The 66,701-nt window shown below is 56.9% G+C and overlaps 6 protein-coding genes across 7 annotated transcripts; 2 read left to right on the top strand and 4 right to left on the bottom strand.

Moving 5' to 3' along the window:
• The first annotated feature begins 8,026 nt into the window (after positions 1 to 8,026).
• PTOV1 (PTOV1 extended AT-hook containing adaptor protein) lies at positions 8,027 to 16,491 on the top strand. The gene is made up of 12 exons (XM_065899049.1): positions 8,027 to 8,197; positions 11,106 to 11,243; positions 11,380 to 11,462; positions 11,530 to 11,587; positions 11,670 to 11,777; positions 13,294 to 13,449; positions 13,957 to 14,043; positions 14,128 to 14,201; positions 14,279 to 14,336; positions 14,500 to 14,604; positions 16,139 to 16,336; positions 16,419 to 16,491. Exons 1-12 carry the CDS (start codon positions 8,027 to 8,029, stop codon positions 16,428 to 16,430), a joined length of 1,248 nt encoding a protein of 415 aa, XP_065755121.1. The 3' UTR covers positions 16,431 to 16,491.
• Positions 16,492 to 17,732: 1,241 nt separating this feature from the next.
• Positions 17,733 to 23,628, bottom strand: PNKP (polynucleotide kinase 3'-phosphatase). The gene is made up of 17 exons (XM_065898856.1): positions 23,533 to 23,628; positions 23,088 to 23,251; positions 22,403 to 22,449; positions 21,765 to 22,064; positions 21,268 to 21,347; positions 21,131 to 21,188; positions 20,931 to 21,038; positions 20,447 to 20,518; positions 19,379 to 19,427; positions 19,192 to 19,262; positions 19,016 to 19,108; positions 18,832 to 18,928; positions 18,694 to 18,755; positions 18,328 to 18,437; positions 18,160 to 18,247; positions 17,989 to 18,050; positions 17,733 to 17,907 (listed from the first exon to the last, which is right to left on the bottom strand). Exons 2-17 carry the CDS (start codon positions 23,236 to 23,238, stop codon positions 17,790 to 17,792), a joined length of 1,566 nt encoding a protein of 521 aa, XP_065754928.1. The 5' UTR covers positions 23,239 to 23,251; positions 23,533 to 23,628; the 3' UTR covers positions 17,733 to 17,789.
• An 839-nt stretch (positions 23,629 to 24,467) lies between these two features.
• Positions 24,468 to 32,045, bottom strand: AKT1S1 (AKT1 substrate 1). Its single transcript, XM_065899272.1, has 5 exons — positions 31,993 to 32,045; positions 28,379 to 28,764; positions 27,199 to 27,276; positions 26,932 to 27,101; positions 24,468 to 25,517 (listed from the first exon to the last, which is right to left on the bottom strand). The coding sequence occupies exons 1-5, from the start codon at positions 32,043 to 32,045 to the stop codon at positions 25,374 to 25,376; spliced, it is 831 nt and encodes a 276-aa protein (XP_065755344.1). The 3' UTR covers positions 24,468 to 25,373.
• A 1,051-nt stretch (positions 32,046 to 33,096) lies between these two features.
• Positions 33,097 to 46,462, top strand: TBC1D17 (TBC1 domain family member 17). Of its 2 annotated transcripts, XM_065898513.1 has the most exons (17): positions 33,097 to 33,132; positions 33,576 to 33,674; positions 33,881 to 33,955; positions 38,621 to 38,744; positions 39,529 to 39,736; positions 40,222 to 40,333; positions 40,437 to 40,595; positions 40,960 to 41,088; positions 41,165 to 41,268; positions 41,791 to 41,885; positions 42,340 to 42,456; positions 42,551 to 42,651; positions 42,730 to 42,829; positions 44,637 to 44,734; positions 44,901 to 45,017; positions 45,564 to 45,650; positions 45,732 to 46,462. In XM_065898513.1, exons 1-17 carry the CDS (start codon positions 33,112 to 33,114, stop codon positions 45,936 to 45,938), a joined length of 1,953 nt encoding a protein of 650 aa, XP_065754585.1. In that variant the 5' UTR covers positions 33,097 to 33,111; the 3' UTR covers positions 45,939 to 46,462. The 2 variants fall into 2 exon arrangements, with proteins under 2 accessions (XP_065754585.1, XP_065754586.1); XM_065898514.1 differs by lacking the exon at positions 33,576 to 33,674 and having other exon boundaries at positions 33,112 to 33,132; positions 45,732 to 45,938.
• Positions 46,463 to 46,743: 281 nt separating this feature from the next.
• IL4I1 (interleukin 4 induced 1) lies at positions 46,744 to 56,394 on the bottom strand. Its single transcript, XM_065898268.1, has 7 exons — positions 56,316 to 56,394; positions 52,310 to 52,548; positions 51,510 to 51,622; positions 50,697 to 50,898; positions 48,561 to 48,629; positions 48,082 to 48,218; positions 46,744 to 47,671 (listed from the first exon to the last, which is right to left on the bottom strand). The coding sequence occupies exons 1-7, from the start codon at positions 56,392 to 56,394 to the stop codon at positions 46,744 to 46,746; spliced, it is 1,767 nt and encodes a 588-aa protein (XP_065754340.1).
• A 5,137-nt stretch (positions 56,395 to 61,531) lies between these two features.
• NUP62 (nucleoporin 62) lies at positions 61,532 to 63,082 on the bottom strand. Its single transcript, XM_065899305.1, has one exon. It carries the CDS (start codon positions 63,080 to 63,082, stop codon positions 61,532 to 61,534), a length of 1,551 nt encoding a protein of 516 aa, XP_065755377.1.
• Between the last annotated feature and the right edge of the window lie 3,619 nt (positions 63,083 to 66,701).

Here is a 66,701-nt window from a genome sequence, read left to right as displayed (position 1 = left end):
CGCCATGTGGGCCTCTTCATAGGGCACCCAAGATGGAACCCACAGTCTTTTTGTAACTCAATGGTGGAAGTGATGGCCTATCGCTTTTGCCATATTCTGTTCATTACAGCTCTCGCTAGGTCCAGCCCACACTGAGGCTGAGAGGGTAATACAAGGATTGTAATACCAGGAGGTGGGGGTCACGGGGGCTGTCTCTGGGTAACCGTGTAGTTTTCCACTATTATCAAAAATGCCGCAGAGAATCAGCATATACACACATCTTTAACCCCTCATTTGTGCAGGGATTCCTGTGTGATACAGTCCCAGCTGGAAAATTTCAAAATTGAGGAGTATGCCAGTTCTGTTTATTTGCCTTTTTAAAGATTGAACTTATTTTTTGCATAAAAAAACCTTCTATGGTTCACACTTTTAGAGGCTCCAAAATCAACCCAATGCATGGTCTCTCCCAGCCCCCTCTGGAGACCAGTAACCAATTTCTTGGGTATTCTTTCAGAGATCTGAACGAGCAGGTAGAAGCAAACAGAGAAGTATATTCATTTTCTGGCTCTTCTCTCCAGTGGCAGCCTGCTTTATATTTTTGTAAACAGCTTTATTGAGGTATGATTGAGTTTGGATACATGCATACCCTCATGAAAGCATCACTACAGTTAAGGTAGTCGGCATCCATCACCTCCAGAAGTTTCCTTGTGTCCCTTTGTTTTGTGTGTGTTTGTGGGGGGTGGGTAGTAAGGACACTGAACAGATTTGTCCTCTTAAATTTAAGCACACAGTAGAGTGTCAGGAATTATGGGCACTTCGTTCTACAGAAGAGCTCTAGAACTTAGTCTGCTTTATTCTGTAGATTACCCTTTTCATCTGACAGAGTATCTTGCAGGTTATACCCGGGCCAAAAAGCCCTCTGTCCCTTTCATTTGGCCATGCCCTACGGCATGTGGGATCTTAGTTCCCCAATCAGCGATCGAACCCACGCCCACTGCATTGGAAGCGAGGAGTCAACCACTGGACCACCAGGCAAGTCCCCCTCTGTCTGTTTTCATGGCCGCATGGTATTCCCCCTTGGAATACCACAGCTTTCTCAAATCAGTCCCCTATTGTTGGCCATGTAGAATGTTTCTGACCTTTTGGGGTGCCCATTTTATTTTTATTTTTTAGTGGGGTGCCCATTTTAAACTGCCCAATTACTCCCTCGAAAAAATATCTGTCACATCAGTGATTGTACCAACTCGTACCTTGCCAGTTAACCAGTGTGGATCATACTGTACTGGAAGAGGCTGGGCAGGACACGGCCATCTCAAGGCACCTTGCCTCTGAAGGCGAGGAGAAAGGCCTCTGGGCTTAGAGGTGGGCAAGGTCCGGGTTTTTCCAATCTGGGAGTGTTTGGAACAGTGCATGTTGCGGGGGTAGGTGGTGGCTGAGAGGCAGACATGAGAGGTGTCCCAGTGACGAGGACGGGAGGGTCCCAGCCCCTAGTTGATGGCCCTAGGTGGGCCTTGGGCAGGAGCGACAGAACGGTAAGGTGTTCACGCCTAATGCCCCTCATTTTTTCCACCAACTAGGGACCAAGGGCTTCTGCTGAGATTAAGAATGAACCTGGGGGACTTCCCTGGCAGTCCAGTGGTTAAGACTTTGCCTTCCAATGCAGGGAGTGCGGGTTTGATCCCTGGTCGGGGAGCTAAGATCCCACATGCCTCACAGCCAAAATCCAAAACATAAAACAAACAATATTGTAACAAATTCAATAAAGACTTTTAAAATGGTCCACATCCAAAAAATCTTAAAAAAAAAAAAAAGAACAAACCTGGGCTTGTGATCTCTCTCTGCCTCTCCTCGGCCTGTGACCTCAGGCTCCTGCCTTACTGGTCCTTGGTTTCCCTATCTGTAGAATGGGATAATAAGATTGTCACCCTCATGGCCTGGTGTGTAAGTCTTCGGTGAGCTCAGACATGAAGTACTTAGCAGTGTCTAAGACATGTTTATTATTATTGCTTTTCCAAGAGCGATATATTTTTATTTATTTATTTTTAATTTTATTTTTTTGGCCTCACTGCGTGGCTTGTGGGATCTTAGTTCCCAGACCAGGGATAGAACCCACGCCCCCTGCAGTGGAAATGCAGAGTCTTAACCACTGGACCGCCAGGAAGTCCCTCCAAGAATGATACGTTTTTAAATTAAGTGATACAGGCTGACACCAGCTCTAACAATCAGTCTGACCCACTCTGGTGTGTATGGCTGAGGATCAACCAAACTCTAGGAGGTAATCAAGGAACTTTATACAATACCAGGCAGGAAGCAGGGGCCAGTTGACATTGGAGGTTGAAAATTTGCAGTTCATTTGTTTGGGAAATATTTACTGGATGCCTGGTAGGGGTTAGGGCTGTGGCAGGGAAAAGGTGTGGTCCCTGCCTTCCTGTAGTTGGCAGGAAGAAATCAGGGAGCTCACCTTGCAGACCCTGTTCTCTCATATCTGTAAGTTGAGGCTCTCATAAGCCAACCTTGAAGGGTCCTTGTGGGAATTAAATGAGAACTCCCAGTTTCATGCTTAATGAAAAGTACATGCTATTATGGGTCATCCTTTGATAGGTACAACTAAAGGGAAGGGCACAGTAGGTAGAGGGGACAGTGTAAATGAAGGCCTGGAGGCTACAGACTACAGAGCACATGTGGTGGGTTGACAAATAGGATTAAAGAGCCGTGTGTGTGTGTGTGTGTGTGTGTGTGTGTGTGTGTGTGTGTGTGGTCAGATCAGACTATGTTATGTTAACAAATTCTTAAATCTCACTGGTTTAACAGAGGGTTTACCTCCCTCCGACTGCCCCACCATGATAGCCTGGGTCAGGCTGTTCCCTCTGGTGGCTCTTCTCCAACAGTGACTCGGGGGTCCTGCTGCTTCCATCCAATAACCAAACCCTCCTTAGTCTCCAACACTGGAAAGAGCAATAGAGCAAGGGCACGGGGAGCGGACACTGGCGCTTACTGGCCTGGGACCGGAAGTGACGCTCGCTCGTGACGTCATGATGCTCATGCATACGCTCCCACAGGTGAGAACTCAATCTTCCCCTCCTGCTGCAGGGAAAGCCGGGACAGGTGGCTTCCTGGTGCGCCCCGGAAGGGGAAACGGGAGAGTAAACACATTACATAACCTCTCTAGAGGTGTGGAGGGTGTTCTAGGGCGTTGTACACTTAGACCCAGAGAGCTGTGTGCTGGGTTCTTGGGATATAGCTGTGAATACGCCAGACATGGTCTTTGTCCTTAAGAAGCTCCCAGTCAAATGTGGGAGACACAAATAATTACAAATCATGATGAGAAAGCTTAAGGAAGAATGTATAGAGCTTGAAGAGTATGTATTAGGCAGACCCTTTTTTTTTTTTTTAAGAACATTATTTTGTAATTGCAAAAACAAACAAAAGAGAAACTTCAAGGTAGAGATCACCTTACTCCCACTTTGTAGTATAAAGTGTTATTTGTCCATGTTGTCTTCATGTCCTTGTCTATGCCACATACACATCTATTTGCACTCCCAGCTTGCCCTTTCAGTAAAAGCAATCAGATTGGTTAAACAGGATTATTTGAAAAGGACATTTCTATGTCAGGATAGGCTGGGTTATGCTGCAGTAACAAACAACCCCCAAACTGCAGCGGCTTGAAATAGAAAAGGTGGATATTCTCACTCTCGCCACATGGAGGATCAGCTTGGAGCCCATGCTGAGAGATCGTAAACATTGCCCAGTGGCATGGGAAAGGCATAGAGTGCTCTGGTCTGGCACCAGTAATTAAATGCTCCAGACTGAATTCACATGTGTCATTTTTGCGCATACCTCGTTAGCCACAATTAATTACATGGCCCCACTCAAATGTAGTGGGGTCAGGGAGTGCAATCCTTTCAATTGCTGGGCCAGTGGGGAGTTAGAAAAATATGGCAGATAGCATTAATGAACGTCTAAACACTTTAAATGTTTTATTTTCATCAAGAACATTTTAGAAAGACATTCGTCTCTTCCCTCTGTGTAGAACCAAGACCTTTTTGTTGTTGTTGTTTTTTCGCTGCGCTGGGTCTTCGTTGCTGTGTGTGGGCTTTCTCTAGTTGCGGCCAGTGGGGGCTACTCTTCGTTGAGGTGTGCGGGCTTCTCATTGCGGTGGCTTCTCTTGTTGTGGAGCACGGGCTCTAGGTGCGTGGGCTTCAGTAGTTGCGGCACACGGGCCCTAGAGCACGCGGGCTTTAGTAGTTGTGGCACATGGGCTTAGTTGCTTCGTGGCATGTGGCATCTTCCCGGACCAGGGATCGAACCCGTGTCCCCTGCATTGGCAGGCAGATTCTTAACCACTGTGCCACCAGGGAAGTACCCAAGACCTTTTCTTTAAGTATACGTCTCCCCGTTCTCATACAACGTCACATGCTTGTATAAACTGCACCCATAAACCACAAAGTCATTTATCATTTCCAGTTCTTTTTAAAAAGTGACCTGAGAGGGACTTCCCTGGTGGTGCAGTGGTTAAGAATCCACCTGCCAATGCAGGGGACAAGGGTTCGATCCCTGGCCCAGGAAGATCCTATATGCCACGGAGCGACTAAGCCCGTGCACCACAACTACTGAGCCCGCGTGCCTAGAGCCCGAGCTCTGCAACAAGAGAAGCCACCACAATGAGAAGCCTGTGCACCGCAACGAAGAGTAGACCCCGCTCGCCGCAGCTAGAGAAAGCCCATGCACTGCAATGAAGACCCAACGCAGCCAAAAATAAATAAATTTATTTTTTAAAAAAAGTGACTTGAGAACCTAAAGACACTTATCAAGCAAACTGAAGGCTGGACCTTCCTAGGTTTTTATGAGCTTTTCCGTTTAATCGTTTACGGTTGCTTTGCTTGCATCTAATTTGGCAGCATTTTATTATTTTTTTAAGTAGCTCACTTTTATTCTTTCCAATGCAGGCAACCTGCTTTGCATACAAACAACTCTCTTGCATTAATATTTAATTTATCTGATAGGGTTAAGTTATTAACTTAAACATGGCTGGCATAAACAGGTTTGGTAGCAGCTACTCCTCAGGAAGTGTACAGCTTAACAGATGGGAGCAGAATTGCTTTGTCATAATAGTAGCCAGCTAGGCTGGGTAGGTTTTACAGATAAATGAACAGTGGCTTGCAAACTGGCAAATTGGGTAAGCTAGATGGTTTCAGAGAGCCGTACTGTAATATTACTAATAGAATTTCAGCCTGTGTTTTCATTTCACATTCTGACATGTTGCCATTTTGCTCATGCTGGAGTGTATCCTGGCACCCCTTTCTCCATGCTTAGACAATCCTAGGAATTCGTACCAACGCATGTGTCCTGATGGGATCTGAGGGATGGGAAGGCATCAACTAGGTGGAGGACAGAAAGGGCACAGAAGAGATCAGCCTGAAGAGAGCAGTAGGGGTCCCACCATGCAGGGCTTTAGAGAAAGAGTTTGTATTTAATTCTAAGGGCATTGGGAAGCCATTGGAGTGTTTTGATTAGCGGAATGAGAGTCAAGGTGGCAAGAATTAGGAGGCTGTTACCTAGGCAAGAGATCACAATGGCTTGGACTGCTAAGAATGGTGAGAACTGAGGATTTAGGGAGATTAAGGAAGAGAAGGAGGCTTCTGTCCCTACAGTTCTTTCTCCTTCCTGCTGCCAGCGGTGGGGTGTCCTGACATTGTCAGGGCTCTGGAGGTAACTGTTGATATCAAACTTGCAGTCTGGGTCCAGTGAGCACCGGTTCCCTATTTGGCCACAATCCAGGCCAGATTTGGGGCTCAGGATGGGGCAAGATCAGCCCTGGGAAACCCTTGGGCAAGCAGCTTAGTGGGTCAGGCAAGCAAGGATGAGAAATATGACCTTGCCTGGGGCTTCTCCTCAAATTTCATGCGTCTGTCCTCTCATTTGCTAGTTGCCCCTCATAGATCTGACCTCTAAAGGGATGGAGTGTCCCAGTCTTTGTCCACACACACCTCCTCGTGATCTCTCATTCATTCTCATAAATTCCAACACTGAAGGCTCCCGAAATTATATCTCCAGACTCCCCTATCCAAATTGTTCAGTCAACATCTTAAATGTACCTCATAGAAACAAGTGATATTTCCATCTCCCCCCTCACTGCCCCCCTCTCCTCCCATAGTCATTTCCCTTTCACAAAATGACACTTCTGTACAAGCAAAAACCTTGGCATCTCTTCACCCCTCTCTTTCATTCACTCTCTGCACAAGTCCTTTCGGCTCCAGTTTGAAACTAAATTGTGAAAGTGACCACTTCTACTGCGGCCACCCTGCCTGCGATCCAGCCCACCTGTGCCTCTCACCTGGATTACTGCCATAGTCTCTTCTCTGCCCTCCTGCTCCACTATCCCCTACAATCTTATATTCAACACAGCCAGAGGGATCCTTAAAAAAAGATGTTAATATATCAAAAATTATTTTTCAATAGGCAACATTTGTATATGGTAAGAATTCCAAATAGTCTAAAAGAATAAACTGAGTCTCCTTTCCACTCCTGTGACCCCTTCCCCACTCCGTCTGCTGCCTTCTCTCCTCAGAGGTGACTCTGGATCCCAGCTGCTTCTGCAGACTTGTAGAGACATGGTGTGCATAACTCTATGCATCCTGTGAACGATTTGTTTAAAATGTAGATGAGACTATGTCCCTTCCTTGGTAAAAAACCTTTTGCTGGTTCCCCAGCAAAGTGAGACTAAAATCCAAATTCCATCCCAAGGCTATAGGACCCTGCTTGTGGCACCTGGCCAGTCTACACTTGCACAGCTCTCCTCCACTCTCACTCTGCTCCAGCCATACTGGCCCCCCTTGTTTTCCTTCCTCTTTCAGGATTTGTGCCCTGGCTGTTCCCTCATCTTAGCACACTCTTCCAGCCGATGTGGAGTTGCAGGCTGCCTAAAGGTCACTTTCCTGACTTCTCACGGTCACCATCCCACCCTTCTGTGCATTTTCTCTATAACACTTATCACAAACTGCGATTATTTATTTTCTCCAGTGGACCTGGTCTGTTTGGTCACCACGGTATACTCGTTGCCCAGCACAGAACTGGAAATGGTACTAATAATGATTTTAAAAGGAGAAAAACTACCATTTAGGTCGTTACTGTGCCAGATACCGATCCTAATACTTTATTAACTCATATGATCCTCATAACCATCTTAGGGTTAGCTATTATCCACATTTAAGAAACAAGGAAGTTGAAGCAGGAAATCTTACACAACTACTAGTAAGTGAATACGCAGTCCTTTAATCGTTGAGTGAATGTGCGAATCAATGAATGGCCCCGAGAGGCGAGTGGCAAGGAGATGCAGAGGGAGGCAGGCGGAGCCTAGGGCCCGGGGACCAATGGGCACGCAGCTGTGACCGGCGGCGTCTCCTGGGGTCTCTGGCTCCGCCCAGGCCGCCCGGCGGCCGCTGGGAGTTGTGGTCCCCTGCCCACCTAGCCACGTCACTGCCTTCAAACCCTAAGTCCTCTCCTTAGGCCTTGTACGACCCGTATTCCCGAACTTCTAGGTAGGTTCCCTGGACCCTAGGCCTATTATTCCTCCTTTTCCTTACATGTCTTGATGCTCCCGGCTCCGCAGGTCTGGGTCTCGGGGCACGGTCTCCCCTGCCACCCCCCCAGCCCACTTGGTATCACCCTCTACGTTCATCTCCTCCGGTCACCCTTCGGTCTGGTGTTTCCAGCCGCGCCCCCCTGAAGTGGTTTCTCTCACGTCTTCTCAGTTCCTCCCCTCCGTGCTCGAGCGGCCCATAGTATCTTCCAATTGCCGTATTCCCCGCCCCACACACCCTTTTCCCGGGGCTCCCCCAGCCCTATTTTGGTACACCCCGGCCACGCCCCCTTGCGGACGCTATTGGTACGCGCCGCACTCCCCTGCTCGCCGCAGTGGTTTGGCCACGGCGACCGTCTCCGGCGGTGCGTCCCCCACGCTTGGTACAGCCCAGCCTGTCTCCCCCTAAGCCGCGCGCCCGCGCCTCTCAGTCGGTGGAACCCCCAGCTCGCTCGGCCTGCACCAGCCATGGTCCGTCCGCGCCGTGCCCCACACCGCTCCGGCGCTGGGGGCCCCCTCGGGGGTCGCGGCCGCCCCCTGCGGCACCTCACGGTGCGCGCCGCCCGCTCGCGCTCCTGGCCGGCCAGCCCCCGGGGCCCGCAGCCGCCGCGGATCCGGGCTCGCTCGGCCCCTCCCATGGTGAGCCCCCCGCCCTTTTTCCAGAGCTTTCCACAGCCCCGCCCCCGCCGGCCCCTTTCCCGGACTGGCGTCTTTGTCCGCGGTCTCCCCCCTCGGGGGTATCTCCGGTGACCCGAAGGGTGGTCCCGCCTGGGGCCGGCTTCCCCGTGAACCCCCCCTGGGTGGTACTCGCCGGGCTCTCCCCTTTGTTTCGCATTCGGGATGGGGTGGCGGGGGTGGGGTACGGGGGCGGGAAGGGCTCAAATTACTGCTGACTCCGCGACCCGATTTAAACGCGGGGTGGGGGGCGGACGGACGGCCGACGTACGTTGTTGTTTTTCCAATTGGAAAGTTGCTCGCTTTCCGGGCAGGAAATCTGGAAATGGGGGAGGGGGCTGGGGGGACGGCGGCGAGAGGGCCCCGCGTCTCGCACTGGCGCGCCCAGGTGTTGCCCCCGGGGGCGTTCTCCCCGGGCCCGCACGCGTCTGTACGGCGCCCGTGGCTTGTGCGCCCAGGGTTTATTTGCACGCTCGCCCAGATGTTGGATACCCTTACTGATGGCAGTAGGCCAAGTAAGTCCAGATCTTAAACATAAACATCCAGCTTTGCAGGTACGCGAAGTTACGCATGCTTCCCGAGACCTAAAAGATGCACATACTTGTCAAAACTCTTAAGGTTTTTCTGGAGCTTAAATCTACATATCCCGACGTTTCACGCACAGCCAAGCCGTGATACGCTTGCCCAGATGCGCGTTTTATCCTAACCTGGCGCTCAAGCTTCCTTCTTAAATATCCTGCCCCAACATTGTGTGTATCGGGGAGCTGTGGCAGCTCCACACTAGCCTTAAACAGGTTTTCTCGGATCTTATATTCAGGTACCCGGACTCGGAACACCTCCCTAAGCTTAAACATCATCCTTCACTCCATTGCCTTCTCCGTTCCTTAGCGTTCATGTCTGCTTGTTCAGAAGCGCCTCCTGGGTCCTTAAACGTACATCTTAAAGCTTTCATTCTTCTTCCAGGTACTAAATAGGCTTCCTATGCAGTGAGCAACAGAACAGGTGTGGGAGGCATTTTACACACACCTGCCCAGATGTGAGATTTCCTTTAGGATTGCACGTAGGTCTAGCCCTTAAACGTGGTCCTCCACCTTGACACGCATCCTGCTTTCGGGGAGACCTGAGCTTAAGCATCGCTGGTTTTTACACTCAGGGTAAAACGTAGACTGGTCTCCAGACACAAGCAGAGTTTAATCAGGTGTCCCTGGTGCACACATTAACTGGGCCCTAAAGTGAGTTCACCTGGATCTCAAAGTCTCCTCCAGGTGTGTGATTTAACTGGTTTTCTCAGACGTTATGGGCTCTGGCTGTGGTAACCTACACACCCAGGGCTACAACAGTCTTTCTCCGTCTAAGACGCTCCGACCATGTTCTTACACCAGGATGCTCTCTGCTTTTCTTCCTGATCTCTTATGGTTGCCTGAATCCCAGAATCTCCTGCCCAGGTGGAGAGTATGCTTGCTCAGGTTTTTATTTTGCTTTTTAAGCCCCTACAAAATACAGTTTTTCCTGCCTGTTGTTATTCTGGGGCAGAAGACACCTGTGTGCTTTATAGGAAATTTGGAAAATACTGATGAGTAATGAAATGAAAAGTAACAACCATTTTTTTCCTGCTGCCTGGAGGCACCTATTAGGAAAGTTTTCACCGGTTTCCTGCTGTCAGACTGTTTCAAAGCCTTCCCTTGTTTGCTTTGAGATGTTTTGGGTTTAAAAAAAAGATAACTGGAGAGTGCCTTGTGAGTAAATTGTGTAGCTTTCCTTGGCTTTATTGCTGGAACTTCTGGTGTTTTGCAGATGCTCTCAAGACGTTGTGTTTGAGAGACCCTTCCAGGTGTTGTCAGGCTCCCTGTTGTAAATGCGTCCGCACCTCCCTGGAGAGTTCTGGTTCCTTCCCGCCTCCCCGTGGTCAGCCTGATGTGGCTGCAGCCTGGGCTGCGCTAGGGGAGGCGGGCAACTGGTTGGGGAGGTTGGTGGGAGCCAGAGAGGAGAGTCTGGATTTTCTCTCTCCTTTTTTTATTTTTTTAAAAATTTAATTAAATTACTTATTTATTTTTACGGCTGCATCGGGTCTCAGTCACAGCACGCGGGGTATTTTGTTGCGGCACGCGGGCTTCTCTAGTTGTGCACGGGCTCCAGAGCGCGTGGGCTCTGTAGTTGGAGGCACGTGTGCGCAGCAGGTGTGGCACGCAGGTTTAGTTGCCCCGCAGCATGTTGGATCTTAGTTCGCCGACCAGGGGTCGAACCCGCGTCCCCTGCATTGGAAGGCAGATTCTTTACCACGGGACCACCAGGGGAGTCCCTGGATTTTCTCTTGAGGGCCTGGGGGAGCTTTGGAAGGGTTTTGAGCTTGGATGGGTTGGGGCAAACCAGTGTGCCAGACAGACAGACACAGCCCAGGCTGGCTTGTGCGTCGTGGGGGGAGCTTCAGGGAGGCTCTGGACCCCCAGAGAGCTGCTTCTGAGTTATCTCAATAGAGGAATCAAAAATTGATCAGCACTGGGAGGATGAGTGGGGAGCATCTCCTGAGGAAGGTAGCGGGGGGGGGGGGGATGGCCCACTAGGATGAGAGCACAGCTGGAGCAAATGCTGGAAGGGGAAGCAACTGGTAGCTTTCAGGGACCCTGCATGGGCCAGTGTTGAGGTGACAAGTAGCCTTGGGGCGGGGAAGCGTCCTGGGGTGGCAGCAGGAAAAGGACACGGGGGGTCAGCCACTCAGGGTCTCAACCCTGGGAGAAAGGGGTTGGAGATGGCCCTGGGGGTTTCGCAGCTGGGGATCGGGGTCTCAATGTTGGGATGTCCCTTCTGGGGTATGTGGGGGACAGCTCCCCTAGCGGGCCCCTCAGACTCAGTTTCCCTACCCCCTCTGCCACAGCAAGGTGCTCGGGTCTTCGGGGCCCTGGGTCCCATCGGGCCCTCCTCGCCCGGGCTCGCCCTCGGGGGCCTGGCTGTGGGTGAGCACCGGCTCAGCAACAAGCTGCTGGCCTGGAGCGGCGTCCTCGAGTGGCAGGAGGTGAGCGTCCGCGTCAGGTCCCCTTGTGAGTCTGCGGGGGGCTGGGGGCTGGCCCCGGGGTCCCTTATGCCCCTGCAGGTGGGGGCAGGCCTGGGCACCCGGGCTGTGTCCAGTGACCCCTCCGCTCCCACCACAGAAGCGCAGGCCCTACTCGGACTCCACGGCGAAGCTGAAGCGGGCCCTCCCCTGCCAGGCCTACGTGAACCAGGGCGAGAACCTGTGAGTGGTGGGCAGGGGCGGGCGGGCGGGCGGCAGGGGCGCCGCCCTGACCCTCTTCCTCCCGCAGGGAGACCGACCAGTGGCCGCAGAAGCTGATCATGCAGCTCATCCCGCAGCAGCTGCTGGTGAGGCCCCGCCCTCTGCTGCCCACCCTGGCCCCAGAGCACCCGCCTGGCCCTGACCCAGCTGTCCCCTTGTCGCCCCCAGACCACCCTGGGCCCCCTGTTCCGCAACTCCCAGCTGGCGCAGTTCCACTTCACCAACAGAGACTGCGACTCTCTCAAGGGCCTCTGCCGCGTCATGGGCAATGGCTTTGTGAGTGGGGCGGGGGTGTGGGGGCGGGCGGGGGGCGGGGACAGGGCGAGAAGGGCCCCTTGGAAGCACCGTGGTGACCAGGTACGGCGGGAGGCAGAGCTCTGCTGGGACAACCCAAGGCAGGTGGCAGGGTCCGGGTGACCTCTCCTGGGGGCATCCCTGTCCCTGGAGAGCAGAGGAGCCCAGCCAGCCACCCGGCCAAGCTGGAGCCACCCCCGGGCACGGGAGCGAAGGGAGGGGCCTGGGCCAGCCCTTCTGGGACCCAGGAGCTTGTTGGGGCCATAGCACATGGCAGGGACTTGGCATTTTGGGGTGGCCAGGAGGAAAGAGGGAGCCAGCAGTGGAGATGGTCTGCTGGGACTCAGTTTCCTCATCTGCGGTCCTGGGGCCACTAGGGAGGAGTGAGTAAAGCACTTGAGGCGGTGATTTGAGGGCGTTGTGAGTGCTAGTAAATGCAAGCTGGGGAGATTGTTAGAGTTGGGGATTCAGACACAGGACGCGGTGGGCGTGGTCCCTGCAAGCCTCTCAGGTCTGGGCCACAGCACCCACGTGTCTGGGCCCAGGCTTCAGCTGCTGCCCCCACCCCCCCAGGGCTCCAGCTGTGGGATGGCAGGTACTGGGAAAGGGTTGGGTTGAGGTGGGAGTAGGTCGTCTGCCTGGAGGACTCAGCTGTGGGGTCCTCTCCCTTTCCTGGTCCCCTTTGGGACAGACCACTCTCCAGCTCCTGGCTGCTGCCTCCGGGGGGCGCTGTGTGCTGCCCTTCGATGCCTGGGCGATCCCCTTTTTTTCTGGGTTGTGACTGGTGTGGGGTCTCTTGCCTGCCCGGTCACCCCTTCATTCAGCACCGTTTGCTTGGAGCCTGGGGTTCACAGGCTGCAGGGAAGGTGGACGTCAGCATGCGCCCTCCATGGCCTGTCCGGTTATGCTCCGGGAGGGCCGACCGCATGTGGGTCCAGGAAGGCCAGGGGTGGGGTCCCTGAGCCAGCGGACCCTGGGGCTGAGAACGCGCATGCCCCGCTGTCTAGACACCCCGGGTGGGGACGTCTGTGAGGCTCAGGCTCTCCCGCAGTCCCACCAAGGAGGCAGTAGCATCTTGCGTAATGAGCGTTTATGTGGCACTTACTCTGTGCGCCGTTGTTGGGCTGTTTTACACGGGGGGAAACTGAGGTCCAGAGGTGACCTGCCTTAGGTCACACAGCTAGGAGGTAGCAGAGCCAGGGTTACTCCCAGGCAGTCTGGTCCTGCGTTTGTGCTCTTAACCCCCGGGCCTGGTGGCCTCCGTCAGCGGGGCCCAGCAGCAGACGCCACAGGACAGGGATGACCTCGGGGCATGTGGGCGGCAGGTGGAGCCCTCTCAGGACCCTCACCCGGCACATGGGGCCCCGGCCCTGACCCCAGAGTCACGGTGGGGAGGGACACCAGGGTGCACGTTCACAGGCTCCCGGAACGACACATTCTGGCTACACACCAGTCATTTAGGGTCTTTCTGTCCCGTGATGACGGCCCCCTCCCCCAGGCGGGCTGCATGCTCTTCCCCCACATCTCCCCCTGCGAGGTGCGTGTGCTGATGCTCCTGTACTCGTCCAAGAAGAAGATCTTCATGGGCCTCATCCCCTACGACCAGAGCGGCTTCGTCAACGCCATCCGGCAGGTCATCACCACCCGCAAACAGGTGTGCCCTTGGGCCCGGCCGCCACACGTGTCTGAGGCTTTGAAGGGTGAGGGGTCGAGGGGTCTGACAGGGTGGTTCCCGGCAGGAGGGGTGCCCATGGGGAGCAGGGAGGTGGATGGGCAGGCGGGCACACTCGTGGCAGGAGGGTGACCTCAAATCCTGGCTCGCGCCTTACCAGCTGTTCAGTGACCCCTTCACCCAAAAGTGTCCCCGTTTGTGCGGCAAGTTACACAGCCGCCCAGTTCTTAGAGGCAGACCCTGTGAGCCATGTCCCCCAGGCTGATGGCGGGGGCTTGGCCCAGGGCATGGGGGGGTGCTGTGAGGGGCAGGGCCCGCTCTGGGGAATCCTCTGGGCCTGTGGGCAGACTGGAGGCCAGGCCGGGCCAGGCTGGGCCCTGGGGGCAGCAGGTAGATAAGCTTGGGACTGACGGACTGGGGGCGTGGAGGGGTCTGGGCAGCGTTCTCTGGGGAACTCTTGGGGCACCAGCCCACCTGTCTCCTCCCCAGGCAGTGGGACCTGGTGGCGTCGCGGGCCCCGTCCAGATGGTCAACAACAAGTTCCTGGCATGGAGTGGAGTCATGGAGTGGCAGGAGGTGAGTCCTGGGCGGGCCTGGGTGACCTCAGGACCAGGGCATCCTCCCACTCCTGACGGCTCCCCTCTTCTTACCCCCCAAAAGCCCAGGCCTGAGCCTAACAGTCGGTCTAAGAGGTGGCTGCCGTCGCACATCTACGTGAACCAAGGGGAGATCCTGTGAGTGCCGGGCAGGGGGCGGGGGCGGCATCTCGGTGAGGCCTGGCCTCCTGACCCTCGTCCCCGCATCCCTGCAGGAGGACCGAGCAGTGGCCACGGAAGCTGTACATGCAGCTCATCCCGCAGCAGCTGCTGGTGAGTGGGGAAGGGGGCACTCGGCTTGCCTCGACCTTGGGGCCCTGGGGGAGGCTGCCTGTCCAGCAAGTGGCGGTAGGCGGGGCGGGGCCTGCTGACGTGTGGGCATGAGGGGCGGCGGGGCCCTGGCGCCTGGCCCAGCCACCTTGGGGCCTCCCTGCAGACCACCCTGGTGCCGCTCTTCCGGAACTCCCGCCTGGTGCAGTTCCACTTCACCAAGGACCTGGAGACGCTGAAGAGCCTGTGCCGCATCATGGACAACGGCTTTGTGAGTGGGCTGGCGGGGCCCGGGGCTGGGCTGATGCTGGGACAGACAGAGCCAGAGCCGCTCGGTGTTTAAGAGCGGACGATTCCCCAAAACCGGCCGGGCGTGATGGTAGCCATGGGGAAGGTGTGTTGGCTCTGTGCCTGGACATTGGCTCCCCTGGGGCTCTGGGCCATCCCGACCCCATTTTACAGATGGGGAAACTGAGGCTCAGAGGCTGTGCCGGCAAGTGCTGGGTGGGAACTTGGACCAAGTCTGGTTCGGGCCCCCGGGGCTGTCCTCCCCTGCTCTGTCTGGGTTTACTTAGCTGAGGAGGCTGACGTCACCCCATGCGTCGACTCTGCTCCCAGGTTCTTACCTGCCGCCTGCCTTCCTCTTGCTCCTTTCCCCGGGGACAGGGTGGAAAACCTGAGGCTCCCAAAGGCCCTCACCAGGCACGGCAGGGCATATGTCTGCCTCCAGCCGGAGCGAGCTCTGAAAGCCCCCGGTGCTCACCTGCTGGTGGGCGTTGGCCAGTTCTTCCCTCTCTGCGGGCCTCGGTCTCTCCATCTGTGAAGTGAGGAGCTTGGCCCTCGTGCTTCTGAAGCCTCAGCTGTCTGTGTCCGCTTTGTGGGTGTTTGCTGTACCAGGTCATAGCTGTCCTCGAATTAGCGTAACGTTTCTAGGTCAGCCGAAGGCGTCGTGGCTGTGCCACTGTACATTTGAGGGGCTGGTTACTGAAGAATTTAAAAGCAGGACTCCCTCAGGGAAATGAAGGCCTCGAGGACCACGGCCGGCGCTCCCTCAGCGCACTCGGGCTTCCCTCAGGCTGTTGGCCCGGGGGTGCTGTGAAAGGCTTCCTCCTCGATGCCTGTCACCACTGTCCCCTGCAGTGGCACACAGGCCCGAGGGCAGGCGTAACCCCTTCTGGCTCTGGGGGCCTGTGAGTCCTCGAGCTCTCAGCCTGGGTTTGCTCCCCTGTAAGATGGGGACGGTGACCCCTGGGCCCTAGAGAGAGGATCCTGTGAAAGGCGTCAGGGAGCGATTGGTGCCTGTCGGCACTGCAGTCGCTGTGACGCTGAGCCACGTCCCAAGCTGCGGTGACGGCGGCATTGCCGTGGATCAGCGCCGCCCAGCCTCCCCGCCCTCGGCTGGGCCGGGGGTCGCAGAGTGGACGGAGCCCTGGTGCCCGGCCTCCTGGGGCCAGATTGGCCCCTGGCGTTTCTCCCCCGCCGCGGCCCTCCTGCGTGGTCGCGGTCACGGCCGTGGCTGGCCCCGTGGGCATCCTGGGTGCTGGCTGGCCGGCGTGGGGGCCACAGTCTCGCTGGAGCTCGTCGGGCAGCCTCCTGGGCTCAGCTGTAGAGCCCGCCGGTCCTTGCGCGGGCACCTCTGGTGTCCTGTGGGAGTGTTGACAGGGCTGAGGACGGCGGCTGGGAAGGCCCGGCGTGCTCCGTGGTGCCGCCTGCCGGGCGCTGACCCGTGCGGTTTGCGCCCGTGTCCCAATGGGGAGGAGCGTCTGCGCCGAGGGCCCGCCCGTGACACCATGCTGCACCGCCAGGCGGGCTGCGTGCACTTTTCCTACAAGGCTTCGTGCGAGGTGCGTGTGCTGATGCTCCTGTACTCCTCCGAGAAGAAGATCTTCATCGGCCTCATCCCCCACGACCAGGGCAACTTCGTCAACGGCATCCGGCGCGTCATCGCCAACCAGCAGCAGGTCCTGCAGCGGAACCTGGAGCAGGAGCAGCAGCAGCGTGGGGTGAGCGCCGCTGCCAGGGCCTCGGTCCCCCCCCCCCCAGCCCCACCCCCCGCTGACTCCTCCCTGGCTTCCTCCTGCACAGATGGGCGGGTAGGGGCCACCCCGCCGGGCTGGGCCTCTCCAGGAGCCACAGACGAGGCCCCGCCGAGACTGGTGAGTGGAAGCTGGGCCAAGGACAGGATGGACCCTGGGAACTGCCTGGGGTTCGGGAAGTAGTGTGACCCTGGCCTTGAGAAGACCAGAGCAGAGAGAGGCACGCGCATCCCCCGTGGTCCCAGGCCTCCTGGGAAACTCCAGCCCCGCTCCCCACCAGGCGGCGACAGGAGCAGGGGTTTCCAGTCAGGGGCAGGGAGGGCAGGGAGAGGCTCTTCTCGTGCCCGGGGCCCTGGAGCCTCACCTGTCCAGTCCCTCCCACTATGCCCCCTGCCCCCAGGTCAGATGCTTCTGAGCAGAGGCCTGTGGGGACTGCAACTGCCCAGTGAGATGGAGGACAGCGTCCTGAGATATCTCCAAGGACAGTCCCCACCCTTGTACGTTTCCCCAATAAAACCTTTTAAAAGCCCTTTGGCCACTGTGCTCTGTCCAGACACTCTGGCTCTGGAGAGGCCAGGCCCCTCCCAACAGCAGCTGTCCTCAGACCCGAGTGCCGTCCCCAGGGACTGATGGCTGGGCCCACCCCCGAGTGTGGACAGGGCTGAGGCCTGGGAGTGTGCATTTCTACCATTCGCAGGAGAGGGGTCACCTCTGAGATCACTGTCACCTGAGCCAGGAGGGGAAGCTGCAGTTCACAGAGCTGCCAGGTCTGCAAGGTGCTTGCTGGGCCGTGTCTTCCAGAGTCTTTCCACAGCTGGCCGGCTGCTCCTGGGGTCCAGCCCCCGACTCCCAGCGTTGCCAGGCTGCCCTCCTTGCCCTGTGGGTTCCACAAGCCTCACTTAGCTGGAAGCAAACACAAGGCAATGCCAGGCCGGTTCCAGTCCTCTGGCACTGGTGGCATGCGGCAGGCCTGGCCGGGCTCTCAGGCGCCCCTCGCGGCTGCAGGTCCAGGCCATAGCCCTGGGGTTCAAGTCCAGCACGCAGAGCACCTCATTTCTCACGGAACCGGAGCGCCAACTCTTGGCCTCGGGTCAGTCTTGCTAAGACTCTGGGCTTGCTCTGCAGCTGGCAGCTGCGTGCAGCGAACTCCACTCGGGCCCTGCCAGCCAGGATGCCCTGGCGCCCATCTGGAGCGCCAGCAGCCGCAGGCTGGAGAAGCCAAAACCCCCGTCCACGAGAGGCACTTGTCCCCAAGGTGGGCTGAGGGTTTAGTTTGAGGCAAAGTTGCCAGCAGTGCCTTCCTGGGAGACCAGGCCGGTGGGTCTGTGCTCCCAGCCCGGCTGGGAGCAAAATGCTGGTCAAACATGAAGAAAAACAGCATTTATTGTGGGGTGGGGAGCAGGTGGGGGTGGGCGTTGGCTCAGCCCTCTGAGAACTGGCGGTACAGCCGCTCGAGCTGCGGCGCCACGTGGATCCGGAACGGGATCTCCAGGACGGCAGAGAAGCCTTCGGCCAGTGTGGGGGCCTCGAGCTGCTTCCTGGCGGCAGAGGGTGGGGGGTGGAGATGAGGCCCAACGTACAGGCTCAACCTGGCGGCCCTCCCGGCCCGTGGCGCCTACCTGTAGCCGTAAATGACGATGTCGGTCACGGGGACGTGAGAGGAGTCCGTCATGTCCCGGAACTGCGGGGGGCGGAGGTTAGGCTGGCCAGGCCCGGGGGGGGGGGGGGGGGGGGGGGCGGGGGGCGTGGCGGGATGTTGGGGGGTGCTGGGGAGGCGGAGGCCGGCTCACCCGGTTGTTGTGGCGTGCCTGCTCCAGGGTGGTGCTGAAGAGGAAGCAGCGGCAGGGAACGCCTGCGTCTTGGGCACACTTGATGTACCTGTGGGGGCCGGGGAAATGGGGAGGCTGGCAAAGGGCCCGGGGCCCACCCTACAGAGGCTGCCCCTGGGACCCCGGTACCTGGCTCGGCTCTGGATGTCCGGGTTCGTGTTGTCAATCACGACCCGTTTCCTTTGCTTCAGGGCCACCTCGCACGTGGTCACGCAGCGCTGCCACGAGCCCAGAGTGTCCTGGGGGACCCAGAAAGAGGCCAGGGATGGGGGCCAGGAGACCCAGGGGGACAGAGAACCAGAGAGGAAGACCCAGAGACAGAGGATTAGGGATCCAGGGTAGGGGGGAAAGGCAGGGAGAGGGGGGCAGGGACCTGGAGAGAGGACCTGGGGGCAGGGGGCAGAGCCGGGAAGAGAAGGACAGATTTGCGGGGAGCAGAGACCTAGAGGACAGCTCTTGGGGGTGGGGGTGGAAGGGCTGTGGATGAGGTCCTACCCTGTTCACGTGGACGTATCCGGCCGACACGAGATGCTCCTGGATGAAGGTGGACTTCCCAGCTGTGAAGGGTGCAGCATTAGTGGGGGCCTGAGAAGTCGGAGCAGAGCTGGGGCTTTTGAGGGGCAGGAGTCTCACCCCCAGGAAATCCCACGGCGACAACCACCTCGGGGTCTGAGCTTAAGAGGGAGCTGGACTCAGGGAGGCAGAGAGGCCCAGAGCAGGAGACGGTCCTCTGGGAGGGGCAGAAACGATGAGCGAGACGCCCTCCCCATCCCTGCATGTCCCCCACTCTGCCCCCAGCCCGCCCCTCGGGCCTCACCGGGTCAAAGGCTGGGAGCTCGAAGCGGGCCATGGGCCATTTCAGAAAGAACTCCTCTGGCGTGGCGAAGGGCAGGCCCAGGTTGAGGGCAAACTGGGGGCAAGGGCACACATCAGACTGGGTAGTGGCTGGGCTGGGGGGTGGGGTGGGCAGGGACAGGGTAGAGCGGGCCTCACCAGGCGGTCAGCGCAAGAGAAGTCTTTCTTCTTGCGCCCAGGGGCCCAGTTGGCTGGGCGTCCAGCTGCATCTGGAACACATGGAGGATACAAACCCGTCTCCACCAGGAACCTTGGGGACAGGGGTCCCCAGCCTACCTGCATCAGCCCTGCGGACCCACACATTTCCCCACCCCCAGGCCCTTACCTCCCACAAAGACGCTGTCCCCGATGGAGATGGGCACGCCCTGGTTGGCCTGGGGAGGGACAGGTGATAGACAACAGGCAGTAAAGAACCTATTCACACATCTGTCCCCCCAGGGCACTAATGCTCAGCTTGTTCTGTGCCCCACATGAGGCCTTTCTCTAACCTCTCATGCTCCACACCCAATCCATCAGTGAATCCTGTCGGCCCCGCCCTCCGGCCACTTCTCACCCCTTTTGCCGGCACCACCAACTCGATCCTGGCCACCAGCACGTCTCTAGAATATTCGGTCACTCCTTTCGGGTCTCCCGGCTTCCACTTTCGCCCGTCTGTTCCCCAAACGGCCGCCAGAGGGCGCAATTTCCCACTTACCGCGGCTCCGGACGCTCTCCTCCCAATCCTCTCGGTGGCCACCTCGCTGTGGCCCACGAAGCCTGAGAGCCTGACCCCTGCTCTCTGACCTCATACCCCTCACTTTCCCCCTCACCCGCTCAGGTACAGCCACACGGGTCTCCTCACTGCCCATGAGCACACCAGGCTCGGTCCCACCTCAGGACCCTTGCACTTGGCGTTACTCCTACCTGGACCACTCTTCCCTCAGATACACACATGGCTCCCTCCCTCAGCAGCTTTATATCTTTACTCAAGGGCACGTCAGAGAGGATTTCGCTGAGCTCCGTAGATAAAGCAACACCCTGCCTTATCCTCACTCTGCTATTCCACATATCTGTCAATGCATTTATAGTCTGCACCTTCCCTGATCTGGCAGCAGGCAGGTTTGTCTTGTTCACTAATATTTTCAGCTCAAGAAGCTGTTGAACTTCAGAACAAACGCACACCCAAACGAATGAATGGATCCATGAGCGACTTCTCTCTCCACCACTGTTTTTCACAGTTTGTGAGCACCGGCCTCACATATCAACACTAGGACACGATAGCAAAGGAACTGAGAAGGCCAGGCTAGGGTGGGGGATGAGAGGAAGGTCATGCACCAGAGACCCAGAGTGGGGAGGCAGGGCAGAGAGCAAGGGGCCGCAGAGGGAGGAGAGCCACTGGGAGTCCGAAGCTCACCTGCCCCTGCAGGTGGTCCCACATGCCGATCACCGGCTTCCGGTACAAGCCTGCGTGCGTGGCCACCAAGACCTGTGGGTGGGGCAGAGGTTAGACACCATCCTTGGCTCCTCCTCCAGCACCCAGAGTCCTTCAAGGGCACATGGGTCCCAAGGATGATGCTACCCCGACCCTCACCAATCCAAGGAGAGCGCCCGGTGCCCTGGAACTTGCCACTTACAATGGGTTTGTCAGCATAACCCCACCTGGGGCCCACACCCCACTCACCCAGGGTCTCTGTTCCCCCCACCTCTCCAACTGGCTCACCATGTCATACCTTCTCCCTGGGTCTCTGTTCCCTCCTCTGTCCCATCTCACTGTCTCTGTTCCCCTCTCTCTGGGTCCCTGTGCCTGCCCCCCTCACCTACCAGGTTCCCCCGCCACCGCCCCCGTCTCAGAGTCTCTGTCCCTCCACATAGCCCTTCAGCCTCCCTTACAGCCATACCTGAAAGGGGACCCCCAGCTTCTCCACCACAGCCTCCACCTTGGCCTTGAACTCCTCCGCTGGCAGCTTCCCGCGTCCAATGCCCATCTGGTTGGTGAAGATCACCAGCTGGGAAGCGGACAGGTGTCAGCCGGTGCCCTCCTCATCAGGCCCGGACCTGCCCTGTGAACCCGCCACCGTGCGCGCACGCGCACACACACCTTGTAACCCTCGGCGGCCAGTTCCCGGAGCTTCTGTGGAATCTCTCGGTACAAGATCCTAGGGCGGGCGTGGAAGAGCAACGTGACGTGGGGCCCGGAGTGCACCTCACCCACCCCCTCCTCCTGTCTCTTATCACCTCCAGTCACTGGGGCCAGTGGGAAAGACCTTCCCAGAACGTGTGGTGATGAGGGTCCCATCCAGATCAAAACCGGCCACCTGGCGTTACCCAGAAAAGAGGAAGAACGGCACTGTAACACCTCTGATCCCCCTCACTCACAGGCTGGTTCACATCAACCCTGCAAGCTGGGGACTATTACCACCCACCCCTTACAGATGAAGAAACTGAGTCACAGCGGGCCTACGCATCCTATGTAAGGACAAGGCACAGCAAAGATGTATCTCAGACACTGAGTTCAGAGAGTGAAATCTTCACTCTACTATCTCCTATTCCTCCGGAGCCCCTCAGTATTCCAATCTTTAAAATGGGTTTCATATCCGACCCAGCCTCTTCCCCTGGCCTTTTTCACCTCGGACGGCTAAGAGCCATGAAAATCCGAACAGGAGCTAAGTTTTGTTTGGGTGTTAACTGCATATAAGGGGCTGTGCTCCCTCAGTGCTCAGCTTGGGCCTCACCTTGCCCCGGGGCTTCACACCAGGTGCCGTGAACACTAGCAGCTTCTGGAAGCTCTCCCAGCCAGGGGATGACTTCCTTATCCGCTTTTTCTGCTGTTCATCCTCCTCCTCCTCCTCCGGGGCCACAGGAGGGGTGCCTGGTGGAGTGTCTGGCTGGGATTCTGGCGTGTGAGCCTCTTCCCAGCGCAGGGTCAGCGGGTGGAGGCCATTGACCAAATACAGCGTGTCCCCCACCCCCAGAGAACCCTCCAACCCTGTTCTCAGCTCCTGAGTCCCGGCAGTTGAGGGGTTAACTCCCAGCTGTAGAGAGAGAGGGAGGACTGGAACTGGCTCCACCCCCAGCGGCAACCTCCTCCAATCAAATAACCCGGAAAAAGACTCGCCTTTCTCCACCAGCCAATCAGACCACTAAGTCCCGCCTCCTCACCTTCTACCACCAATCAGGGCTCTGGGAAGGTTATAGGCATCCAGTCTTACCCAATTTAAATAGGTATGGATGTTTACCCCATTGAAACAGGCACACCTGTTCCCCTCCCAGAATCAGATTTTCCCAATTGGGCCTGTTCCCCACTGGGTAGCGATTCTCCACACCCCCCACCCCCACTCCACCCCCAGGCCCCTTGCTAACGAACTGGTACCTGTTTCACTGCCACCGTCCGAGTCTCAGGGTCAGCGACCAGCTCCACTGAGGATTGAGGGGGTGGAGTCAGGATTTGAATCCTTGTGTGACTGCTTCCCTCCTTACTGGGGAGCATGGCCAGCTTCAGACCACAGTATGGGGCTACAGCACCCATCCGGCAGGAGGAATCAGTTTATTTCTAAGTAGAATTGGCTCACTCCTTGACATGCGGTACCCAGATAAAGGCCTTAACGACTGCCTGTGTCACTGGTCCTCGCCTAGGGGCAGGGCAGGTATTTTTCCGTATAGAATTGGCTTCTCCTTGACAACGCAGACCTTGGCAAGATGCAGGTTCTGGGCTTGGCCCTCTACCACCCATCTCTGCTTAGCAATATGCACTTTTCTCCATAGGATCGGCTCTCTCCTTGACAAGGGTCGTGGCCTGATTCAAGCCTTCCCGGTGGCCTGTGAGTATCCTCTGCCCAGTGACAAAGTGTCTCGGGATTGACTCCATCCGCTCCCGCCCAAGGTATCTGGCTAGTTCCAGGTCAGGCACAACCTTTTTCTTCCTGTGCTCCCACATGCCACCTACCAACTTCAGGACTGGTTGCACCACGCAATTCCTGGACTACCTTTCCCATTGACTGTGTTCCCGCTCCTGAAGCGGACCACACCCCCTCCAGCTCAGGCTCCTCCCTGCCCACCTTGGTTTCTGGAGCACTTCCGGTCGGTAACCTGCGTCAAGGGTCCTCGGCCCAGCACCAGGGCTTGCCCACCCAAGGGCAGGAAGATGGGAGGCGCTCCTCCAGGGGGGCTCTCCAGCCACAGGCGGCCCTGGGCCTCCACCCTGGCCATCCTGGGAGCCGGCCTAAAGGAAAGTAGGTAAATAGGTTTGAGTGGCAGCCCTCAGTTGCTAAAGGAAGTCCCGCCTCCTCTCGCCCTCTACACCAGGAATTCCCTTCATCAGCTAAAGGCTCCGGAAATCCCACCCACTCGTCGGCCTGGGGCTCGCGCCGTTTCCCAGGCGACGACGCCCCACTCCTTCCCTCCGGGACCCCGGACTCCAACTTCCCACGGCAAAGGCCGAGAAACTCTCGCGCACTCGCTTCGGCCCCACGCTCACCCTTGCCCGCCGCTTGGCTCACTCGCCGCTTCCGACCAGGGAGGGCCTGCCGGAGACGCTCTGCTCGCAACTCGGCCGGCTGCTACCTCCGTTTCTCCGCGGACGGAAATGGCTCGTCCTACCAAAGTGGGCGGGGCATTGGCTCCGCCTGGCTATAAGCCCCGCCCGGCTATAAGCCCCGCCCCTTCCCAGACACGGTGCTCCTAAGGTCCCTCCGCTGTTCTGACCTTCATCTCTCCTGATGCAGTATGAGACGCAGGCCAGTAGGGGGGGTAGATTCCCTGTTCACACATTTTTTCCTCTTTCCACGTTGAACTCTAATTTTCATTCTCTTTGCCGGAGACAGTTTTAGCGGGAGGAGATTCTCCTTACGATTATTGTCAGTCGAAGAAACCCCGCCCCGACAGCAACCCTACCCTGGATGCTGCAGTTTTCTCATCTACAGTGTGGGGATAATCGTTTCCACTTTGTGGGGTTACTAGGAGGATTAAATGAGTTAGTACATGTAAATAACTTATAAAAGTGTCTAGGTGATAGTTTGCCCTAAGTTTTGTCTGTTGTTAGCATTCCATTGGTGGTGGTCTGATGGGACATGGGGATTCCGCGTTTACATCTTCGGACAAGGAGCCATTTGTTCTCTAACCTCCAGTTGTCTTAGGTTAGTCAGAAAACTCTCGGCCTCAGCTGGAGGTTCCTGGCTTTCCTGGGCACTATGTGGGCTCAGGAGACTGACTCATTAAACTATTCCGATCCCAACACTCAAAGCCCTGAAGATTGGGACTCCACGATCATACGAGGAAGGAATGGAATCCTTCCTCCCACCCCATGAACCTCTCTTTTCTTGTCCGTAAAATGGGGACGAGTCCAATTCCCAGCGTTGCACTGAGAAGCAATGAGACGCTGCTAATTTGGCTTCAGAAAATGTTAAATGAATACCCACAACACACCTCAGACTCATTTGTCAGAGGTAAAACTCTTTAATCTCAGAGCGTCCCTCCCAACTCCCGATCCCGACCCCCCACTCTCTCCCCCACACCAGGGCCGGAGAGTGAGGCCCCCTGCCCCCCACCTTGGGTGGACGAGGGCCCTTTAAGGCACCTGTGGGGGTGGGGGGAGAGGGGCGGGAGCTGGTAACGTCCTGGATGCAAGGACGGGTTTGATTGGCAGGCTGTTGTGGGATGGAACCAATGAGAGGGTGTCAGACGCAGGAACAGGATCGGGCCATCCCTGAGGGGGCCAGAGGGACAATTGTCAGGACTTCGGCAAAAGACGACCCCAGCCCCAGTAGTGTAAAGAACGTAAATTTAAGGCCACAGGCCAATCCTGGGCACAGGAAGAGGGTTGGCCACGCCCCCAGAAGTGGAGCCAATCAGGTGGGGGAACTCAGGAAGGGTGATGGCTCTCTCGGGAGATTGGTCAAGCCCTTTACAGTTTTCGAGCCAATCAAGTGAAGGAGCTGCCCATTCACCGTGCTGAAGTCGAGGGCCACTACCCAATCCTGGAGCTTGACTGTGCTCTTTCAGGAATGGAGCCAATGCCGTGCGAGCAAAGCCCTTGTTGCTAGGCAGAAAACGACGAAGTCGGCCAACTAGCCACGTCCCGATCGGGGAGCGAGACAATCCCTTAATAGAAAGAATCTGTCGCTGGGCAGAGAGAAAACAGACCCAATCGGGAAACTGCACAGGCATCGCTCATCCGCGCGGGAGCGGTCGTGGGCTGGAAAGGCGGCGGGGGTTGGCAGGGACTGGTCAATCCTGGTGGCCCGGGAGGCCGGTCCCGGATCTGACTCGGATTGGCGGGCCCCGGGGGCGGGGCAGGGTGTAGTGTGGGGGTGGGGCGGACGCCGGGCCGGGAAGCTCCCTGGACCTCAGTATTTCCGCTTCAGCTTCTGGAAGTCGCTGGTGTTGAGCCGTGGCCGCGGCAGGTCCCCGAAGACCTGAGTGTCCTCGGCCTCCCGCAACACCAGCGCGCGCATGCTCGCCGCGATACGGTCCAGGTCCGGCGAGGAGGGCTGCGGGAACGGCGATACGGCCGGGGTCAGAGCCTACACCCTGGGCTCCAGGTCCTCTCCTAGCACTTTTGCCCCTGCGATGCTTACGGCCAGGAAGGCCCTTCACCCTGTCCTGCTCCATTTAGGGCTCTGCCACCCAACTCAAAACACCACCTCCTCAAAGAGCCTTCCTGCCCCTCTCCTCCCCCCCATTCTCCGCCTCCTATGTGCACACACAAAGGCCTGTCTCACCGCCGTCCTTCCACATAGTGGAAGTGCTGCCTGTCTGCTGACCATCACGGCTGTGTGCACCCAGAGGGTCTCACGTCTAAGGATCCGGGTTCGGGATTCAGTCAGGTTCTAATCAGGCTTCTGCCACCCACTAGCTGTCAACAGGGATTTTACCTCCTTAGGTTTCAGTCTCCCCTCGGAAAAACGGGGCTGATAACAGGCTCTGAGATAATCAGCACAGTGATTGCTAAAGAAGGGTGAACGACCACGTCACCAGCGCTGTAGAGAAAGGAGCCCTCTCACTGTCAGTCTCCACTGAGGAGGGGACCTGTCATTCTGCCTGCAGCCCCAGCACCTAGCACTACCTCCCTTAAGGCCCCTGTCACCCTGAGCTGGGCCTAACGCCCAGTGGAATGGGAGAGGCCACGAACAGAAGCTGGACCCGGGTCCTCTCAGAGGCCAGCTCAGGACCCAGCACTCAGGCCTCAAAGGTTCAGTTAATTAACTGTGTTTCCACCAGTGATAAACAAGGACAGCAGCAGCTGATGGACCCTGTTAGTCTATAAATGAGGACACTGTGAGGTGTCATAGGGAGGGGGAAACATGGGATGCAAGGCCTCCTCCCTGCAAGTCCATAGCTCTTTTCCAGAAGTAAGCTAGGTTCCAATCCCAGCGCTGCCCCTTACGGGCTGAGTTTCAGGAAGTCATGTGTATTCTCAGTGCCTCAGTTTCCCCTCTGCTTCAGGGAGCTTTAGTGATGGGAGATAAGGACCCACCCAGGCCAGCCCAGGAACTCCATGTGTAGGACAGTGTGGGAGGGAGGAACAGAGGACAAGGGAGGTGGCACAAATTCCAGGAGGGGCCAGGAATATGTGGGGTGAGGGTGGAAGGTGATCTGACCCCTCTGAGCCTCAGTTTCCCAATCTGGAGGGGATACTAAAATACATGTGCCCTGCGCAGACCACGTATTCTATAAACGGTACTGTTCCTGGAAATTAGAGGCTGCTTTCTCTACAAGGCACTGGGGCACATTACAAGGCTGTGATAGTTAAAACTGCAGCACTCTAGCCCAAGAGCCAGCCTTATGAGTAGGAGGGGAGGATCAATCCTGAGAAACATGGCATCCACGTCCGAGGGCTTCCTGGAGGAGAGAGCTCTGAGCCCTTCCTGACACCCTCCTCCCCACCTCCCATTTGCCCCTCACCGGCCCATTCTCCTCATCAGATGACCGAGCTTCTGTCCTCTTCTCCTTGAAGGCCCAGACGGGCACGGACACGGGCAGGGACTTGGCGTACTGCTGTGTGGGCAGGGCTGAGGCTGGGGGCACTAAGTAGGCTGGGGGCCCAGCGGGGGTCTCCTCGCTCAGGCTGCCATCTGGGAGAGAAGGTGGACTTCAGCCTCTGTCTTCAGCTGCCTTCCTCCCAGCTCCCCACCCCCCTCTCCAGGGATGGGGACAGCCTGTGACACTCACCATCCGTGCTCTCAGGGTCTGACTCGCAGAAGGGGGGCAGGTCCTGGAGCGTGGTATCCTCATCCATCACAAAGAGTCCTGTGGATGGCATTAGAGGCCCGGACCAGTTGAGTCCCGCTGGACTCCATGTGCTCTAGAGTCCGGCCACTGCCACCGCCTCTCTGTTCCCTGCACTGGCCAGGCCCTTGCAAGCCTCGGGGCTTCTGGAATAATTATTCCCTCTGCCATGAACACCTTTCCCCTGGTTATCTGACTGGCCTTCGGCAGAAATAAATCCAGTTTCTCTCTATCTGGTACATCCCCAGGTGAAAGCAACTGGCTGGACGAACATGAAATCTGTAAGATCTGTTTGAGATGAACCGACTCAAAATACAGGCTGAGAGAAATATGAGATGATTATGATCCCTGTTTGACAAACGGGGACCTGGAGGCACAGAGAGATTAACTCACTTGCGCTTAGTCCCAAATCTAGTAAGTGGTGTCACCAGGATTTGAACCCAGGCCACCTGGCTCCAGAGTCTGTGCCCTTAACCCTATGAGGGTTTCTCCAGCAACAGTGAGGAAGTCAGCCGTTGATAGTAACAGTAACAAATGAGTAACTACTTATTGAGTCCCCCACCCACCCATTGCCGGAGAACTCCTACTCACTCTTCAAAGCCCTAATGTTACAGCGCAGTCTCTGGGAAGCATCCAACCTCCACGTTTCCCCCAATGCAGCCAGTTGCTTCTTCAGCTGTTGCTTGTACCCCTGACTCCTCTTTAACTCCTGTCTTTGCTCTCACAGGCATTAGGCACCCCAGATTTGGAAACAATTCTGTTCTACTCGTGCTCCTGGCTCAGGAGGCTCCCTCCCCCGCCATGGCCTCCACAGGGCACTGCTTCATGTCAGGACTCCAATTCCTTGGCCAGACCCAGAGTCCCTAGAGAAAAGACCCCAAGTTGGCTTTCTCTGTGCCCAGCGTCTCCCAGCACAGAGCTGGCTCTCAGACATGATGGAAGGAAACTGAAGCTCAGAGAAGAGAAATGACTTGCTCAAGGTCACAGAGTGAGTCACAGGCAAGCCTGCAGCTTCCATGAACATTAGGGCTCAGAGACAGGCCAGCTGTACCCCTCCAGAAAAACCCACTGAGGAGGCAACTTACCAGGAACCCCCCCCGGCCCCTGCCCCTGTCCTTCTCACCTCCATTATCGCTGACACCCAGCCGCTCCCCAGAGGTCTCTGTCTCCGTTGGCTCGTCCTCATCCTCCTCATCTTCCTCCCTGGCCAGGGTAGGCCGAGGTGGGCTCCGTGCAGGGCTGGGCGGCTGTGGTGCTGGTGGGGGCATGGGGGGCCGGGCAGCGGCGGCTGCCCGGTGGGCCAGGGCGATGTCGTGGAGGCAGCGGCGGGCAGCCTCGGCCAGGGCCCCTCGACCGTGGGCTGCATAGGCGCAGGGGCCCGGACGGGGGGGCGGGGGGGGCGCAGCCGTCAGCAGCACCAGCTCCGTGCCCGTCCGGGCCCGGAAGCGCTCGGCAGCCCCCACCACGGCCTCCCACAGCTCCTCGGGGCGCCCCGACGCCATCCGCGCCCTGCGGGGCAGAGCACGACACAGTAGGCTGAGGCTTCGCTGACTTCGCCGTCCACACCCAGCCCCGTGTGTCCCCCAGTCCCTGGACTCCACCCCCACCTCTCCTCTCCACCTGATCCCAGCTGAGCTCCGCATCTTCCCCCAGCCCCATCCCTCATCCCCGCAGCCCAGTTCTCTCCTCTTGGCCCTGCCCTGTCCAACATGGAAGCCATCAGCTACACGTGACTAGGGAGCACTTGAGATGTAACTGATCCAAAGTCAGAGGTGCCACAAGTGTGAAATCCACACGGGGTTTGCAAGACTTAGCACAAAAAGGTAGGATGTAAGATATCTCATGAGCAATCTGAAGTTGATTAAATGTTGAAATGATCACATTTATTTATGCTGACTAAATAAAATATAGGGTGAAAGTGAATTTCATCTGTTTTCTTTCCACTTTTTTTAATGTGGCTCATACAAGATTTGAAATTACACAGGTGGCTCAGATCATATTTCTGATGGACGGTGCTGCCCTGGACCATTGCCCCAGCCTCCAGTCCAGCTGGCACACAGCCCCCCAGCGGGTCCTTCTACCCCTGGAGCTGCCTCTGCTCCTCCCCCGCATCCCCAGGACAAGGTCACAGCCCCTTAGCAGGGCGCTGGAGGGCCTGCCCCCGGCCTCATATCCTTACACGCTCCTTCAGTCAAGGTGGACCCCCTCTACCTGGACCACTTGTCCTCCATGTACTTGTCACTCCTGCACTCACCCGGAGCTCAGGTTGGGCCCTCCCCACCTGTGAGCTCCCACAATGTCTGAGTGACCCCCGTTCTAGCACATATCCCTCTGGGGAGCACTGCCTGGATCCACATCCATTTCCCCAGCCAGTGTGGGCGTCAAATTCATCTCTGAGACACCAGCCTTGCCCAGCACATGGTAGGTCTCAGAGAGCGGGAGTTGAGCAGAAAATGGGGTGCCAGCTGTCCTCTGCCCACAAAGCTCTCACACTTCCTACAAGACTGTTCCGGCAGGTCCTCTGGAAGTCTTCCCTGACCCGCAGGATGGATCAGATGCCTTCCCTAGACCCACAATGCCCTGGGCTACCTCCACTATAGCTCATGTCACACGAGCTTGTGACAGCTGTACCTCTGGCTGCCTCCTCCATCAGAATATGAGCAACCCGAGGTCAGTGATCTGTGGCCCCAGGACAGGTCAGCCCTAAGCAGACAATCTGCTTGGATGCATCTCCTTACAAGGTGACAGGGACAAGGGACAAGGGGCCTGGCTTCCTGCCCTGCCTGCTGTGTGACTTTGCACCACTGAATGGCCTTCTCTGTGCCTGTCTTCTCCCTGTAAACCAGTGGTTGAGCTAGGCCTGCTGGGCCGCTGAGGAGCCTCCGCAGAGAGGCAGCAAGCTCCCCGTCACTGCAGGAATTCAAGCAGGGCTGTGATCTAGTCCTCTAGGGTCATAGAAGTTTGATTTCAATTCACAGGCCCTTTGTGACTCAAGATCATAGAAGCCAGTGTTTCCTAAGCACCTACTCTGTGCAGGGGCTCGGCACCTGTCATCTCCCCTCCTACCTGACCCACAAAGGTGGGAGCTGTTACCTTACATATGAGACAGTTGAAGCTCACCGAGTACAAAGCCCTGCAGTGAGGCACAACCAGTACCAGTCCTGACAGACCCTGAAGCAGGTTTACACCACATCTCCCACAGGCTAGGCAGGGACCCGAGTGTGTCATCAACAATCTCATTCCACCCTCCCACCACCCCTATGAGGGAGGAGCTATGATCACCCCACTTCACAGTTGCAAATGGAGGCCTGGGGAGATTCAGTATCCTGCCCGGGGTCATTTAGCTAGAGAGATGGACAGCTGGGACCTGGATCTGGCAACCTGCTCTTAATCCCAAATGCCATCCTGCCTACCTTATGGGGAAAGATTTATGATCTCCTAGTCCAGATAGGAAAAGTGAGGCTCAGAGAGCTTAAGGCACTGACCAGAAGGCACACAGCTAGAAAGGGCAGAAGTGGGTGAGACTGCTGTCTGCCTGACTCCAAAAGCCAACAGAACTGGGAGCTGCACAGGGTCTCACAGCCACTCCTTGGGTCAGCCCCATCTGATGGAGGAAACTGAGGCTCAGGGCAGGGAAATGACTAGTCCAATGTCACAAAGCCTTGTAGTGCTAGGCCAGGGGGCTCTCACTCCCTTGGGACACCAAGATTGAACTCCTTTCTTAGACAACATCTCTAAGAGTAGATCAAACTCCTATAGCTTAGAATAGCTGAAGTGGGAGTGAGTGGGTCATGAGGGTCCCACACACCTCAAAGAGGAGAAGGGTGATTCACGCAGACCTCTCTGCCAAGGCTTGGGAGCTCTCTGGCGTCGGTTACCCAACAGGAGAGTTGCCAGGACTAACAGGAGAGTAGCCAAGCCAAGTACCTCACAGGAGGGTCTCCCACTCCTTCAGCTTCCGGAGGAAGTTCTGTATCTCCAAGGAGCTTAGAGATGGAAGATCCCCCCTCCCCCCAAATGGAGGTGTTTAAGATTAGGGAGAGAAGGAGTTAAGACCTGTCCTCCACAGGAGGAGGAAGGGACAGGTAAGGTGATTGGCCTTTTAGGATGAGGTGAGGAAATGAAGTGAGGAAAGTGACTCCAGAAAGAGATGAGGAAAGAGGAAAAGCCCCCCAAGGAATGAGGGATGCTAGCGAAGTCCCCTCCAACCACCTGTCAAACTGGAAGTAAACCCCTCCCCCGCCCCAAGGTGGGAGGAACTCGAGGATGCACCCAGTGGCCGGGGGCAGGTGAATGTCTGGGGTCCTTCTCTACCGCTCAGAGTCCCCACTTCGCCAGGGGATCCAGGGAAAGACCCACTTCTCTAGGAAGAAAACAGGAAAGCCCGCCCAGGTGGGGGCCAGGACCGGAAGTCCCGCCTTTGGACGGGTGAGGGGCGCCCCGAAGCCCCACCAAGTAACCCCCCGACCCTGTGGACATGGTCCACGGCTAAAGTAAAGATCCTAGTGGGTCTAGAGACCGGAGAATAAGGCTGTCTAAGCGTTGCCTCGGGTCAGACACGACGGTTCCCGCGGGCGACACCTTTCCAGCGCTCAGCGTAGGGTCACTGGGCGATTTCTGCCCTCTGACCTACGCTGGCTATACTCCTCCCGCGAGCGGCTCGCCCTCCCAGCACCCCTCTCCTCCGGACGGCCAAATTCTCCCCACACCGCGGTTCACAACGCCGCCTCCACTCACGTGCCCGTAGCCAGCATGGCCGGCCCGGCACCGTCGCCGCCCTCAAAAGACATGGCGGTGCCTTGCGTCACTTCCGCATGGTTGGCCCGCCTCCACTTTTCACACTCCGCCTCCCTTATCTCGGCCGCCCGAGACCAACATGGCGGCCACGGGGGCTTCGCCGGATCACAGTGGAGCAATGGCGACGGCACGGTGCCCATAAGAAAGATGGTGAAAAAAAAGCTTCAGCTTGCTCGGAAACATTTCCCCAAGAAATATGGGGAAAATGCACACGCACACTCAGGACCACAGTATACTAATGCAAGCGACCTAACGTCCCTCCCCCATAATAACCTCTTCCACAGAACTAGTGGAAAGCAGGGCCCGTTAATGACATGGCAACCAGCCTGGCATCATTTGCCCATAATGTATATATGGGCTCTCTCTCCAGCCTATACCCCTCAGCACCAAGGCTGGCAAAGATCCAACATGGCATCCTTTCTTGCTTCGGTTTGCCCAGCTTCAATATGGCGGCTCAGAACGCTTTCTCTCGACGGTGACTCAGGAATTCGTCTGGGACCGCTTCGTCCCCGAGGATACTGACGGCTTCATCCCGTTAACCCGAGTCCTTCGGGGCCTCGTGTGATGTACAGCTCCTCTCACCTTTTTCTTTAACCGTTTCTCTCTTCTAGGACCTTGCTTTCGCGCCCCGCAGAGAGATGGGACTGCCCCGCATTAACATGGCCGCAGTTGACCGGCCTTGCCCGTGCCCTCGAGCAAAATGGCATCTCTTTGGCTTCGATGCCAGTACACAATATGGAGAAAGGAGTAGGCCTTTCCAAGCCAGTTTGAGCGAGGGGGTGGAGCTCTTGGACCCGCCCCCTTGTTTACTTCTCCGTTAGGACTGTTTCGCTGCGCCTGCGCACTGGCCGTTCCACCTTTAGCGTCTGTGACGTGACTTGAAACCTCGTGGTTCAAGTTTAACCACCCCATTCTGAAAAATGGTTACACCCATTCCTATTCTAGAACACATGGGGACGCCACCACTGTCTGGGCTTGAGGGGAGTTTCCTATCCGGATGTGACAGCACGCTGACCCGGAAAAGGAGGGAGCCGGGGCAGTGAGGTCTCGGCCGCGGCTATGGAGGGCGCCGGTTACAGGGTAAGCACTGAAGACGCGTTCTTTTGCTTCCCTCTATGCGAAACGCCGCCCTCCGGTGGTCTGCTTCTTTCTCAGGACTTGCAGGGACTCTGGGAGCCCAGCACCTCCTTAACAAGCATACCATTCCCTTAGTAAACACGCTGTCACCCTTCCTTCCACTGCCCTAGGGAGACCCATATCGTTTAGCCCCGCCCCCTGGGGCTCGCCCAGTTTGGAATGCACTCCGCCTTTTTCCCCTCCCCATCCTCCGGAGTGCCAGAGAAGCCTGGCGCTATACAGGTTTCACTCCGGGCCCCATCCCCTAGGTAAATGTACCCTGGGCCCCACCCCCAAGGTGAATAGCTCCTCCCCCGGGTCTGCTCCCATTGGCTCTCTTTTGAGCCCCGCCCCCTCAGTGTCTTCCCACGCTTGGGCCCCCGCCCCTCAATGGTTCCCGTTCTTAGGTGGTATTTGAGAAAGGAGGCGTGTACCTGCACACCAGTGCCAAGAAGCACCAAGACCCGGACTCCCTCATCGCCGGCGTCATCCGTGTTGTGGAGAAGGTAGACCGGGAGAGAGCAGGGCTCGGGCAGGCCTAGAGCGGGAGGGAGGCGGCGTCTGTAGGAGTATAGTATGGAGGTCAGCAACGGGAGGTTAGGAAGGAGAGGTGGCTTTCTAAGGCTGAGGGTCCAGAACTGGGAGGAAGTTTGGAAATATGGTTTGGGGAGTTTGGAGGGAAGCACTCCCAACCCCTTCTTTTTTCCCTCAGGACAATGACGTCCTGCTGCACTGGGCTCCTGTAGAGGAGGCTGGAGATTCCACCCAAATCTTCTTCTCCAAGAAGGTAGGCTACCTTTGCTTCCCCTTTCTCCACTTGCTTTTTTTCTAGGTCGGGGCAGTGGAAAGCATTTGAAGGACTTGAATACAATTCCAGACCTACCCTAGGAGCATGTGTGGTCCTGGTTGGGACCTAAGTTCTCTCTGTCCCTCACTTTCGTCTTCTCTGTGAAATGGGGCTGAAGATGTCCATTCACGGAAAGAAGGTAGACACTATGAGATTTGTGGCCATGGGGGTAGCTGCCTGCCTCCTCACCCCCTTTGCTTCTTGGGAGAGCTCTGCCAGGGTGCAAGAGGACAACTCAGCCTGTGGATTCAGGTTCCACGGGCTCTCAGCCCATAAGGACTTGACGGAGTGTGGCATTTTTTCTTGGGCAGTCTTGCCATCGTGTCCAGAGAGGGAACAAGACCTGACAGAGGCTACTCATCCACTTCGCCAGGATTCCTTCCTTCCCCGGGTACAAGACCTCGCCCTTCTCATTTCCAGATGTCTCCTTGTCAGGCCCTTGTGCTGGATGGTGCTGGGACCCAGAGATGAATCCAACCCAGACACTACCTAAGTCCTCCCTCACCCCTCATTCTGTTTTTGAGAAATTGAGGCACGATGAGAGGAAACCTCATCTTCTCATCCTCTCCTGAGGTCAGAAAAGCTAGGAAGTACTGGAACTTGGATTTGAACCCAGACATACTGACTCCAGAGCACGTCCCCTTCTGGGGAGCAGACATTTGGGCTAGGACTCTAAAGATGAGAAGCAGGCAAGAATATATTTCAGCGGGGACTTCCCTGGTGGTCTAGTGGTTAAGACTCTGCGCTTCTACTGCATGTGGCATGGGTTCAATCCCTGGTTGGGGAACTAAGATCCCACATGCCACACAGCATGGCCAAAAAAACCCCAAAAAAACAATATATTTCAGGGACAGAAGGAAGAAGGGTGTTTCAGGGCAGAACGGAACGTGGGATGTCTCTGTAGAGGGTTTTGCTGGAAAGATGGTTGGGCCTGAAATGCCAGGCTGAGAAGCTTGGACCTGTCCTGGGGGCCAAGGTTAGCCTTGGGAGGGGAAAGGTATGGGTATGGAAAGCCCCATCTGTGGGGTCATGTGGGAGATGGATGGAAGGACCAGATGGAGGGAGATTGGGGGCTGGGAGGTCGGGGAGGAGGCCAGTGTGACGGGCCAGGAAGAGAAGATGAAGCCTCAGCTGGGGCCATGGGGTTTCAAATGGAGATTCCTCCCCTATAGAAGTTTAAGTAGCAGCAACCAGGATTTTGCATTTTCACCAACCTCACAGGCAGTCTGAGTGCCTTTCTTGAGAATATTGCTGTCCTCCTTGGCGCTCTTATTTTCAAATAACAGAAACCCACTGAGACGGGCATCAGTGGGAAGGACACATATAAATTCAGGATACATTCAGCTCCAAGGAACACAAAACTGAGCTGACAACACAGTGAGCAAACAAGTTTGTTTCTTTCACCTCACAAGACTCCAAAAGGTATGAGGCTGCTGTCCTTGGTTAGTGACATCAAGGCTTGGATTGCTGAGAACCTACTGTGCTTGCTCTAGTGGTGTTTAAATGACCACTTCAGCTGCAGCCATTGCATCTGCCTTTTAAGGCAGGAAAAAGGGGCCAGCAGGGCACCAATCATATCTGTCCTTTTTATCAGTAAAAACAGGTTTTCCAGAAAGCTTTGCGTCAGTTAGGAGTTGCATTTGGTTGTATGTAATAGAAACAGGAATACCAGCGACCTAAACAAGATAACAGCTCATTTCTCTCTTTTTACAAAGCCCAGAAGTCAGCAGTATAGGTTCATATGTTATCAATGACTCAGCTTCCTTCCAACTTTGCTCTGTAATCCTCAACATGTGGCATCTGTCCTTAAGGCTGCCTTCTGGTCCAGAAGGGCTGCTGGAGCTCCAGCCTTTTTAACTGTTTTTGTTCACTCTCTATGTGTATCTCAGGTTGGCCAAAGAGCTCTGCTCACCATGCTGCTAGAGCAGCCAGCATCTTAAAGGTCTCATTCCTTGTGGCAGAGGGAAAGAGATCTCTAGAAGTTTTTCCCTGGCAGTTAAACAGTCTATCTTGGAAGTGATATATCCCAGCCGTTTGGCCAGAACGAGTTGCATGTCTCCACTCAGCCAGTAGAGTTCAATGAGCTGTAATCCTACTGTATGCCCGAGGGGTGGAGAGCTGCAAACATTTGACAGACAGCACACTAATTATCATTATTTTGTGTAAACATTGGCAAAATTATCAAATTCTTCATGTCACAAAACAGGGAGGGCACAGATGGCTTTGCCAGGGGCTGGTTTGGCAGCTTGTGGACAGGTGTCCCTGCCATTCCTTGGTCTTCCTTTCATGGCCCTGGTTGGCTGCCACAGTTCCAAACACCATGTCCTCCCTTGACAGCACATAGAGGCTAACCTGAATAGGGTGTTCACTCCTGTAGGTGCCTTTTTATCAGGAATTCCCTTCTTCAGACTCCCCGCGGATGTACCCTCAGCTTCCACTGGCCAGAGTTGGGTCCCTAGGCCATTCAGAAATGCAGGGAAGGCTGGGAAAGTGGATATTGGGATATTTCAGCTTCTGTTGTGGGAGTGGCTTGTCAGTCTGGAATATCCAGCAGAAATGGCTGTTGGGTAGACCCACAGTCTGAGTCCTTCTAATCATGCAGGGTTTTACTGCAAGAGTCACAAAACACTCCAGTTACTTTAAGCAGCAAGGGGTTAAATGCAAAGACATGGAGGCTTATAGAATTTTTATAAAAGCTAGAGGAATAGGACTGACACTGCAGAACTGACCTGCCAGGGGAGCTGCGATCCAGTGAGGGCAGGGCTGTAGGGAATGGGACTGTCATTGGAGTTGTCAAGTTCGAGAATCAGAGCTGCTAATCGGCCCCACTGCTGCCCCAGTTACCACTCTGTGTGCAGGAAGATGAAGACAGAGATAAGACTCCTCCTTTTTCCTTGTCAGCCAAACACCAGCCAGAGTGGCAGGAAGTTGCCCTTATCCAATTTCCACTTTGTAGATCTGAGTGCATCTGACTGGTAGGCTCTTGTGCCTGGAACGCAACTTCAGGGGAGCCTGGGAAATGTTTTACCTCTCTAGCCTTTCCCATAGAGGAAGAAGACACATGAGCTGTGAATTCTCTCACAATTGCTGCAGTCCTCACACATTTTGTCCCCTCCCTGCCCTCCTCCATGGCTCATGGCCAGCATCATCGGCTTTTACTGCACTCTGACTCTCAGCATGGCCCTGCTCTGCATGGTTTCCCTGAATCTGCCCAACAGGCCCCTGAGCTCATGTCAATAAAAGCAGCCACCAGCTGGCCCCATGCTGGGCACTTCATGTTATTTTCATAACAGAATACGAGCCAGCTATTTTTTTTTTTTTTTTTAATGCGTTACGCGGGCCTCTCACTGTTGTGGCCTCTCCCGTTGCGGAGGACAGGCTCCGGACGCGCAGGCTCAGCGGCCATGGCTCACGGGCCCAGCCGCTCCGCGGCATGTGGGATCTTCCCAGACCGGGGCACGAACCCGTGTCCCCTGCATTGGCAGGCGGACTCTCAACCACTGCGCCACCAGGGAAGCCCCGAGCCAGCTATTTTTTTCTTTTATTCAGATAGAATTCACTTACCCTCAGACTCAAAAAAATTCAAGCTTTATGAAAACTTAAAATTGTCAAAGTGCGTAATTCAGTGGTTTTTAGTATTCACACACGTTTGCAACCATCACCACTGTGTGATTCTGGAACATTTCGTCATCCCTGAAAGAAACCCTGTACCTGTACTCCCCTCCTCCAGCTCCTGGCAACCACTAACCTGCTTTTTGTCTCTATAAATTTGCCTTTTCTGGATATTTCACATAAATGGAATCATACTCTATGTGGTTCTTCGTGACTGGCTTCTTTTATTTAGATTGCTTTCAAGGTTCATCCGTATTGTAGCATCTATCGGAACGTTCTTCCTTTTTATTGCTGAATAAAATTCTATTGTATGGATCTACCCATTTTGTTAATTCATCAGTTTGGTGGACAGTGGGTTGTTTCCACTTCTTGGCAGTCACGAATAATGCTGCTGTGAACGTTCATGTGTAGGTCTTTGTGTGGGTGTTCATGTTTATTTCTCTGGGGTGTATACCTAGGAGCGGAATTGCTGGGTCATATGGTAATTCCACGTTTAACCTTTTGAGGACCTGCCAGACTGTTCTCTACAGTGGCTGCACCATCTTACAATCCTACCAGCAGTGTAAGAGGTTCCACTTTCTCCACATCCTCACCAACACTTGCTATTGCCTCTTTTTTTATTCTAGCCATTCTAGTGGGTGTGAAGTCATATCTGATTTGGTCCTGATTTGAGTTACTCTAGTAACTCCTACCTACTTATTTTAAGCACAGCGATCTCTGGCAGTCTGACTGCAAAGCACCCCAACCCCTACCTAGCTGTCTGCTTTTTATGTGGGGATGCTTTGGTTACAGCCACCGTGAGACTTGGCTTCAAGTCCTGGCCCATTCCCTGGCTGCATTGGGTGACCGACCCTGAGAGCAAGTGCTGTGTCCTCTTTGTGCCTCAGTTTCCCTCTTTGTTCAATGGGGCTACCTCCCAGGGTGGCCTCGAGGCTCAGATCTGCAAACTCTGAATCCACAGTCCCTCAGTCTCTTTTCCTGTCTTCCCCCAAGGACACCAGTGGGGGAGACTCCTGCACCTCTGAGGAGGAACCAACCTTTGACCCCGGCTATGAACCCGACTGGGCCGTCATCAGCACCGTGCGGCCACGGCACCGCCACTCAGAGCCCACGAGAGGTAGACTAAGCTGTTGCCCCTGGGGGGGGGGGCAGGCGGAGACACGACTTACCCTCAGTGGTCATGGCTCCATGGGCTGTGCTGCCCACAGTCAAGATGGCCACCCACAGTGGCCTCCGGTCCCAGGAGAGTGGGTGGGGGGTGCAGGGCGGTCCCCAGCCCCGGTCCAGCGTGGCCAGCGTCTCTGAGGTTTGCAGCCTTGCTCATCAGGCCGGGCTCCCTGATTGGCTGTGGGCACCTCCACGTAAGTCCTGCCCAGGGAATTTTCCAGGCTGTGGCAGTGACGGTTGCAGGGTGACAGGGTAATTCGGGCCATCCTGGAGTCGCACAGGGTGCTGGGGGCACCAGAGGAGGTATCTAACCCCCTAGGGGGCAGAGAAGTCTTCCAGGAAGAGGTGGTGCCACAGCCTAGCTCTGAAGGATGCTTGAGAGTTTTCTCTCCCTGCAGAGAGAGCAGCGGGGGTAAGGCCAGAGGTGTGGGGCACTGGGTGTGTTTAGGAAACCACAGCCTTTTTGCTGTGGCTTGAGAGGGGTCTAGAGTGAAGAGAGGGTCGGAGGTGAGACAGGCAGGGTTGGGGCGGGTGGGGAACAGACGTGGGGAGCCTGGGGAGATTTGGGGGCAAGCAGGCATCCCCCAGGCTCCCGTCCAGTTTTACTGGGTTCCTTTCCCAGAGGGCCTGGGGCTGGCTCGCAGTGGGCTCTCAGGAGATGCCTGAGCCGCCTCTGGCTCCACACGGCCCCGCCTCCCGACCCCCACCTGCTCCCGACGCTGCTGTCCCCCTAGGTGCAGAGCCCAGCTCCCCCCGGGGCTCCTGGGCCTTCTCCGTGAGTCTGGGGGAGCTCAAGTCCATCCGCCGTTCCAAGCCGGGCCTCAGCTGGGCATACCTGGTCCTGGTCACGCAGGCCGGAGGCTCCCTGCCCGCCCTGCACTTCCACCGCGGGGGCACCCGCGCCCTGCTCCGTGTCCTCAGCCGTTACCTGCTGTTGGCCAGGTGAGCCTTGTCCCAGGCCCCACCCCTCCAGGGATGCAGCCTGACTCCCTCAGGGCTGTGAAAGTAATACAACCCAGACTGATTTAAAGGCAGGAAATAGAGACTTGAGTGGCACGTGTAACTGCAACATCAAAGGGCAGTTTGACATCAGGCGGGACCCGGGTCCCAGAGTGCAGAAAGAGTTGCTCTTTTTCTTTCTGAGTTTGCTGTCATTCTCTGGGGGCCCCGGTGGGTAGAAAGCACCTCTTTCCCACATTCCAGCAGCATCTTGGGGCTGCTTCTCGTTGGCCTGTCCCTGAGTCAGTCACCCTGGCCAGGGAGGTGGAAGGCCCTCGTTGACCAGCCCTGGGGCCTGTGCCATCCCTGGGGTCCAGCTGGGGTCTCAGGCCTGAGATGAGGGATTCCCCATGGGCAATCGGGACACTGAGAAAAAAAGAAAAAAGTGGGCACCCTGCCTGTGTGTCACCCAGATGCCCTGCCCACAGCTCCCCGCAGGACTCCCGCCTCTACCTTGTCTTCCCCCATGACTCCTCGGCCCTCTCCAACTCCTTCCACCACCTCCAGCTGTTTGACCAGGACAGCTCCAACGTGGTGTCTGTGAGTCCCCAGCGCCAGGCTGGCCGGTGTGGGCAGGGAAGGGCGGGCCGTGCAGGCCAGGCAGGGAGGGTGGACGGTGACCGCCCCTCGGCCCTGTCCCCAGCGCTTCTTCCAGGACCCCTACTCCACCACCTTCAGCAGTTTCTCCCGTGTGACCAACTTCTTCCGGGGAGCCCTGCAGCCACACCAGGAGGGGGCCTCCCCTGACCTGCCTCCAGCCCCCGATGACGAACCTGAGCCCGGGTTTGAGGTCATTTCTTGTGTGAGTATCAGGGTGGACGCTGCTGCTCTTTGGCGGTCACCGTGGGCATGGGACTGCATTTCCCTGGGCCTCTGTTTCCCCAGTGAGATGGGGATAATAACAGCACCGCCCTCATCAGGTTTCATGAGTGACTTGGTGGAAGGTGCTTGTAGCCTGTGCACCTGGTGCCTGTTATTACTGGGGGGCTTTCCTGACTTGGGGGTTGACTTTTTCACGGACCCAGCCAAGGAGATGCTTCCTGCCCCAAACGTTCTGTCCGTCCGTGTAGCTTAGAAGGGCTCTGAGCTGACTCGGAGTGGCCCACGGTGGGCTGGGGAGCGCTGTTGGGCCGAGGCCCTGGGCTCACTCGCCCTTTGTCCCCCAGGTGGAGCTAGGGCCGAGGCCAGCTGTGGAGCGGGCGCCTCCGGTCACGGAGGAGGAGTGGGCCCGCCGCATGGGCCCCGAGGGCCGCCTGCGGCAGGTCCCTGAGCTGAAAGCCCGCATCTTCTCAGGGGTGAGGAGCCGAGCGGGTGGGCAGGGTCGGTGGGCAGCCAAGGGGAGGCCCGTCTGAGCTGCCCTCTGCCCTCCAGGGTCTGAGCCCCAGCCTGCGACGCGAGGCCTGGAAGTTCCTCCTCGGGTACCTGAGCTGGGAGGGCTCAGCCGAGGAGCACAAGGCCCACGTGCGCAAGAAAACGTGAGTGAGACGCCGTGGCTCCTGCCCTGCTGCGCTCCAGCCTCTGGCCTCCTGAGTCGACTGGAGGTTTTTGATCAACAGCATATCCCAGTGGGCGGCCCGGCACCGGCGCGCTACCCGTGCACAGACGGGCCATCGACCTGAGCACAGCGGGGACAGAGGCAGTGGGCCAGGCCCTGCCCCTGTAGGGCCCAGAGCCCATCCCCGATGCCGTTTTCATTCTGGCACCGTGCTATTTCAGTGGTCACCGCTTTGCAGCGGGCTTCCTAACCCCATGGGGCCACCTCTCCTCGTTCCTGGTATATCTTGTGCCTCTGCCGTGTGTCCCGGTCCCTGCCCCTGCTGCTCTCTGTCCAATGGGGGTGACAGACTTTGAACAACAACAAAAAAACCCCACAAGGGTGTTGTGTGTCATGAGAGATGTGGGGAAGGGGAAGCACAGGGGCGGTGAGCTAGGCTGAGCCCTGTAGGATGAGGCGGCGGGGAGGTGTCCCTACATCTCACCTGCTCTGCTCCCCTCAGGGACGAGTATTTCCGAATGAAGCTGCAGTGGAAATCTGTGAGCCCGGAGCAGGAGCGGAGGAACTCACTGCTGCGCGGATACCGCAGCCTCATTGGTTGGTGGGGGGCAAGGGTGGGATGGTGAGACCAGAAACAGCCGGGAGGGGCCCGAGGGAGCCCCGTCTCCCTAAGAGCAGGAGCAAGGCCATCTGTAGGGATGGAGGGGAGTGAGACGGGGGTGAACAGGGGTGAGTGGCCCTGGGGTCGGGTATGGGGGAGCACGGGAGGGGAGCCAGGCTCCGTGGGTTCAAATCTACCACCTACTCACTGTGAGATCTTGGCAAGTGATTCTACCTCCCTGGGCCTCAGTCTTCCCATCTGTTGATGGTTTAGTAACTGTCAGCTGCTGGGAGGGTGTGGCGAGCTGGTGAGCGTGAAGCACGGCACCTCACGTGAGAGCGTTCAAGATGGTTTCTGGATGACCCACACCTGCCTAGGTGTGCTGGCGGCCGGCCGGCAGGGACAGGGCTCACCTTTCACGCCTTTGCGCTTTGCCCCCTGTCCCCACAGAGAGAGATGTGAGCCGCACCGATAGGAACAACAAATTCTACGAGGGCCCCGAGAACCCGGGGCTGGGCCTGCTGAATGACATCCTCCTTACCTACTGCATGTACCACTTTGACCTCGGTGCGGCACAGCCCGGGGGCAGTTGCTGGGGGCTGGCCTTGCGGGGGGAGCATGCTGCAGGCCTCGGCTGGGCCCTGACCCCATGTCCCCCCAGGCTACGTCCAGGGCATGAGTGACCTTCTCTCCCCGATCCTCTACGTCACTCAGAACGAGGTGGATGCCTTCTGGTGTTTCTGTGGCTTCATGGAGCTCGTGGTGAGGCTTGGCAGGGCTGGGAGACAGGCCCCCTCAGAAGCTGGGGTCTGGCTCCTCACGTGGCCCTCCCTCCTACAGCATGGGAACTTTGAGGAGAGTCAGGAGACGATGAAGCGGCAACTTGGGCAACTCCTGCTCCTCTTGAGGGTGCTGGACCCTCCGCTCTGCGACTTCCTGGGTACGTGTCTCGGCGGGTAGGCAGGGGATGATGGTGGGCCCACACACCTTGCTGCAGAGTCTCTGGGGGTGGCCACAGACAATGTCCAGGATGTTTGGACGTGGTGCAAGCAAGAGAAACATCCCCACAGAACCCAGAATTGATATGTAAAAGCAGGACTGCGGTTTGGAGCAAAACCTCAACAAATGCAGATGTGGGCCCCCTACCCCTGCCAAACGTGCCCCCGCTGCCTGCTGAGGTGGCTCCTTCGTGTGCTGTCAGACTTTTCAGACGAAGGACCTGGGCGCAGCTCCTCACACTCCTCATCTCCAACCAGCTCTCATCTCCAGTCACCCCTGAGCCTGGATTGGAAACTGGTTCTCTGGGCTGCTGGGGCGGGGACTGCTGCATTTCGGCTTTTAAATTTGACTGCATTGCTTGTTCAATATAAAAAATGCAGGGAATTCACGTAAAGAGAAGAAAGTTAAAGTTGCTGTTGCTCGTACTATTTTTTTGAATGCAGATGATGATAAGCTAATTTATTTATTTTTTATTTTTGGCTGTGTTGGGTCTTCGTTGCTGTGCGCGGGCTTTCTCTAGTTGTGGCGAATGGGGGCTACTCTTTTTTTTTTAACAGTTTTTAAAAAATTAATTAATTGATTTATTTTTTGGCTGTGTTGGGTCTTCATTTCTGTGCGAGAGCTTTCTGTAGTTGTGGCAAGCGGGGGCCACTCATCGCGGTGCGCAGCCTCTCACTGTCGCGGCCTCTCTTGTTGCGGAGCACAGGCTCCAGACGCACAGGCTCAGTAGCTGTGGCTCACGGGTCCAGTTGCTCCGTGGCATGTGGGATCTTCCCAGACCAGGGCTCGAACCTGTGTCCGCTGCACTGGCAGGCAGATTCTCAACCACTGCGCCACCAGGGAAGCCCCTGGGGGCTACTCTTCATTGTGGTGCGCGGGCTTCTCATTGCTTCTTTTGTTGCAGAGCACAGGCTGTAGGTGCGTGGGCTTCAGTAGTTGTGGCACGCGGGCTCAGTAGTTGTGGCATGTGGGCTCTAGAGTGCAGGCTCAGTAGTTGTGGTGCACGGGCTTAGTTGTTCTGCGGCATGTGGGATCTTTCTGGACCAGGGCTCGAACACGTGTCCCCTGGCGTGTCCCCTGCATTGGCAGGCAGGTTCCCAACCACTGAACCACCAGGGAAGCCCTACATCATCAGTCTTATCGACTACGTGGTGTTCTGTCCATCTTAATGATGTATAAGAATAGATTTAACCTGACCTGCTGGACTTTTAGGTTATTTGTAGTTTTTCACAGTGATGAATCTATATTCGTGGATTAGTTTTTTAGGTTAAATTCCAAGAAGTGATATTGTATCCAGTGCAGTACATATTTTTACATCTTTTGAAACATTTGTCTTCATCACTGCTTTCCCAGAAAGTTCTACCAGCTTACGTTTTTGTTAGCAGTGTACGCGAGGGCCAGTTTCCTCACACCTCCCCCAGCTTTGGATGTTGAATAGATTTTTTCCCTGAGTGGACTGGTCTTACTGCCTCCCTTCCACATGAGAGCGGCGGAGACCACGGGGCTAGCTCACCTCATCTGGAGCCTGGATGGCAGGATGGGAAGGTTCCTGCTGGCACTGAGTGTCCCTGTCCCCGCTCTGAAGCTGTCCCTCCACTTGTGTAGACTCGTGCAGGTCCTTACAGCCAGGGTGACTTCTTAGAGTCCAGTCCGGCCCCCGGGCGCCCTGTGAATTAGAGCGGGATTGGAGTTGATTCTGAGCTTGCTCTCAGCTGAGTGCGGCCCCTCCCACTGCTGTCCTCCCCTAGACTCCCAGGACTCTGGCTCTCTCTGCTTTTGCTTCCGGTGGCTGCTTATCTGGTTCAAGAGGGAATTCCCCTTTCCGGATGTCCTTCGGCTATGGGAGGTGAGCCAGCCAGTTGGGGTGGGAGGGCCGAGAAGGAGAAATGGATTGGCTGTACTGCCAGTGGATGGGGCAGGGAGGTTGGTGGGAGGTGGGCAGGGCGTGGGGCAGACCTGGGTGGGACCTGAGGCAGAGGCTTTGCAGTGACCCCTCCCCTGGGCACTGCTAGGTGCTGTGGACGGGGCTCCCTGGCCCCAATCTGCACCTGCTGGTGGCCTGCGCCATCCTGGACATGGAGCGGGACACCCTCATGCTTTCAGGCTTCGGGTCCAATGAGATCCTCAAGGTGAGACCCTGGCTCCCTCCCAGTCCCCTCCCTCCCCCTGCCCATCCTGACCTGTGTGAAGACACATCACCTGGGTGTGAACTCCGTGGAGGCTGGCCCTGCCCCTGTGCCACAGTACCTTTCGGTAGTAGGTACTCAAAATAGGATTGTGGAAAGTATGATTCGCTAAGCTGTGAGCACGGTGGCCAGGAGACGGGGTCTGTCTGTCTCCTACCCCATTATCCCTGGCTTCCTGCAGTGCCCTCACAGAGCATGTGACCCATGCACGAGTGGGCCACCTGCCCCGGCCCCAGTGCATTAATGTGGGGCGGGGCCGCGTCAGTGGGGCTCGGTGCCCTTTTTCTTCCTTGAATGCTGCACCTGGCAAGCAGCTGGAGAGAACATGACCTCTCCTGATCCCCCAGCTCCACTGTGAGCCCCAAGAGGGCCAGCCCGGTCTGTCTTCCCTCAGTTGTACCCCAGCACGAGGCACAGAGTAGGTGCTGGGGCGGTGGTGGCTGGGTGATCGCAGGCAGGCAGGCAGGCCTGACCCACCCCCGCCCGCAGCACATCAACGAGCTGACCATGAAGCTGAGCGTGGAGGACGTGCTGACGCGGGCCGAGGCCCTCTACCGGCAGCTGACCGCCTGCCGGGTGAGTCCCTGACCCCTCCCGATAGCCCCCCAACCCCCAGCAAACCTCTGACTTCTCGCTCCCTACCCGCCAACCCGCCAGGAGCTGCCCCACAACGTGCAGGAGATCCTAGGCCTGGCGCCCCCCGCAGAGCCCCAGAGCCCATCGCCACCTGCCTCCCCACTGCCGCTGTCGCCCACCCGCGCCCCACCGGCTCCGCCGCCCCCCGCGGACACAGTCCCGCAGCCTGACAGCAGCCTGGAAATCCTGCCAGAGGAGGAGGAGGAGGAGGAATGTGCGGACTCTTAACCGTGCTGGGCGAGGCGGCCTGCTCAGCACCGGACACTTTATCCAGCTCCCCCCCACGACCCCGCCCCTCCCGGAGGCTGGGGAGGGGAGGCGCAAAGAGGGGCGGGGCTCTCCACCAGGCCTCCCTTCTCTTAGCTGGTTTCTTGAAACTGACACTTTCCTATCTGGTTGGCCTCGAGTAGGTGGAGCGGGGAGGCCACCACACCGGCTTGGCTCTGGATCGAGAGGGGGTGGTGACTCGTGGTCTCCTCTGACCACTCTGCAGAGTCGACGTCTGACCACTGTGACCCTGACCCGGCCAATGAGGCCTAAGACGAGGCCCCTTGGGGGTGAGTGGTGGCGGTTTGTGGAGGCAGGGCTCCCTTACCTGCTTGAGTCTGGGGCTTTTGGAGGAGTGAGGATGGGGTGCAGGGGCACATCCCGGACATAACCGAGATGGAAGGGCCTGCGGGGCTGCTCCCTCTGGGGCCCTACTTACCAGCTTCTTGTTATGGGAAAAATAAACTCGTGTTTAACCCAGTGTCGGCTGGGCTTTTTGTTACTTGCTTAAGGATCCCACTGTGTCGTGACAGCCGTTGTGGGCACTGTGATTAACGTTTACCAGTGGCGCAAAGCAGTGTCCATCCTGTACCTCCTACTCCCCCAAACGGAGGCCGCGGCCCAGGAAGAAGTAGGACAGCTTCTGGGGCTCCAGGATAGGCGCAGCCCCTTCTACCGCGAGGGCTAATGGTTTTGCTCCCTGCAAACTGGGGAAGCGACTGAGCCAGGGAGGGGGCGGGACCACACTGCTGTTTCCAAAAATACTTTAATATTGGGTCCTCTTTTGGGTCGTGTGCGGAGCGGTGACGGCATGTAAGGCTGGAGAGTGGGTGCCCCGCCCCCTTTCGAGGCTGCGCGGGTGGTGCTGGGCGGGCGCCACGTGCACATGCCCCATGCTGTTGATGGTCTGGGGGTCGTTCCAGCTGCTGGTCCGGCTGTTGATCAAGACGGCGGCCCGCAGTGCCGACTTGACGGCCGTCTCCACCCAGCCGTGCGGGTAGGCCGTGTGCTCGCCGGCGAAGTAAATGCGGCCGTGGGGGACCGCCCAATCGTACTCGTGACCCTCGTCCTTGTCGGTTCGCCAGAGCATCGGGGGCTGCACCACGAAGCCGCCCTGGCTGTGCGGGTCCTCCGCCCAGCGCTTGACGATGCCGCTGCCGTCCCAGAGCCGGTACACGATGGGCCCGTGAAGCGCCGCCACGTCGTCGAGCGCCAAGCGCAGGGCTTCGGACAGGCTCAGGCCAGCGAACGTGGCAGCCGCGTCCGACCACGTGTACGAGGCGAGCAGCAGCGCGCCCTCGCCAGGCGGCGGATAGAATATCACGCGCGACGGTCGGTCGGTGCTCGAGTGGCCGCCTTCGATATGCTCGTCGTGCCAGAAGGGCCGGCGGAAGCTCAGGAACACCTTGGTGGCCGGCATGTAATGCAGCGCGCGCACCGCCTCCTGCCACTTGAGCGTCAGCGGCGGCGTGAAGGTGATGCGCTGCAGCGCGGGCCCGCTCACCGTCAGCAGCACCACGTCGGCCGTCAAGGACTTCAGATTCCGGGCCCGGCGCGAGGGCTCGAAGTACACGCTCACCTCGTGCGTCCCCTGCTTAATCGCCACGACGGGCGAGTGCAGCAGCACAGGCCCCGACAGCGAGTGCAGCAGCGCGCGCGGCAACAGGTCCCAGCCGCCCGCGATACGGCTGTACCTGCGGCGGGGCGGGCGCGTGACGGGCTCTCGGGCCCTGCATCTCCGCAGCGGCCCCTCCCCAGACACTCCCCGCTCCCCGCTCCAGTTCTCACTTGCCGGTTGCCTCTAATCCCACCCCTTCATCTACCCCCGCCCTCGTCAGTCCCCGATGGCCCCCCCGAGGCCCGGGAGCAGAGCGGTGTGACCCGGGAACCCCGCCTCGTCCCCTCAGGGCCACGCCACTCTCCAGGTACCTTTCTTCCCCTGGAGGAACCGGGATGCGGGGGCGAGTGTGGCGGGACCCAGCGCGCCTCTCTCCGCCCCCTGGGCCCCTGCCCCCATCTCTACAGGCCGCGCCCACCCCGCCAGCCCCGCCCACTCCGTACTCGCCCCATCGGCCCCCGGCGTCTGTCCAGCCCGCCGCCTCACCTGAGCCGGTCGCTGAGGCAGCTGTGAGCCCGCAGGGCCTCGGCGAAGCTGAGATAGAAGAAGCCGTCCTTGGACATCACGTCTCCCAGGAGCCGAACGGCAGGCTGGCTCAGGTTTCCCTCCCCGAGGAGGTATTCCTGGGGGATGGCGTGGCCCACCCAGGTCAGGGCCCAGGCAGGCTGCACCTGCCGGCTCCGTACCCCCTCCCACGGGGCCGCTCCCTGCGGAGCCTCTTACTTAGTTCAGTGACACAGCCGTGCTTAGTGCGGTTCCCTGGACCTCAGCGATATGGCCCCCCCCACCTTGTGACAGATGAGGGAAACCGAAGCCCCAAGAGGGGCGTGTCCAGCCCCGTCAGGCAGGGAGTAGGTGGCAGGCCTGGGGTCCCAGTTTCCTGCCTTCTGACTCCCCGCCCGAGGCCCCATGGACACCCTCCTTGTCGTCGTTTCTCAGACAGCGACACCGAGGCCCTCACTCACCAGGAGCGTGTGCCTTTCAAACTTCATCATTGCCTTTCTGCAGCCCAGTGTCCTGAGATCTTCGATGGCCTGTGGAGGGACAAGCAGTGGCGCTGAGCTGTGGGGACAGGACCGGGGAGGCCCCACCTGGGGTCCAAACCCGGCTTCTCTTCCTGCTCCTGCCCACGGCCGGCCATTTACCTCTCTTGTTCAAGCTGCCAGGATGTTGCCCGTGCTCGGCTCTCAGCCTTGCCCTCCACTGCAACTATGTCACCACCCTGGGAAGTCCTCCTGAGTCATTCCTACCCCTCATTCCCCGGGCGTTCGGTCCACCGGACAATGTCACACTCATCCTGGTTGGGTGTTATTTTGTCTGCCTCTGTCCCAGCCTGTGCGCTCCATGCGCTGTGTCCTTATGGACAGTAATTATTTGTCTCAGTCAGCGCTGTGTCCTTATGGACGGTAATTACCTGTCGCCTGGATCGTTGTGGGCGCAGACGGAAGTGGAGTCCCTTCTGCCACCCACCCATCAGCCCTGACAGGGCATGACTGCCACGGGGGTTTGTTCACGGCGCCTCGCCTGCCCACAGCCTTCTGTGGCTCCCCAGTGCCTGGAGCCGCAGAGTTCCAGCCCTCAGCCTGCCGTTCAAGGCCCCTGCCAGCCCCTCGGTCACCATCTTTTAGGGCAGCTTCAGGTCTACAGCACAGTGTCCAGTGCCCAGACCACCCTCGGGTCTCCCCCACCTCCACACCCCTGCACCTGCTCACCCCCCTCATCTTTGCCGGGCACCCAACTGGTCATCATTCACCACTTTGTTCAAGCCTCATCCCCTCCCGGAAGCCTCGCTGCCCTCTGTTTTCAGCCCTCTCCTTTGTCCACCTGGCATCTCTCTTGTGGCCAGGGAACTCCCCAAAGGAGGTGTCCCTCCACTCACTCATTCACTCACTCACTCACCCTTCCCCTCACATTTCCCTAGGCTCCTTAAACTGGGCACTGCCAGGGCACAGAAATGGCCTGGACTAAGTGCCCACCCTGGTCCACGAGAGGAGATGGACAATTAGGAGCTCCCATAGGAGGCTTAGGCTGGCTCCTCCCTGAGGGCATCAGGGAAGGCTGCCTGGAGGAGGGGACACTGGAGCTGGTTCTTGAGGGATGAAAACGACCAACCCCTGGGTGGGAAAAGGAAAAGGCCTTCCAGGCAGGGTCAGTGGCATGGGTGTGGGACGGTGGACAAGCATAGTGCAAACGAAGGAGTACAGAGCCGAAGGTGTTTGGGCCACCATGAGAGTTTGGGGTGGGCAATAAAAATTTCTTGGAGAGAAGATGGGGCTAAAGGAGTGGGAGAGACCAGACTGCTCAGGGCTTCAAACTGAGGCTGAGGTGCTAGGGAGCACAGGGGGCTGTGAGCAGGGTGGGCCAGGGTGAGGATGCAGGGAGAGGTCCAGGCCTGAGCTGGGGCTGGAGCTGGGGGGACAGAGAGGTAGGAACAGTGTGAGACAGTCGAGGGCAGGACGGATGGAGCTGGGACCTGACAGGGAAGGCAGGAAGCGAGGATGGCCCCTGGAGTTCTGCTTCGTGACTGGGGGTGGTGATGATGGCACTGTTGTGAGTTGGGGGAACCCAGGAATCTGAGTGGGTTCAGGGAAGCTGCCGCCGAGCTCAGTGGGAGCTGGAGGGTCCTGGGGGATGGCCAGGGGGAGACAGACATAGGTCTGGGTCTCAGGAGATGGACCTGGAAAACAAGCCCACAGATCATAGTTTAAACCAAAGGTGTAGAGGGACTTCCCTGGCGGTCCAGTGGTTAAGACTCTGAGCTCCCAATGCAGGGGTCATGGATTCAATCCCTAGTCGGGGAACTAAGATCCCACATCCCACGGGCCGAATGACGCAGCCTAAAAAAAACCAAAACAAACCAACAAAAGACCCCAAAGGTGTAGAAAGGTGAGGTTGTTCTGGCCAGTGTATGAGTGAGAAGGGGATGGGAGATGGGGATCAGCAGGGCTTATGGGGAAACTAAAGATGGAAGAGCCAGTGATGGGAAACCAGAAGGAATGGGAAAAGGAAAGCTAGGCCAGGAGGAGGAAAGGGCATGGGACACCACAGCGTGGAGGACAGGGGCAGGGGGACAGGGCTGCAGGGCTCGCGGTCACGCCTACCCTGTTGAGAGCCATCTGGTAGATTTCTTCGGGCGAGTGGCCCTTCTCCTTGGGATGCAGCTTGTAGCCCAGCTTCTCAGGCATCTTCTCCACCACGTAGTTCCGCAGCTTCACCTCATTCACCTCCGTCCACGTGTTCTCGTCGTACTGGGTGAATTTGGTCAGATTGAGTCCCAGGCTCTTGCAGAGCGCATGGAGGATCCTGAGGGAGTGGGAGCCGCTGGTGAGGGTCGGGCGGGGGAGGTGAGGGCCCCTCTCCCCAGTGGGGCTTGGAGAAGGGAAGGGGGTGGGTGGGGCAGCTGGGGACGGGGCTTGGGGCTGGGCATGAGGCTGGAGCCGGGCTAGATTGGGGGTCCTCAGTGCCAGGGACGGGAATGAAAGGGGAACAAGGCTGGAAGGCTGAGGGCGGCACACTTCAGGACTGGGTTTGGAGGGGGAGGTGGCTTTCACTGGGGATCAAGTAGGAATGGGGACAGAGCTGTGTTGGATGGGGGTGGGAGCTGGGGATGGGGAAAGGACCAGGGTCGGGAAGATAGAGCTGGGGGTCTGGAAGGGCTGGACGCAGTGGCCTGAGCACTTCAGGGGTTCAGTGGTGGGGCTGGAGCCGGGAGGCCCGGAAGTGTCAGTCAGGAAAAGGACAGAGCTGGAGGTTGGGTCTAGGCCTGACTTTACTGGGGCGCCAGGTTTGGGGTCAGAGTTGAGGTTCGTGCTGGCACTGGAGCAGTGATTGAGTTGGGAATCTGGTTGAGCCTGGGCTCAGAGGTAGGGGCTGGGGTGGCCCTGTGCCTGCCTGGCCCCCAGGTCAGGCCCCACCTGTGCGAGCTGGGCATGCGCATGGCTCCCAGCTCCCCAATCCAGCCGGTCTTCCGGTCCCGGTAGGTGAAGATTCGGCCCCCAATCCTGTTGTCTGCCTCCAGGATGGTGACCTGAGGGACGATGGGCAGCAAGCAGGTGCTTTAGCTCCTCCCACTGACTCCCCATCTCCACCCTGTCGCAGCCCCCACGCCGCACCCACCCAATCTTCCATCCCCACAGCAGCACAGATGGAGATGAAAGAAGGATCTTTTTTTTATGGGGAGGTGGGAGGGGCTGGTGCGAGAACAGAAAGTCATAGTGAACATGTACAATGTGACAATTTCCAGACTGCAGCAGGAAGGCCGCTGGCCAGATTTCAGAGGGACTTCCCAGCTCAGGGAGTGGGGAGATTTCTTGTGTGTACTGAAGCCACTGGCCTGGCCTATACTCATTCTTGGATTTCAGTGAGAGGGACAGTGGTTAGACTTCAGGGGGCACTTCCCCTTGTGTGGAGTTTCCATCTCCACCAACACAAATTCCTCCCAGGAAGTTGGAAGAGGTTTCAAGGGACTTTCCTCCAGGATGAGAGTGGGGCAGGGAAAGTCAAAGCCCTCAGCACAGACACATGTTCCCTCTGGGTTTCATGTTAGAGCAGAGGGTTCCAGGCCTCGCTCCCCTGACCACAAGGAAAGCATAGCTCCCTCTCTCCGCCTCCCATCACCCCCACCCCTCAACAGGGACGTGGCCAGGTCCCTGTACCCAGGACTCCCAGCCGCAGCAGGAAAGACTCAAGGTAGACAGCAAGCAGCACTTCTCACCTTGTGTCCAGCATCGCTGAGCACCTTGGCGGCCAACAACCCAGCCACGCCTGCACCAACCACAGTCACCCTCTGGGGCTTCGAGGTCCGATTGAGGCCCAAGGTCAGGACTCTGAGCAGCTGCTCATAGTCGGGGTCCCGCATACATTTCTCGAAGGGGTCGTGGCTCTGGGCAGTTTGCCAGTCCAGGGAGGCCGCCAGGCTGAGGAGGATGGGGACCAGGGTGAGGAGGCGGCAGGCTGGGGGGAAGAAGGACAGGGTCAGCGGGCAGCTCAGCGGGTATGTGGGGAGAGAAAAGCGGGTTCTGCCCCCTCCGCTGCTTACTTACCCAAGGAGTCCATGTCTCTCTGGGGGAGATGTTATCTGGGTTGGAGGGGAAGCAGGGCCACTGTGACAGGAGCCTGTGTCCCCCCAAGCCTGGCCCACTGTGGGCTGCCCCGCGCCCACCTCAGCCCTCCCCACTATGGCCCTGGTCTCTCTACACGTGTGTGTCCCCTGATCCTGGGCTAGCCGGCTCCTGGTCTCTGCTCACCTGTCTGCCCTCCTCTCCTGTCTCTCTTCTCTGTCCCCCCTTTCTCTCACCTCCTCTGGGTCTCCCTGTTTCTCCCTTATCTGCCCTGCTCAGCCCTGTCTCCCCATCTGTTTCCGTGGGGCCCAGTCTCTCTGCAGCCTCCTCGCTACCTCAGTCTCCGCAGGCATTAGCACCTCATCTCTCCTCTGTCCCCTCCACCTGTCTGCCGTGTCCTGTCTGGGCCCTTAAACTGAGCCGAGCCCCGCCCTCCCCTCCCTTTTGGGAAATCCAGCTGTGGGAAATGAAACTCCTTTTCTTGGGGGCGGGTCAGATGCTCAGAGTCTAGTTGAGGGGGCGCGGCAGCTGGGGAAGGGGTCGGGAGGAAGCAAATCAGTCTGGCCTGCCCGAGCCCTTGGTCCCCCTGATCTGATCGCAGGGCCCCTGTGTCTGCCCTCTTTGCCTTTCATTCTCAGAGCAGGGGGAGAGGCGGCCTCTGGCCTTGGGACTGCGTGTGCCCTGCGACAGCCTCTGAGTCCTTCTCTGAGTCAGCCATCCCTGTGCTCTGGAGGGCCCTCGCTGGCCCCCGCCACAAGTCCGCTCTGAGCTCAGTGAAACGGGCACAGCAGGGGACTCGCAGGCAGCAGCTCGTGGTCGGTGGCACGAGCTCTGGGCCAGCCTGCCTGGGTCCTGAGTCTGGCACATGCCAGGAGGGACTTGGAGCAGGCCTTCCCCTCTCTTTGGCTCCGGTGTCATCTGTCAAGGGGGGGCCGCTCCTGTGCTGGTGGGAGTAGGCAGTGAATCCAGGTCGGGGCCCTGGAAACAGCAGCCGGGTCAGTACTAGAAGCTGCTTCTTAGGAAATGCCAGCTGCTGCCGCCGCGGGGGTGCTAGAGGGATTCAGTGAAGGCCCCCTCAACCCCAGCCCTGCACAAGGAGCCCGTCCCCCCTGCGCTGAGAACCACTGTGACGCTCGGCTCAGGCTAGGGCTTCGGCGGGGGGCACCTCGGAGAAAGTGTTGAGTGCTTCTGTCTCTCTCCCTGGCTTTGGCCACCCACTGTCCGTGGGCCCTTTTCTCCTCAGGGGCGAGGGGCAGGCAGTGAGAACAGGGTGACCCGGCTCCAAGGAGCCCCTATGGGGCTCATGGCTTCGGGACTTTAGCCAAGGGGACATATGGTGGGTCCCTTGAAGGGGGTGGGGAGAGGCAATCTTGGGGGTTTTTCTTGGGGTTGGAGGAGAGAGCACCAGGCGAGTGCTAAGGAGAAAAGCCAGAGGGCGGCAGGTCCTCTGCAGCAACCAGTTGGGAAAATCCAAACAGTAAATCAAAGAGTGATGTGGTTTGATGGAGGTACGGGGTTGGAGGGGGTGCATACCAGTGAGTCAGAAAACATCTGATGTGGGTGGGAAGGCGGTGACCAAGAAGGAAACAAAATCAGTGAGCTGGACACTGAGAGAAAGCCAAGGGTGCGAGTCAGCAAAAACCAGCAGCGAGAGGGTTGCCGCTCTCTGAGGTGGCCTGTGCTCAGAGCTCTGCCCTGGGTAGAGGAGGAATCTGAGGCTCAGAGGTGGCCAGGGGTTGGGCAGGGGCGGACCCCAGGACTTGCACAGGCCTCAGAGCTGGCAGGCCTTCCCATCGCAGACCCCGTCTGCTTTATTCACAATGACGTGGAGGGTTGGCGTGCCATCTCGTCAGGACCTTACACACCTTGTGAGGGAGGGGAACCTGGCCCGCGGCGGGGAAGGCACTTGCCCTGGGTCCCACAGTGGGAAACAGCAGAGCTGGGAGTCCACCTGATCCCAGGTCCCTGCCCCCACCCCGTCCCCTTCCCAGAGGCCCCTCTGCTCTACGGCCTCATGGCAATGTCCCACACAGAGAAAGGGAGCAGCAAGAATATGGAAGCAGAAAGGGCAGAGCCAAGGGGCTCCCAGGGCATGTCTGGGCAAGGAGTGTTGGTCCGCAGAGCATCTAGGGGGGGCCCTCCTGGGGTCCCTGGGTTGACCCCCTGGTCTCTCCTGCACAGGGTCTCTGTTCACAGTCCCCCCGGCTCCGGGCACACCCCCAGTTCACCCCCTGGACTCTGTGGAAGGCGTGCAGCCTTACCCCAGAGACCCCATGCAAGCAGTCAGGTGGGGAGGCGAGCAGGACTCTTGGAGGCTACGAGGGCAAGGCCTGCTCAGCCTCCTGGATGCTGATAAAGTGACGGTGGGTCCTGCTGAGTACTGCGTGCCCGACACGCTACACGTTCTACTTCATTGACTCCAGTGACAACTCTGACAGGGTGGGTTGAGCTGTCCTCATTTTACAGTGGAGAAAACTGGGGCCCAGATCAGGCACCAGCTAAGAAGGGGCACAACCTGTGTTTGATCCCAGCAGCCCGGCTCCAGGATGGCTAACACTTGGTTAGCTCAGGCTCGTGGACCGGGGATGGGGCCCGGGTAGGGGCTCTCCGTGTCGGTGCTATGCAGCTGGGACCGTTTTTGTGAGGAGGGTCCTGTGCATTGTAGGATGTTGAGTAGCATCACTGGCCTCTACCCACTAGATGCCAGTAGCACTTGCCCCTCAAGGCTTAACAGCTACAAATGTCTCTAGACATCGCCAACCATTCCCAGAGGAAGGGGAGGCAGAATCGCCCTGGCTTAGGGTTTGGTTGATGCTGGGTGGAACACCCAAGAGTGGCCAGATATGGTCCACGGTACAGTTGGCAGGAAAAGACATGCTGGAAGGCCGTACACCAAAGGTTGTTTTGGGGTCAAGAGATTATGAGTAATTTGGGGGTTGCTTTGGTAGAAATAACTGGATCTTCCAGACTCATTCCTGATAAATCAGAGATTCGTGTTAGGGTTGAATTTACGGTATTAGGGTATGACTTAGGGTCATGAGAAAGAGTAGTTTGGATTAGGTTAGGTTTCCTAAGCTTGTGAGTAGGAGATACAGGACACACAGCGAGAACTGAGGGTGGGGGCAGATGGTGGGAAAGACCTGGGGCTTTTTCAACCCTTTCAGGTAAAAATTGTCTCTAGGGAGAAAACCCTACCTTATTTGGCTGGCTTCTAGAACCACAATGACAGTTCTAACGGGGTTAGGTCACATCCGAAGCAGCCAGAGACCTGGCCCCGCTCCCGCCCCCCCCCGGGGGGCCCTCTGTGGCCCCTCAGGGCAGCTACTAGTGATGCTGGCCACAGAGATGGGCAATGGACAGGGCTAGTGCCTTATATATATTCTTTCCTCTGAGTCAGTCCAAAGACCCTGAGTGGTCAGTATTAAAACTTTCACCGAGTCTCAGAGGAGGGCAGGGCCTACCCAGGGGATACCAAGGGCCCCAGACAGAAGTCGGGGGTCCAGACCTGGATGGGGAGGGGTGCAGAGGGCAGAGGACAGACCTACTTGAGGCCCTGATCTCTGGCCTGACCCCTAGACAGGGGCCCCCTTCCCTCAGAGCCCCCTTGCCCCTCCTTCCCCAGTTTCCAGAACCCCAGGGCTCTGATGGGGGGGCACTCACTGCATGGCTGGCTCTGGCGGGCTCTCTCAGCGCCCATGGCCTTTCTGGTTAGCCCGGGACAGAAGTCATCGTTGGGCATATGCGAAACCGGGCTGAGTGGTGCTGGCTCTGTCCCGATTCCCTTGTTAGACCAGAGATGCCAGGGTCCTGGTGTGGGATCAGAGCAGTTGGGAGGCTGTGGAGCGCAGATGCTCCCTTCTCGAAAGTTTTTTATTACGGAAAATTTCAAACATATATTAGGATGATGAAGCCAGGTGCATTCATCGCCTCATAGCCTATCTTGTTTCATTTACACTTTCTCCCTCCCCCACTGATTATTTTACAGCAAACCCCAGACATATTATCATTTTTGTAGGTGAATACTTGAGGATGTTTCTGTAAGACAGAAGTCGGCAAACTTTTTCTATAAACATCTGAGGCTTTTGGGGCCACGTGGTCTCCACCTCGCCTACTCAACTCTGTCCTCCCAGCAGTCACAGCATGTAAATGGATGGGTGTGGTTGTGTTCCAATAAACTTTACTTACAAAAATGGGAAGTGGGGTCACAGTTTGCCAACCTCTGCGCTAAAAGAACAGAACTTGGTGGGAGGGATAAATTGGGAGTTTGGGACTGACATATATACACTGCTATATATAAAATAGATAACTAATTAGGACCTACTGTATGGCACAGGGAACTCAGTACTCTGTAATGACGTATGTGAATAGAATCTAAAAGAGTGGATTTATGTATATGTAAAACTGATTCACTTTGCTGTATAGCAGAAAATAACACAACATTGTAAATCAACTATACTCCAATACAAATTAATTAAAAAAAGATAAGAACTTATTTGCCTTTTCAAAAATAAAACTCCAATACCATTATCATATTTAAAAAAGATATTAAATCAATGCTTACACTTCCCTGATTATCTCAAAACATGTTTTTTTTTTTTCTTTGGGCCACGCCATGCGGCATGCAGGATCTTAGTTCCCCGACCAGGGATCGAACCTGTGTCCCCTGCACTGGTAGCGCGTAGTCTCAACCACTGGACCACCAGGGAAGTCCCATCAAAACTTTTTTTTCTTTTAACAGTTGGTTTGAATCAACATTCACAGAGCCCACACTGCACCTGAGTGATACTGAGTATCTTTGACAGGAAGTGTCACTTTCAGTTCAGTGGATTTGGGGGTCTATGTTCTTATAACCCAGGGGTGGGGTCTGATGTGGCCCCATGGCCCCAGGCTAGGCCTGAGCCTAGCAGAGCAGCACACCTGGGCTCTGCCTCGGGGAAAGCAGGTCATGGGGTTGAACCAGGATGGTGTCTGGAGGCAAGGTGTGGGTAGCGCCCAGGTGGGTCTCTGGAGTGTGAAGTGACCAGTGCCAAGGTGTGTGAGGGCTGTGGGAGAGGCCCAGGGGCGGCTCAGGACAGTTAGGTCTGGCTGGGGGTTGGCTGGTGTCCACAAGCAAACCTGACTTCTGAGGGTGAGGGATTTTGTTCCTGGGAAGTTCTGCAGAGAGCTGCTGGTCTGAGGGCAGACTTTTAATGCACCAAGGCAATTCTGAGGTCGATTGAAAACCCTGGGAGCAGTGGTGTGCTGGAGCTGGCTCACACCTATTCACGAGAGCCGACCATTTAATTTTCGGATCTCTTTTTTGGTTTTGTTTTGCGAGCCATTATTAAAATATTTACAATTAATTTTATTTATTAATTTTATTTACTCAAAATTCATCCCTTAATTATCTGATTACCTTTTACTATTACATATATACTCTTGAGGTGAATTAGTTGCATCTACACAGTGTGTGTCAATTTCCCAAATTTGTGTTTGGTGACTTTATCTTGGTGGCTTGAAATCAGCCATAGTGGCAGAATTTACACCATGGGAATGGGCATAAGCTATCGGTCAGGGCTTTCCCTGACCCTGGAGGGCTGACTGCTACCAGCACACCACTGCTTGAGACTCATTTGTTTCAACTTCCCTTTGGAGATAAGGCTGCTCGACCTCTGGAAATCTCTGGTTGTTTCAAACATCTGACTCCTTTTTTTTTTTTTGGCGGTACGCGGGCCTCTCACTGTTGTGGCCTCTCCCGTTGTGGAGCACAGGCTCCGGACGCGCAGGCTCAGCGGCCATGGCTCACCGGCCCAGCCGCTCCACGGCATGTGGGATCTTCCCGGACTGGGGCACGAACCCGTCTCCCCTGGATCGGCAGGCGGACTCTCAACCACTGCGCCACCAGGGAAGCCCCAACATCTGACTCTTTGATCCCCACCTGTGCCAGATGAGGCAGGGGCATCATCCTGGGGAAAGGGCCGGGCCATAATGGAGGCAGTTGTTTGAGGGTGTCTTGGAGATGAAAAGCGAGCCATAACCATAAACCCACAGTTGCCACTCTTACTCCTAAACAGGGAGAAGAAATGCCATAACAGCTTACTGAGGGAGAGATTCACCTTTAAAAGCCTCTGACTGCGAATTTAGTCACCACGCTTGTCTTGTTAATTAATGAAGAGGAACTTAAGGAGAGGCCATTTGTCTGGACTGACAGGGAAATGCATCTGTTTTCTTCCTAGAAAGGGAAACTGCAATTACAATGAAGCCAGCATCCGCGGGGTGGTACCCAGTCAGCTGCTGACCCTATTGCAATCTTGGGAACGCCCCTGGCTCCCCCAGGAAGCCACTGGAGCCATTCCCCCCATGGTGCCCAAGCACGGGAGCCCCCACTCTGACACAGCTGTTGTGTCGAATTATTATAATCGCTTGTGTTCTTCAAAGTGGGGTGCCGAGATCCCTTGGGGTGTGGGAGGAAAATATTAGAACTTCAATTTGTTTTTATTTTAAAAAATACAACTATAAGAAAGTAATTAAGCTCCACTAATGTTTAATATGCAAAGTAACAGGTATATGCATTGGAAATGCAAGCTCAAGGAATTTTTTTTTTCTTATCAAGATTGTGTGGCCCCTGCCAGTGACCTCATGCACAGAGAATTATCGTTCCATTTTTTTTTTTTTTTTTTGCGGTACGTGGGCCTCTCCCTGTTGTGGCCTCTCCCGTTGCGGAGCACAGGCTCCGGACGCGCAGGCTCAGCGGCCATGGCTCGCGGGCCCAGCCGCTCTGCGGCATGTGGGATCCTCCCAGACCGGGGCAGGAACCCGTGTCCCCTGCATCGGCAGGCGGACTCTCAACGTTGCACTGTGCCACCAGGGAAGCCCTGTCCTTCCATTTTTGAAACCCCAATGCTAGATCAGGATCTGGTAGGTAGTAGGTACTCCAAAGATGGATGCTGAATGAATACATGTAGGTAAAGCACTACTTCCTACTTTCTAAGGGGACTCAAGGCCTCCCTATCTCTCCTCAGCTTAGGTGAGGGAGTCAGATACGGGTCCCGGATGAAGTCACGGCTCACAGATGGCACAAAGGGCCACTGTTGCAGGGGCCAGAGCCTTCAGAGAGAAGCAACTGGGGTTGCTGGGGTCTCCCTCCTCTAGCTCGTTCCCCTCCCTCTTCCATGGCTTCTGCTGGGATGGGACAGTGGTTCTTAGAAGCCCAAGATGGCCTGAGGAAATGACTCATGATCATGACTTTGGGAAACTGGCCCATACATGTCCAGTGTCCTTGGGCCCTCCTTAGCCAAAACACGGCTTAGTGTGGCACAGGCTGAGGGAGGCTGGAGGGCAGACTTCCAACGCCCTGAACCAGGAGCAAGATCTGAGCGCTCGGCATCACTAGCGCCTACAGGGGCCAGGGTCAGAGGGAGAACGTCAGGCCAGTATCTGGAAATCACCCGATACAAAGCTGCAGCCCAGCTTTACCTGTTGCCCACTGTTGAAGCACAATTAGAACCCTCTGGCCAGCCCCAGGTAACAGGGAGAGGAGTGCCGCTGATGACACGCCTTGGGGATGGTGACAGATGACTGGATATTTCCATGTACTGGAAGATATGACCCAGCTATAACGGGTTTCCCCCCCTGCTCCTCTCCTGCCATCAACACCAGAGGAAGCCACGTTGTGAACACGTGTATGTGTGAGTGTACGTGTGTGCATGCCTCGGCAGTGCATTTAGGTTTGCTTGCTTCTGAATTTCAGACAAATGGCATCCCACTTGATCTGGAACCTGCTCTTTTCCCAACCTTCTTCTAAGTTATCCACATTAACAGCAGCTTTTTTATTCCACTATAAACTTTATTTTATTTAGAAACGCAACAGACAGCCGTAGGTACTTCAGTGCAGCAGAGCGTAGAGACAAATACAAAAGACACCTGGGATACAGCTGGCTGGCTTCCGCCTTCTGCACACCGTGGGTCTATCTCACTGCAACTGACTAGGTTTGCTTTGGCTTTGGGAGGTTCAGAATCAAGTCTGTGGCCACCTCTGGCACCCTGGCCACTTAACAGGCATCCTGTGGACTAATGTTTTATGCTGGTTTCATCTCTACTGTTCACCTGTTTGACAAGTGTGACACAAGGGGAACAAGAAACAGTCCCTGCCCCCAGGGGCTCACAACCTAATGGCGAGGCACAGAAGTAAACAGTCGGCACAATACAGTGTGACAAGTGTAACCGAAGATGTGAGCTCGCAAGCTCAGTGCGGTGTGGGGCCCGCAGGATGCAGGGCGGCCACCTGACCCAGCTTCAGGGTGGCTGAGAGGGCTTCCCGGAGGAGAAGCCTGAGATAAGGAGACGAGGACGAGGAGGTGTGTCAGCCAGGCAAGGTGAGACCTCTTTTCTCAACACCTCATTCAAGTCCCTCATCTGACCTATCTCTCCTCCTTTGAAATTCTATGTCCCACTGTCCGTTCCATTCACAAGTCACTTCTCTATACTGGTTACACTTATACCAGGCTGCTGGCTCCTTGAGGATGGAGATTCTTCAACCGTAGTCTTTTCTCCCTGCACCTATGACTGTGTGTTGGACAGGGTGGCCACGTGGCACCCCGGCTGGGAGACAAGTGGTTCTCAGGCAGCTCAGTGCTTCTCCAGCTCTTGGAGGTGGGTGGTTGTAGTAGATGGAGAGTCTAGGACACACAAACACCACACCTGCGAGGCTGCTGCCTGGACCGGAGCTCTGAGAATCCTTTCTATTCGCTAAGGTGGAAAGTCTAACCACAGAACAGTTCTCTCAACAGCACGACTGTTTGAAAGAAAGAAACAAACAAACATGTATTTCACTGCAACCCCAAACGGGACAGTAGCTGCATGTCCCCAGCCCCGCTGTGCACCCTCGGGGCAGTGGCTCAGTCGAAGGTGATGCGGAAGCTGCGCTCCTGCTCCTTGCGGCGGCCCTCGCACACCTTGGTCACCTCCTCCACCTTCCTCTGCAGCAGGGCCGAGTTCTGGTCGATCCACTGCAGCGAGTCCATATGCGCGTTGAGGATCTTGCAGATCTGCTGCAGCGGGTCGCTGGTGTCGGCGGGGCCCCCTGACGTGTTCAGATGCTCGATGATGTCCTTGAGGTCCTGGGCCATGCGCTTCAGCTGTGCGTCGATGTTCTCGGCCAGCTTGTAGGTCTTCTCTCGCTCCTCGTCGGCGTGCTGCAGGTACACCGTCCCGCTCTGCTCCTTAACCGACTCCTCCAGCGGGCTCAGCAGGTCCTCCAGCTCCTTCTGCTGAGACAGGATGAAGTCAAGCTCCTGGTCCAGCCTCTTTTGGTCCAGCTTCACCTTCTCGACCTCGCGGTGGAGGGTGGTGATCTTCTCCCCGTTCTCGATCAGCGTGCGGTCCCAGGCGTTGACCTGCGTGGCCTGCTGTAAGAAGTGCCGTTCCTGGTCCTCCAGCTCCAGGCTCCACTTGTTGATCAGACTCTCCAGCTGGGCGTAGGTCATCACGGGGCTGGCGGACACCCCGGTGGCTGCACTGGGGCCGGCTGGGGCGGTCCCAGAGGCCGCTGTGTTGCTGGGGATCCCAGCTGGAGCCAGTGGTTTTATATTCAAGGAGAAGCCGGTGGTGGCAGTGGTGGAGGTGGTGGTCGTCGCCGTGGAGGTGGTGGAAGCTGCTCCAGGGGCCTTCAGGCTGAAGCCCAACGTCCCCACTCCGGGCGTCCCTGCCGTGGTGGCTGGGGCACAAAGGGAGAGCCCGGTGGCAGCAGACGAGGCTGGAGCGTTTGCCAGCGAGGCAAAGAGTGAGGGCCCAGCACTGGCGGTAGTGGCGGTGGGTGCGGAAGCAGCCGGCTGTGTGGCCCCTGCTCCAGTGGCCACTGGCGTGGCTGGCGTGAAGGGCAGCCCGGTGAGGGCCGTGGGCTGGGCCGAACTCCCCATGGAGCCAATGTTGAAGCCGGAGGTCCCAGTCTGGGACGTGCCTCCACCTGTGAATGAGAAGCCCCCAGGTGTGGTGGACGGAGCAGCAGACGTGGTGGTAGGGCCAAACACAAAGCCGGTGGGCGCCGTGCCCTGGGCTGACGTGACGGCGCTCGAGATGGCATTGGTGAGGGTGCTGCCGCCGAGCCCAAAGCCGCTGGGCTGCGTCGTGGCTGGGGTGGCAGCTGTGCCGCTCAAGTTTAGCTTTGGGCTGTTGATCCCTAAGGAAAATCCGGTTGCTCCTGCTGTAGGAGTTGTGGTTCCAAAACTGAATCCTGGGGTCTGTGTCGCCGGAGCCTGGGTGGTGAGTGAGAACAGGCTGGTGGAAGGGGTGCTCGCGGCTGGCTGGGAGGGAGTCCCAAAATTAAACCCGCCGGTGCCAGACGTGGAGAAAGAAAACCCCGTAGCAGGCGTGGTTGTTGCTGTCTTTGCAGCGCCAAAGGTGAACCCGCCTGTGGGGGCCCCAGTGCCTCCAAAATTAAACCCGCTCATGGCTCCAGACTCTGGTGGCAGCAGCTACTCCGGCTCCCAAAGCAAATCCACCGGTGTCTGCAACCTTGGAAAGATTTTTCAAAGCAGAGGAAGTGACATGATCAGATGACAGTTTTGGAAAGGCAACCTCAGCGGTATGACGGATCCGTCTGCAGGGTGGCAGGACTCGATAATTCTGATCAAGCAGCCACCCATCCTCTTCTCAATGTGTAGCCTAACCAGGCCCTGCTAAACTAGTAAAGAAGGATCGGGATGCACAGCCCGTCCCGGGGGTCAAGCACTAGGAGCTGGAGGTGCTTGGGCCGCTCACGGCCACAGCCAGCACCAGCGGGAGCCCTGCTGCCAAGGAGGGGAAGGCCGAAGAGCGGGTGCCTGAACCGACCTCAGCCCCTGAGGAGGAGGTCGGATTCGAGGCGCTTCTGGCGAGCGGGGCTAGAGGCCCACAAGCGCCTTTGGGACCTGCTCCGCAGGCCTCCCTGCTGACTGCAGGTGGGTGGGGGTAGGCTGATTACGCACAGTGCCACCCCCCACGTGCCCTTCTGGACCTCACAGAGAGACGGGTCCCGGGATGCTGAGCCGTACGTCAGGGCCTTGGGTGCCAAAGGTCCCCCCTATGCACACCCCACACCATTTAGGAGGATGCAGGGCATGCTGGCGCAGTCCCTCGCCCTCCTTCTAACTCAGGGGTGGGCATGAGACCCGACTGCTCAATCAGTGCGCTTGGCGTCCCCGGCCGCAGAGACTGGTACAAGTGGACACGGAGACACGAGTCGGCCAAGAGATCTCCCCCGGGTTTCTCTCCAGGTGCTACAGAGGGGCCTCCTCCACCTGCAGGTGCAGGGCACAGAGGATGAGCACCGGGAGGTGATGAGCTGCCACCAGAGAGAGCACAGGAGGGAGGAAGGGGAGAGAGCGCGAGACCCAGAAAATCCAGTCCTGCTCAGCAGCCCCACTCTGTCTTCCTCAGAAGTGCCGTGAGCCAGCACGCCCTGTTCCGTTTAAGCTGACTGAGTTCCGTAATTTCTAACTGAAAAAGCTCTGAGCAGAGCCATCTGTTAGCTGGAAAGTCAAAGGTGACTTGAAGAGGAAAAGGTCAGTGGGCCTGAGTGATCACACGCTGAGCACCAACCATCAGGCGGGCTGCTCAGGGACACGATCTATCACTACTGTCTGGCGGGAGGGGTTATGTCCCCACGTCCAAGATGAGGAAACTGGGCTCAGAGGGCTGCGGTGACCTATCAGGAGCTGACCCCAGGCCATGGGCCTGATCCACGAAGCTCCTCACCCAGCACGGGCACCAGATGACAGGGCGTTTCCCTGCACTGAATTAGGGGATCAATTAGGTATCAGATATAAGGGAAGATCTGCATTATACCCACTGACACGGCCTCTAACTATATTAAAGAAACGCAGGAAATGACAACAAAGGGAAGCAGAATGCAAATTTACTACTGCAGTGTGATCTTAGCTGTGGAAAAACAGAACTACTCTGAACAAAGAGGGTTGGAAAGAAATACACCGACATGTGACTGGGGGCTGTCTTTGGCTGGTGGGAGTACAGGTGGATCGTCTCCTTGCTAATTTGCAGTAGCTTCCAAATGTTCATTCCATCTGTATAATAGACACATAATTGATAAGCTTGGTTTTTGAAAGAGACCTTCATATTACAGGGTGTAAATATACTCTGAAGAACCAGCGAACTCGTGTAGCCAGATTCTAGAATCACAGTTCGAGTGGGACAGATAGGGTGACTGAATTAAACAAACCTCCCCTAGGCTGGTGCTCAATCACACCTTGTCTTGCCCCAAAGGTGACTTGGGTATGGGGAGGGGATGGACACCACAGGCTGGGCTGAAGGAAGCAGGGGAGTCGGCATGTGTGAATAACACCATGCCAGGTCAGGACCAAAGATGTGGTCCTCTAAAGACACCCATGTCAGACTTCCCTGGTGGCACAGTGGTTAAGAATCCGCCTGCCAATGCAGGGAACACGGGTTCGAGCCCTGGTCTGGGAAGATCCCACATGCTGCAGAGCAACTAAGCCCGTGAGCCACAACTACTGAGCCTGCACTCTAGAGTCCACAAGCCACAACTACTGAGCCCATGTGCCACAATTTCTGAAGCTCGCACAACCAGGGCCCGTGCTCCGCAACAAGAGAAGCCACCGCACCACAACGAAGAGTAGCCCCCGCTCGCCGCAACTAGAGAAAGCCTGTGCGCAGCAACAAAGACCCAACGCGGCCAAAAACAAATAAATAAATTTATATATATATATATATATATATACACACACACACACACACACACACACACACACACACACACACACAAAATAAAGACACCCATGTCCTACTCCCTGGAACCCGGGAACATACTACCGTATGCGGCAGAAGGAATTTTCAGATGTGATTAAATTAAGGATCTTGAAACAGGGAGATAATCCTGGGTTAAACAGTGGGCCCTAAATGTCACCATGAGTGTCCTTATAAAATTGAGGCAGAAAGAGATTTGAGTAGAGAAGAGACCATCTGAAGATGGAAGCAGAGACTGGAGTAACGCATTTTTAACTTGGAGATAAGAGGAAGGTGCCATAAGCCAAGGAATGCAGGTGGCCTTTAGAAGCTGGAAAAGGCAAGGAAAAGGAATCTCCCCTGGAGTCTCCAGTAGGAACCAGCTCTCCTTGATTTCAGCCCAGTGAGAATGATTTTGGACTCTGATGTCCGTAAACACAGAGAATAAATATGCATTGCTTTAAGCTGCTAATAAGTTTGTGATAATTTGTGCGAACAGCCATATAAGACACGAATACAGTTGGGGAGTAGAAAGTGTCTGACAGATATGAAGGGGGACCCCGTGACTCCCCAGGGCTCCCTGAGACTCAGCTCCCTCATCAGGGAAGTGGGAGTGGCCCCTACAACACTGAAGTATGGCCGAGTCGGGAGGGAGGTGGGTATGGTGTTAACGACCTCGGTCGCTGCACACAGGCACACACTGCACCGTCACTCTGGCGCGAGCCCCTGGAAGCTGGTGAGGAAGGGAGGGAGGCCGGGGGTGGGTGTGAATCCAGCTGTGAAGTGCTTAGGAAAAAGACCTGGAAGTTGTGGCTGACCTCAAGTTTAACACGAACTCACGGTTAGCTGCCACTCTTCAACGGGCCTCAGGCTGCATGACCCATTCCAGCATCAAAATGAGAGTGGTTCTGGGGCAGCCCCGACAGCACTGTGATACGTACCCCCTCCTCAGCCAACTTCACACCTGTCCTACGAGGTCCTCGGGATGATGGCCACAGCGCACAGATGGGGGAAGAGAGGCTCAGACGGAAGTAACCCACGGTGGGCCCTAGAGCCCCGCCCCTGCACTGAAAAGCCCTCTTCATCTCTACTTCATCAAATGGGCACCCCCCGCCATCCTGGTTACAGGGCAAGCAGCCCTGCTTTGGGGGCATGGCGGCTATTCTGCACCCCAGCTTCCACCCCACACCCTCATGTGCTTATTTTCCTTCCATTTAAAAGCAGCTGCAAGACAGCTCCCTGTTTCCAGACACGAAGTTGGTCTCCGAGCACGAAGAAAAGACCTGGGCTTGAACTCTGCTCCTGCCACTCACTAGCTGTGGGGCCTGG

This window comes from Phocoena phocoena, chromosome 20 (genome assembly GCF_963924675.1).
Source record: "Phocoena phocoena chromosome 20, mPhoPho1.1, whole genome shotgun sequence".
In the NCBI taxonomy this organism is placed as follows: domain Eukaryota; kingdom Metazoa; phylum Chordata; class Mammalia; order Artiodactyla; family Phocoenidae; genus Phocoena; species Phocoena phocoena.
This window is presented reverse-complemented; position numbering and strand designations above follow the sequence as displayed.

Coding starts and splice junctions, on each gene's coding strand:
- NUP62 (XM_065899305.1), bottom strand. CDS start 63,082: ATGAGCGGGTTTAATTTTGGAGGCACTGGGGCCCCCACAGGCGGGTTC.
- IL4I1 (XM_065898268.1), bottom strand. CDS start 56,394: ATGCCCAACGATGACTTCTGTCCCGGGCTAACCAGAAAGGCCATGGGC. Junction 51,623..52,309: donor TCAGCGATGCTGGACACAAG/GTGAGAAGTGCT, acceptor ATCGTCCCTCAG/GTCACCATCCTGGAGGCAGA. Junction 48,630..50,696: donor ACCAGATGGCTCTCAACAGG/GTAGGCGTGACC, acceptor GTCCCTCCACAG/GCCATCGAAGATCTCAGGAC.
- TBC1D17 (XM_065898513.1), top strand. CDS start 33,112: ATGGAGGGCGCCGGTTACAGG. Junction 33,133..33,575: donor TGGAGGGCGCCGGTTACAGG/GTAAGCACTGAA, acceptor TCCCGTTCTTAG/GTGGTATTTGAGAAAGGAGG. Junction 33,956..38,620: donor AAATCTTCTTCTCCAAGAAG/GTAGGCTACCTT, acceptor TCTTCCCCCAAG/GACACCAGTGGGGGAGACTC.
- PTOV1 (XM_065899049.1), top strand. CDS start 8,027: ATGGTCCGTCCGCGCCGTGCCCCACACCGCTCCGGCGCTGGGGGCCCC. Junction 11,778..13,293: donor GCGTCATGGGCAATGGCTTT/GTGAGTGGGGCG, acceptor CCCCTCCCCCAG/GCGGGCTGCATGCTCTTCCC. Junction 14,605..16,138: donor GCATCATGGACAACGGCTTT/GTGAGTGGGCTG, acceptor CTGCACCGCCAG/GCGGGCTGCGTGCACTTTTC.
- AKT1S1 (XM_065899272.1), bottom strand. CDS start 32,045: ATGTCTTTTGAGGGCGGCGACGGTGCCGGGCCGGCCATGCTGGCTACG. Junction 27,277..28,378: donor GGGTGTCAGCGATAATGGAG/GTGAGAAGGACA, acceptor TGCCATCCACAG/GACTCTTTGTGATGGATGAG. Junction 25,518..26,931: donor CTGATGAGGAGAATGGGCCG/GTGAGGGGCAAA, acceptor CCGTTCCCGCAG/CCCTCCTCGCCGGACCTGGA.
- PNKP (XM_065898856.1), bottom strand. CDS start 23,238: ATGGCCAGGGTGGAGGCCCAGGGCCGCCTGTGGCTGGAGAGCCCCCCT. Junction 19,109..19,191: donor TCTCTTGCGCTGACCGCCTG/GTGAGGCCCGCT, acceptor CCTTGCCCCCAG/TTTGCCCTCAACCTGGGCCT. Junction 18,438..18,693: donor GATACGTCCACGTGAACAGG/GTAGGACCTCAT, acceptor TGGGTCCCCCAG/GACACTCTGGGCTCGTGGCA.